The following is a 70862-nucleotide window of genomic DNA, read 5'->3' on the forward strand; positions in this document are numbered from 1 at the left end:
GCCAAGCCTCTCCCCTCTGCCCGCAGGTGAGCTGACCCAGAAGCTGAAGCCCCTCGGGGAGCCAGGAGCAGTGGCCGTGATCCTGGAGCTAAAGAAGGCCGAGTGCCAGAGGCGGGGCCTGCACTTTGACAGGGCCCAGCAACGCCTGGGACCTGCGCTACTACATGAACCAGGGGGAGGAGACGCGCTACCACGTGGACGAGTACCTGCTCAGTGAGTCCTTCCCCATGCAGGTGGTCACGTGCGGGCTGCTGGGCATCTCCCAGGAGCTGCTGGGGCTGACCTTCGACCTGGAGGAGGGCGCCAACGTGTGGCACGAAGGCGTGAGGCTCTACACGGTCCGGGATGCGGCCTCAGGCAAGGTCCTCCATCGGCAAGTTCTACCTGGACCTCTACCCTTGGTGCGTGCGTGGGGGAACCTGTCGGCCGTGGGCTGGGGCTCCTCTGCGGAAGCTGGGCCTCACCCCGCGTCCCTCCCCAGGGAAAGGAAGTCCGAGTTTGTATTGTTTGTTTTTTTAATATTTATTTATTTGGCTGCATCGGGTCTTTGTTGCGGCACACAGTCTTCTCTCTAGTGGTGGCACGCAGGCTCCAGAGCGCCCGGACTTGGTTGTCCCTCGGCACGTGGGATCTCAGTTCCCGGATCAGGGATCAAACCCGTGTCTCCAATACTCGGTCTCCAGTTTTGAGCTCTCTTTCTCCTTTCTTGATTGAGCCGGCCTCTGAAAGGTTGGAAATAGATTCATTGGTGGTTTTTGTAAGGTTGCTGACCTGAGGCATAGCTGAAGGTTCCTTTGCGGTTGGCTGGGGCGATTTATGGGGAATATTTGAGGGGTTGGCTGGGGAAGAGGACACCATACTGGCTGTCGAAGTGGACAGAGGCGAAGTCGCTCTGGGAAGCATGAGTTGTCTGCAGACCATCCGCTATGTCTTCTGCCTGTACCTTCCTCGTCAACTTTGAAGGTCGGGTGAATATGCCCTTTAAAGGCTCACACTGGAAATACCGAATTCCTGCCACTGAACCATCGTTCTTGCCTGTGGGTTCATCTAAAATGATCCCGGCCCATTGGCCTGGTGCAAACTGGGTTTCTCCCAGGAACTGGATAAATTCAGGCTTATTCCCATTCACCCAAACTCACTCCCCAACTCGAAAATCATCCACAAACTCCTCTTGTGTCTCAGCAGACGGCCTGCTTCAGCCTGCAGCCGGTTTGCCTGCAGCAGGATGGGAGCCACCAGATCGCCATCGCGGCCACGGTGGCCAAGTTCACCAAGCCCACGCGACCCGCCCTCCCTGCTGCAGCACAATGAGCTGGAGACCTACTTCCACGAGTTCCGGCACGCGATGCACCAGCTCTGCTCCCAGGTGGGTGCGGGCGCGGGGCTGCAGGCAGGGGGCGGGGAGGGCCCAGGGCGCGTGTGGTCCTCGGGCAGGCCCTCGCCAAGGGATTCTTCCGCTGATGTCACCCCTCATGTGGCAACGCCCTCAGGGTCAGCTTCCATGTCAAACCCCACGCACTGGTGCGTAAACAATGGAAATGTATGTCCTCGAGGCTCTGGAGGCTGGAAGACCCAGATCAAGGTGTCAGGGCTAGTTCCCTACATGTTAAATACATGTACTCAAGAGTTACCTTTAAAAAAGACAAAAGAAAGGAACGTTGCCTGCAAGTCTGGTGACAGCCGGTGATGAGAACCAGAGGGAAGGCTCTGGGGCCCGGAGCACCGCACCCTGTGAGGCCCTGGGGCTGCTGCCAGTCTCGATGGAGGCTCAGCAAGTCCCAGTGACTTCCCCACAGGGGGCCCCCAGCTGAGCGGCCAGGCCCAGGACCCACTGCTCTCTCAGTCTTCCTGCGGTCAGCCCCTCGTCCTGAGAGCGATGCTGTCACAGGCTGCACCGGAGCGCGTGGGGACAGTTTACTGAGCTGTGCAGCCGTCACTACTGCCATGTTTTGGACCATTTCCATCACCCCAAAAATGTCCCTCACGCCCTTAGCTATCACTCCTTCCCCTCGGCAGCCCCTGACAACCAGGAACCCACTCTCTGACTCTGTGGATCTACCTGTTCTGGACGTTTCCCATCAGTGGAGTCACACCCTGTGTGTCCTTCTGTGTCTGGCTTCTCTCGCTGAGCATCGTGTTCTCAAGGTCCATCCACATGGCAGCGAGTGTCAGGGCTTCACCCCTCTGCGTGGCTGAGGGACGTCCCCGTGTGTGGAGGGACCTCTTATTACTAGTATGTTTATGAGCAGAAGGTTTTGACTTTGAAGTTCAGTCTATTAACTGTTTTCTTGCACCTTTTGTGTCCTATGGAAGAAATCCTTCTCTAACCCGAGGCATTAAGAGTTTCTTCTAAATTTTCTGCCTAGAAGTTTTGTAGTCAAGCTTTTCATTTTGTTGTTGTCCACTGTGGTGGAGTGTTGTCTGTGGTGTGAGGCTGGGGGTCGCCCTCTGTCACCACGTTGTCGCCACCGATCCCCACGCGGCCACATGTGATATGCGTTTCTGTTTAGAGACACCTGGTCTGATAGCAATTGTTGACTCACTCACTGCGGGGCTGTAACCCTCGCCTGAAGGAAGCTCATCTAACAAACGCACTGTCCCCGTGAGCACGTCACCGCCCTCCTGCACTTGGGACAGCGGCCAACACTTCAGCTCTATGCTCGGAGCCGTGTTGAGCAGAGAAATCACCCCAGAAACACAAAAATGCACACATCGGGGCATTCAGCAGACCGAGAGAAGGACGCTTGTTTGCAGTTGGGGCTGGAACCAGAAGTTGGGGGTCGAGTGACCCAGGAGTGAGGAGGCAGCGTCTGCCCTGCTCCCTGGGGCCTGGGAAGGACATGCCGGGGTCACTGGGCTCATGTGGACCCACACCTGCCGGGCCTGGGTTCCAGCCCCGCTGCGTCAGGCGCCGTGTCTTCAGGAAGAATTTCAGGCACAAGAGGAACAACGAGCACCTGCCAACGGCCGCCATCCAGATCCTCTGTGTCTGCGCCTTTGCCTCCTGGGCGCGGGGCTTTGGCTGGAGACTGTTGGCTCCGTGGGTGGGGAGGGGGCGCGGTGACCCGCAGGACGGCTGGCTCTCTGCCTCACTGTGTCCCGGGCAGGTCTGGGGTCCAGGGTAGGGCCCTCCTGCAGCTCCACAGGCCGCTTTGCAGGCTGAGTTCGCCACGGGGAGTGGGGCTTTGTGGAGGCACCTTCGCAGATGCTGGAGAACGGGGTGTGGGAGGTGGAGCCGCTGCTCAGGATGTCCCAGCACCACTGCACGGGCAGCGCCATCCCCCAGGAGCTGCTGGACAAGCTCACCAAGTCCAGCAGGCCAACCCAGGTGCGGCCAGGCCGAGGGAAGGGAAGGGGGCTCCCGGACCGCCCGGCTGGAAAGCGTGGCCTGGACACAGAGCCAGCGCCCAGCCCCGTCTCCTTCCTCCTGCACGGAGGCTGGGGGGCGATGGGAGGCTGACGAGCGTGGCGTCCGCCTTCACCCCCTCCCTCCTCTCTGGGCTGAGCCCTGCGGCCCCGTGGGGTCCCAGTGGGCCCAGTCCCCCAGGACCCGTCCCTTCAGGTCCTCCCAGCTGCCTGATACCCCTCTGCCCTCAGCGTGGACCCCAGAGCCCTCAGCTCTTCCCACCCCTGGTCCAGCCGGACGGGGACCCTGCGGCGCCCTGGACAGGCAGGCGATGGGCAGCCCGGCCCCTCCCGGGTGGCAGCCCCATGGGGTGGGGAGGGGGGCGGGCACGGTGAGCCACCCATGGTCGAGCGCGTCACCTCGGTGGGGGGTGTGCGGCGCCGTGGCTGCACGCGTCTTGATGGCTGGAATCAGACCCAGCTCTGCCACCAACTGGCTGGGTGCCCGGAGGCCGGTCAGTGGACCCCGTTGTCCCTGTTCACCCTCTGCAACGTGCGTGACCCGAGGACCCCCTCACAGGTGGTCGTGAGCGCTGACCGAGTCGGTTTGTGTGGAGGACAGAGAACAGTGAGACCAGCAGATGAGGAAAGAACTTGTCACTCGCGGTTCTGGGCAGGGGCCCGCCTCGTCACTTAGGGCCTCCCGGGAGCACGAGGGTTCGGCAGCAAGGAGGGGAGGGGTGGCTGGGGACTGGAGCCTGAGGTGTGGGCCCCCGGTAGGAGCAGCTCAGGATCGGCTAGAATGACCCGGGGCTCCGGGCCTACCTGGTGTGATGAGCGCAGAGGGACGGTGGCCCCAAGTGTGGGAGCCCCGTACAGAAGGGGCTGGGGTGCAGCCCTGCGCTGGCTGGTTTGCGTCAAAAGTCAAAGACACGGTTAACACTTAACGCGGCTATCAGGCTCAACCCAGGGTTCAGCCACAGTTCTTGTTACTCAACACAAATGCTGTCCTGCTTTGGCCGGTTCTGTGCCTTGTGGTGGAGGAAACCGGGACTCGGAGGACTGTGGGACTCCAGTCTCCAGGATGGGCCGAGCGCGGGGGGCCCTGAAGTCCTCCGGAGCGTCAGGCGCATGGAGCTTCGAGGCTGGGGGAGGCGAGGGTGTGGACCGTGGGGCTGCGCAGACTGCCTTGGCACCTGAGAACCACTGGCCGGAGGGACCACGGGGACGCCCGTGGAGGGGGGACGCCCAGGAGAGGCGGCCTGCTGGCGCGGGGCGGGGTCCTGAGTGCCGCCCCGCCCTCCCAGGGCGCCCTGTGCTCCTGCCCAGCAGTGGCCGGTGGGGCCGTGAGGCTGCAGGGAGGCCAGTGCCCGGCACGGCGCCTGCTGCCCACAGAGGCCCGGTGTGTCCCTCGGGCTGCTTCTGAGCCAGGCGTGCCCGACGAGCCCCTCCTCCTGGCAGAGCCAGGGGACACGCTCCCCCAGCGCCCCTCCTGTCCTCCGACAGGCACGTCTGCTCAGCCCGGGAGCGGGAGCGGGGCGGGCGCGCTGAGTCCTGGGCTGGGCAGGGCGCGCAGCCTGGGCAGGTCCTCGAGGCGCCCCGCCTGCTGCTGGCCCGGCAGGGGCCCCGGTGAACCGGCACCTTCTCCTGCACCCCGCGTCGCTCCCTTCCCCAGGCTGGTCCATTTCTACCTGTTTCTGCAAACCAGATAGACCCTGAAGGGGCAGAAACTTAGCTCCGTTGAAATGGCTGAAGCTTAGACTGCCACCTTGGGGTAACTCCTGAGGAGGGTCCTAACAGTTAGGACCCGAGGCCCTTTCTCTCCCATCTCCCTCCTCTCATCCGCCTCTTCTCCCTTAACCCCCCTCCGTGCCCCCGCCCCCCGATCTCACGGCCGTCTTCTTCCTTCAGAAAATCAGGAGCATCAAGAAGAAGCTGAGTCTCCTGTGCATCGACTTCAACAAGAACCCGAACGGGGACACGACCTTCCTGCCATTCACGCGCGAGGAGTTGGGTGCGTGCGGGCCCCGCGCGGGGGTGGAGAGGCGTCCGTGTGCCCCTGACCCCCGGGAGGGCCTTCTTCTCCTGAGGTGCTCAGACTGTTTGGGTCCCAAGGCTCTGGATCCTTCCTAGGGGAATGTGGCGGTCTGTCTACCGAGATTCTGCCCCGAAAGGGAGTTGTCCTTCGAGACTCCGCCCCCCCTGCTCTCTGTGATGTTTCTTTAATCTCACAGGGTCCTCCCCCACCTGACCCGGCGTGGGGTCTTGAAGGGCTGGGGCTTGGGCGGCTTTTTCAGCTTCTGCCCTCTTCCCCGAATGCTTTATTTTGAAAACTGCCCACCTGTAGGGAAGTGGCAAGAATAGTACCAGGGAGACCCCGTGTGCTCCTCGGGCCCGGCCTCCCTATGTGGATGCCATGTGTGCTGTTCCTGCGCCGGGGCCTCCGGACACATCGCCAGGAGCAAGGGCGCCTCCTAAGTCCCCGGGTGCAGGCCCCCCTCGGGAAGCGTGAAGCTGTCCCCCAGCCGTCCCGATGGCGGTCTTTTTAAAAAATTAATTAATTTATGTATTTTTGGCTGCGTTGGGTCTTCGTTGCTGCACGCGGGCTTTCTCTAGTTGTAGCGAGCGGGGGCTGCTCTTCGTTGCGGGCACGTGCTTCTCATTGCGGTGGCTTCTTTTGTCTCGGAGCACGGGCCCTAGGTGTCCGGGCTTCAGTAGTTTTGGCACGTGGGCTCAGTAGTTGTGAATTCCAGGATCTAGAGCACGGTCTCAGTAGTTGTGGTGCACGGGCTTAGTCGCTCTGCAGCACGTGGGATCTTCCCGGACCAGGGCTCAAGACCCTGTCCCCTGCATTGGCAGGAGGATTCTTTTTTTTGTTTGTTTTTTGTAACCAAAACATTAATCCCAAGGATTCTCACACAACATGTTACAAATGACAGCATGAAAAAAAAAAAATCTTGCACAGTAACTCAAAAGTTCAGCTCTACAATGGACCCTTAAACGGGCAGGACATTGGTATCTTGAATAGTCTCAAATTTCCAAATAATATTACAAAGAGCTATGTATTCACGTACAGCAATCACAGAGGGGACTTATGACCTAACTCAAAGGTAAACTAACTTCCTTGAAACTTCTTAGATTCTAAACTCACTGGACAACCTCTTGTCCAGTGTGAAGACTAGTGGAATTCTTAAACCTCTAATCTAAGGTAAGGGTGCGGCTTTCATTTCTACCTGCTGGCTTGTGTTCACAGCACCTTTTAAAGACTGCTTGCTTAACTACAGCTGCATACCATATCCCAGCTACAGAAAGTCTTTTCAATGTTTGCCAGTTTTGTTTCCATCATATTAAACATCACACTTGAGCTGGGCAGGAGTTAGAGTTTTATTATCAGTCTAGGCAAGACCAAAAATTCAAAGCAAATTCAATTTTGCTTAAGGGAACATTGTAAAGAAACAATTCTTCATATTACATGCCTCATATGATCCATTTCAAACCATAGAGAATTACACCTTTATGTGTCACTGTTCCAAGAGACAAACAAATGTGAACAGCTAAAACATTTTAAAAGTGCACCAAGCTTCGGAAGTCTCAAACGAAACTTGAATTTTCTGTACATACTCCTGTCAAATGAAGTTATTTCCTGTGCACCACTCCTCTTGCAAAGTGGTCTTCTATTTCCTTTCATTTGACCTGGATCGGCTAGGAGACCTAGAGAAAGATCGGGACAGCTTGTGATTTCTCTCCCAGGACAGTGATCTCTCTCTTCTCCTATCTCTAGAAAGGGACCTGCTCCGGCTGCAGGAGAAGCTTCTCCGTCTTGGAGATCTGTGGCGAGATGGAGGAATCCTCTGATAATCACATCGAGGGCGACGACCCCAAGAAGGAGGCGGCCACGATTTCGACTTCTCTTTTCCGCATTCGACAGGTCCACTCTTAATAGGCAGCCACGTAATGTTCTCCCATCTTGTTCTCGGACAGCATCGGCTGCATCTGGGGGATCTTCAAATTCAACTAAAGTGAAGTCGGTAGGGTATCTAGCTACCCACACACTTCGGAGTGGTCCATAATAGCCTACAGCTCGTTCTAATTCGGTCTTGTTACCATCGTTTCCAAGATTCCCTACATAAACTTTACACTCCAATGGACAGGAATCACGATGCATTTTGAGATCTCGGGTTAGAAATGCAGAGGCTCAAATCCACACACCCCTGGCGGGGTCTTCCCGGTCCCCTCCCGCCTGGCACCCGCAGATGCTCTCTCACACCCGTCGTCCATGAAATGGCCTGGCAGGCGGATTCTTAACCACTGCACCACCAGGGAAGTCCCCCCACCCCACCCCCGCCATGGCAGTCTTTATGTTTCTGGCCCCATCTGGCTCGAGCCAGGCCTCAGGCATTGCGTTTAGTTCCTGTCTCCTTCCCAGTTGATCGGGTCCTCAGCCTTTTACAAACTTGCTTCCATCTTGCCCCCGTGGACAGTTTTGCAAACTCCAGGCCAGGTGGGCATCGGCCTGTGAGCTCTGCCCGGGGTTCAGACGGGGCTTGAGCATCCTCGCCGGTTCTGTGTGACAGGCTGCTGCATAAGATGTGACACCTCGTTTGCCTCTGGGCAGCTAGATTTCGGGGACAGCCACGGATGCACGCCGACCCAGGCAGATGCTTCAGGTCCATCACGCCAACTTCTGCTGCCCTAACTTCTGTTCCCCAAGCCGCTGTCCCGGGCAGCAAGACCCACGTGGCTCCTGGGTTTCACGGGCCACAGGGTGATCCCGGGCCTCTGGAATCTGGCGGCTGAATCTGCTCGCACAAGCTGTCCTGTGGGGCTGCTTTTCCCCCTGTGTCGAGTCCAGGGGCCCTGCTGTCATGGCCCGGCCTCCCGGGCGAGAGGGTGAACCCCAGCTCCCTGGAACAGACATTCAGAGCCCCGGTGACCGGTCTCACAGGGCTGGGGCGGCGGCTGGACATGTGTGGCCAGCCTGGTGCTGTTTGGCCCCGTCTGCAGTTCCAGTTCCAGCTGAGAAAGAGCCTCGCTGTGTTATTTTCTCCTGGTTGTGTAAGGATCCCCGGTGTCATTTGACAGAAATGTAGATGGTGTGTTCTTTCTCTGATTTCTCCCTGCTTCCTCTCCTCCCTCCCTCTCTGTCCCTCCCTCTCCTGCCTCCCTCTGTCTCTCCCTCTCCCTCCCTCCCTCCCGGAGAGGGAGAGACAGGGAGGGAGGGAGGTTTTATTATATCCTATAATATGGTTTATTATAGGATATTGAATATAGTTCCCTGTTGTATCTATTTTATATATAGTACTTTGTATCTGCTAATCCCAAACTCCTAATTTATCCCTCCCCTACCCCCTTTCCCCTTTGGTAACCATAAATTTGTGTTCTATATCCGTGAATCTGTTTTTGTTTCGTAAGTTCATTTGTATCACAGTTTGGATCCCACATGTAAGTGATACCTTATGGTACTTCTCTTTCTTCACTTAGTATGATAATCTCTAGGTCCATCCACGCTGCTGCAAATCCTAATGACCTCATTTTAATTCAATCACTTCTTTAAAGACTCTATCTCCAAATACACTCACATTCGAAGGTACTGGGGGTTAGGGCTTCAACGTATGAATTTCGGGGGGACACAGTTCAGGTCATCAGACAACTCAAAAGTCCATCAACAAATGGACAAAAAGCTGTGTTCCATCTCTACAATGGAGTACCACGTAGCAATAAAGAGGGGCAAATGACATTGATGCACGGTGACACGGATGCATGTCACAGACACAAAAGAATAGATACCATATGATTCCATTGGTGTGAAATTCTCAAATAGGTGAAACTAATGCTTAGTAACAGAAATCAGAACTGTGACCATCTCTTAATGGGGGTGGGACCCACTTGAGAGGGGTTCCAGGAAGGTGATGGGAATTTTCTGCATCTTGATCTGGGCGGTTGATGACACAGACAAATACACACGTAAAAACTCCAGCTACCCTTAAAAAAAAAGGGTCAGATCCTTTAGAAAGATCCAGGTGCACATGTAAGATCTGTGCATTTTAATAAAATCTGGAGAGGAACAAAGCAAACATCAGAGTCACTCCATCCCGATTCTCTGATTTATTTTGATTGTAGCAGTTCTCACTCTTTCAAATCCCCTTGTTCATTGTGGAGTTTGCCTGCCTGTCTTGTTCTTGAGACAGACAGGGGCGGCATTGGTCTGTCTTATTGCTACGTGCATGCCCAGCCCCGGAACCAGGACTGAAATAGTCAGCAGTAGATCAGTGGTTGTGTGACGATGTCTGTGTAAGTTTTTTTTTTTTTTTTTTTTTTTGCGGTATGCAGGCCTCTCACCGCTGTGGCCTCTCCCGCTGCAGAGCACAGGCTCTGGACACGCAGGCCCAGCAGCCATGGCCCACGGGCCCAGCCGCTCCGCGGCATGTGGGATCCTCCCGGACCGGGGCACGAACTCGTGTCCCCTGCATCAGCAGGCGGACTCCCAACCACTGCGCCACCAGGGAAGCCCTCTGTGTAAGTTTTTGATTAGTAGTTGCAAACGACTGCATGTCAGTGTGGACAAAGCTGACAGGCACATTACACATGTGCGTGATCATGGTCACTGTGGTGATGATGGGGTGTTAGAAAGGCTTCCTCATGACACAAAAAGAGGAAACAAGTGCTGACCATTCATTTTGGCAGTCGTGGGATTCAGTGTCTTTTTTTCTATAGCTTGCTTTTTAAAAACTGCAAACATGCTTGAGGGAGAAAAGCAGGTTGCAGATAGATATGTGTGGTAGAATAGATTAACCTAATGTTTCTGAACACACAGAGAATAACTGAGTTTAGGGACATGAGATAACTGTCGGAAAACACAGACAGGAAGGAGACAGACCAACACTTTCATAGTGGTTGTGTCTGGGGAAGTAGCAGACGGGGATCCAAGAGGCACACAAATGGGCTTCCGCTGTGCCTTGAATATTTATTTCATTTTAAAAAAGACCCCAAAAAAACCCCTTCTGTTGTGGAAAACAGTATGACAGGTCCACAAAAAATTAGAAATAGAATTACTGTAGAATAGAAATACGACCCAGCAATTCTACTGGGAATTGCAAGTGTGGTCTCAGGACTTCCCTGGCAGTCCAGTGGTTAAGACTCCACGCTTCCATTGCAGGTGGCACGGGTTCGATCCCTGGTCGGGGAACTAAGATCCCACATGCCATGTGGCATGGCCAAAAGATTAAAAAAAAAAGGGGGGGAGGGGTCTCAAACAGATATTTGTACATCCACATTCATAGCAGCATGATTCACACTAGCCAAAAGGTGGAAGCAACCACAGAGTCCATCAATGGATGAATGAACAAAATGTGGTCCATCCATCCAATGGAATACTATTCAGTTTTAAAAACGAGGGACTTCCCTGGTGACGCAGTGGTTAAGAATCCAGCTGCCAGTTCAGCAGACACAGGTTCGAGCCCTGGTCCTGGAAGATCCCACATGCCACAGAGCAACTAAGCCCATGCACCACAACTGCTGAGCCTGCACTCTAGAGCCCACAAGCCACAACTAACTGAATCCCGCGCGCCTAGAGCCTGTGCTCCGCAGCAAGAGAAGCCACTGCAGTGAGAAGCCCATTCACCTCAATGAAGAGCAGCCCCCACTCACCGCAACTAGAGAAAGCCCACGCACAGCAATGAAGACCCAACGCAGCCAAAAATAAACAAATAAATTTATTTAAAAAATTATTTTAAAAACTATTTAAAAAAAAAAAAAGGAAGGAACTTCTGAGAATTCCCTGGCAGTCCAGTGATTAGGACTCAGTGCTTTCACTGCTGGGGCCCGGGTTCGATCCCTGGTCAGGGAACTAAGATCCCACAAGCCGTGCTTGTGTGGCCGAAAAAAAAAAGGGGGCATTTGTGAATAGTCACCTCAAATGGTAATGAGGTTTTTTTGTGTGTGTTTGTTTGTTAATTTTGTTTATTTATTTTTGGCTGTGCTGGGTCTTCATTGCTGTGCACGGGCTTTCTCTAGTTGAGGCGAGCGGGGGCTACTCTTCGTTGCGGTGCACGTGCTTCTCATTGCGTGGCTTCTCTTGTTGCGGAGCACAAGTTCTAGGTGCGCGGGCTTCAGTAGTTGTGGCACGTGGGCTCACTAGTTGTGGCTTGCGGGCTCTAGAGCGCAGGCTCAGTAGTTGTGGTGCACGGGCTTAGTTGCCCCATGGCATGTGGGATCTTCCCAGACCAGGGTCGAACACGTGTGCCCTGCACTGGCAGGTGGATTCTTAACCGCTGCACCACCAGGGAAGTCCGGTAATGAGGTTTTGAGCACCAGTGGATTTCCATTGATTAAATGTATGCCAATCCGCAGCCACCGTGGAAGACAGTATGGAGGTTCCTCAGAAAACTAAACATAGAATTACCTCGGGGGTTACTTACAATTTGGGACTTCCCTGGAGGTCCAGTGGTTAAGACTTCACCTTCCAATGCAGGGGGTGTGGGTTCGTTCCCTGGTCAGGGAACTAAGATCCCACATGCCTTGTGGCCAAAAAAACAAAACATAAAACAAAAACAATATTGTAACAAATTCAGTAAAGACTTTAAAAATGGTCCACATCAAAAAAATCTTTAAAAAAAATTATCATATGATCCAGCAATCCTGGGCATATATCCAGACAAAACTCTAATTCAAAAAGATACATCCACCCCTATGTTCATTGCAGCACTATTCACAATAAATGTCACTATTCACCTAAACGTCCATCAACAGATGAACGGATAAAGAAGATGTGGTACATATATACAATGGAATATTACTCGGCTATAAGTAAGAACAAAATAATGCCATTTGCAGCAACATGGATGCAACTAGAGATTATCATGCTAAGTGAAATAAATCAGAAAGACAAATACCATATGATATCACTTATATGTGGAATCTAAAATATGACACAAATGAACCTATCTACGAAATAGAAACAGACTCACAGACATGACATAGAGAACAGACTTGTGGTCTCCAAGAGGAGGGGGTTGGGGGAGGGATGGAGTGGGTAGCTGGGGTTAGCAGATGGAAGCTTTTATATATAGATTGGATGAACAACAAGGTCCTACCGTATAGCACAGAGAACTATATTCAATATCCTTTGATAAGCCATAAGGGAAAAGAATATATAAAAAAAGAACGTATATAAATGTATAACTGAGTCACTTTGCTGTACAGTAGTAATTAACACAACATTGTAAATCAGCTATACTTCAATTTACAAAAATAGAGTACATGTACGCCAATCTACTACAATCACTATTCTCCCCAGGGAAGGCTCAACTTCCACCCTGATGGAAGGAACAATTTCCCTGCCAGTTGGCCAGGGTGGCAGGAGCTACCTGCTGGCAGCGGTGTCCCCTCACTCTGGCCCGCCCAAGCACAGCAGCGCCCCCTAGGTCCACAAGCCTGGCTCAGGCCAGCGAGCTCGGGGTGCATGGCGGTGGGTATACCTCACAGGCAGGTATACCCTGGGCCACCCCTGGAACTACACCCCTGAGGGACAGCCCACCACCCAGCTGAGACCCAAGGGCTGAGCCACAGAACACTGTTTCCACTCTTTATGCTAACGTGCTCCTCAGATTTTTCCTGGTAGCATACTGAATACCTGAAACGATGACCTCAACTGGAAAAGTATCACAAAAATGATGGAATTCAGTAAGTTGGCTAAGTTAAAAAATATATATATAGGGCTCCCCTGGTGGCGCAGTGGTTGAGAGTCTGCCTGCCGATGCAGGGGATGCGGGTTCGTGCCCCAGTCTGGGAAGATCCCACATGCCGCGGAGCGGCTAGGCCCGTGAGCCATGGCCGCTGAGACTGCGCGTCTGGAGCCTGTGCTCCACAACGGGAGAGGCCGCAACAGTGAGACGCCCGCGTACCACACACACACACACACACACACACACACAATATATATATATATATATATATATATATATATAGAAAATCCAAAGTCGATAATCTTTCTGTAGGCAAAGGACCACTGTTTGGAAAATAACATCCTGCATACATTAGTAATAAAAGGATTAAATACCTAGGAATTGAGTTAAGAAACTTGTAATATCTATATGAAGACTTTAAAACACAGACTGATGAGGTTTAAAATAAGGGCATTCCTTCTGCATAGTGAGAAGGAGGGACCAACTACCGATGATACATTAGCAACATGGGTGAATCTCAAAACCATTAGGCTGAGTGAAAGCAGCCACACAGAGAAGCCCACACTGCACCAACAGGTGAAAGTCATCCATGAAGATGGACGTGGACCAGAGGTTGCCTGGTGGTGGTGGCAAAGGGGGATACTGAACTGGGAAGGGACACAGGGGACTTCTGGGGTGATGGAAACATTCTATAGTCTGAGAAGGATGTCGGTCCTCAGACTGATTCATTTACCGGAATAAACTGCTGCACACCCAGGACGTGTGCATTTCATATTAGACCTCAGTTTACAATAGGAATCCAGTGAGACACTCCTAGGTAGAACAACCTTCAAAGTGCAAAGCGCTTATAATCGATGCCACCATTTATTTGTAGCAAAGATAGACACACACACCTGCATTCGGGCACAGAAGGACTTTGGAAAGACAAGGATTTGGTGTCTTGGTCAGGGGGCCTGGGAATGAAGACTTAGCATACTTTTCACTGTACTCACGATATACTTTTTCATGCGTTTTTAGCTTAAAAAAGCAGAACATATAGCTAAAAAATAAAGTCTGACGGGAACTTTACCATGTCGAGCTGTTGTGTTTACCATGTGCGTTCGTTACCTGTTGAAAAAATAAGTTGAGATGTCAATTTCCCGCCACATAAAAATGATTCATATGTTAAGATGTCATAGAAATAATGGAAGAAAACACTAGTTTGATTTAGGGCTAGGGAAGGCCTTTCTGAATAGGCTCTAAAAAAATAGAAGTGCAGACAAATATAAATCTAATCCCTAAAAATAAAGTCTCTTTACAGCAAAGATAGGATGACTCAAGATGAAAGTAACACAAGCAGGGGACAGCCCCTAGCAAGGACGAAGGTTACAGCATGTGTCACCACGGAGATAAGGAACAAATTCCAGTGGCCACCAGACACTTGGGAGTGTTGAATCACTCCTAAAAAACGCTAACAAGGGAATTCCCTGGTGTTCCAGTGGTTAGGACCCCACGCGCTTTCACTGCCGAGGGCCAGGGTTCAGGTGCTTTCACTGCCGAGGGCCAGGGTTCAGTCCCTGATTGGGGAACTAATTCTGCAAGCCATGCACATGGCCAAAAAAAAAAAAAAATTTGCTAACAAGACTCACTATTCCATTGACAAGGATCAAAGAGGCAAAAGCCAGGGCAGGGTAAAGTCCAGGTGGCACTGTTGGTGGGAGAAGCATTAAAACCTCTCCAGGGGGGTAGGTCAGCCACATGACCTGAAAGGGAAATATGAAAACATTTATACTCAGTGATCCAGGAAGCTCTCTACATATTTCCTTAAAGGATACAATGGAAGAGTCCATACAAGGATGTTCAGTGCAGTGTCGCTTACAAGAGAAGAGGGAACATCTTAATTACCATGAAGGAGCTTAAATTTTACATTTGAATTATCTCTAGTCCCTTGGTCTTTTTTTTTTTAAGATTGATTGATTTGGCTGCGTTGGGTCTTTGTTGCTGCACGTGGCTTTCTCTAGTGGCGGCGAGCGCAGGCTTCTCATTGCCGTGGCTTCTGTTGTTGCGGAGCACAGGCTCTAGGTGCGCGGGCTTCAGTAGTTGTGGCACGAGGGCTCAGTAGTTGTGGCTTTCGGGCTCTAGAGCGCAGGCTCAGTAGTTGTGGCGCACGGGCTTAGTTGCTCTGCGTTATGTGGGATCTTCCCGGACCAGGGATCAAACCCGTGTCCCCTGCACTGGCAGGTGGATTCTTAACCACTGCGCCACCAGGGAAGTCCTAGTCCCTTAGTCTTATGATTAAGGCAACCGTGACTTACATGGACAGTTACAGTTGAGGTGCCACCAAGTGCTTTCCTAAAAGCACACGTAGAGGTGGTGGGGCAGGTGTTACTTGACATCCTAACAGCGGCCCTTTGGGTTGTGTGTGCTGGTGACTCACATGTCTTTGTCTGCTTCTGCTTTGTCGTCATTTTATAGCAGGTCTTTTCCCAAAGACAAATCAAAGAAAAGGGTCGTTCATCTCAGAATTCAGTAGGACTGAGTCAGGGTGAAAGTATGGAAAGCCCACCTCCCAGATGCTTAAACAAATAAGGGCTCTGCCTGGGGGTGGCAGGCCAGGGCTACGAGTGACTCTTTTTGTTCCACCATCCGTTGCATGGGGCTTCTGGCCTCACGGTCACAGGACAGTTGCTGCCTTGCCAGGCATCACAGCCCGGGGCTACAAGGCCACGGGGAGTCCAAGATTCTTCCTTTAAAGGGCGTTCTGGGAAACCGCACCAGCAAGTTCCACTTGCATCGTATTGGCCAGAACTGAGCCACCACCCCCACCCCAAACAGGCGTGGGACGTCTAACTTCAGACGAGGCCTCCGCGGGGTCACCTGCGACCCTGAGGAGTCCACTCTCATCCAGCCTCAGCTGAGAGGCGGCCAGAAGTCCCTGGCAAATCAGGAGTCATCACCCAGGGTGATTTATAGGAGAGATTTATTTGAAGAAATATTACAACATATAAAAACTACATAAAGTCTTAATTTCCACTCATACAGTGGTAAATTTGATATAATGCATAATAAAAAACTTTTAAAATCCAGAACGGACAAAGTACTGCACAGTTTCATCACTAAGTCAAATTAGTCGATAAGCAAATCTCACAAAAGAGCTTCATGTCAGCCAAGGCCACAAACACCGTGTACAACACATCTGAACTGACAGATTGACATGTTAAAAATACAACAATATCAGTGCACGTTGGGGATCTCCGGTGCCAGAAACAAAGGCGATTGGAGGGCAGAACTAGTCCTTAGCAGTCTCCTCCTTGATCTTAACTGAAGAGATATAAAAGGGAGAGTCACTGCAGGGAACGTATGTAATGTTACACGAAGCAATAGGCAAGCACATCAGGTACGTGGACCAGGAACTACGTTAATGCCCAGGCATTGACACTAAAAGGACCACCTCATAAGAACCTGCAGCAGCTGCTCTGCACCAGCATTCAGAGACTGAACACTGCTCAGGTGCTCCCTAAAGGTTTCCAGACCACCTGCGTTATGGGCTAGTGTCTGAGGCGGGCGCAGCCGACCCAGACTCACTTAGCAGGACAGAGCCAAGCACCCTGACATCTGACCACTCGTCCACTGCGTGCCGGGCCCCAGTGCTCCGCGCTTACCCACACGCTCACTCATCTCAGAGCAACCCTGAGAGACGCAAGGCCACCAGGGAGGGTGGGTGACTCGCCCCAGTCTCAGAGCCTAAAGCCAAACCCCTGCTTCTGTCCCCACCACTCCCTACCATACCTGAGGTGCTCTCTCGCGCTCTGACCATCATACAGCGCTTGATCTCCAAGCCGATGGCTTTGGCCAGTGGCGGTGGCACAGCGTTACCCACCTGCAGGAGGGAAAGAGGGCGACATGTGGTTCGGCACGGCTGGAGTCAGCGCTAGCCTCCACTCGGACACGGGCACTGGGCCCCCGGTCTCAGGCTCACACAGGCCTCCAAAGCCCTTCCCTCAGGATGGCACTCAGACCCTCCACCCAGCCCACCCTCCCGCCCCAAACACCAGCAGGTCAAGCACCACTCAGAGAAGGGGGCCTTTAAAGGGCTTTAGAAAATCTTAGAATCTGGATATGGAAGCTACTATGTTTCACTACCAGCTGAGAGCTCTGCTCCCAGAGCACAGGATGGCTGAGAGGGGTGAGAGGGGTGAAATGGGAGGGTCTCGCTGTAACCCCCAGGCACTGCTGGCCTTTTCAGCCACATGCCTGCACTCCTTGGAAATACATTTCATTAACAGCCAAACGGAACACTCTGAGAAACAGGAGGAATTATTGGTTCGTTTCAACCCTTAGCAACAGTGAATTTTCACCACCGGGTATTTCGTCTGCTCTCTGCAATGCGCTGGAACTTTCCTTTGGGCGAAATGTGCCTCAGCTGTCCACGGCACCCGACACACTTGGCGACTCCGCCTGACCCAGCAGCGCCCTGGGCCCCGGGGACAGGGTCCCTCCTTCCTGACCACCCCCTCGTGGGAGTGCTGAGGCCAGTCAGCCCCCAGCTCTGGGGACTCAGCGTCCCCTAGGAAATGACTGCGAGTCAAGCTCCCCACCGACCCCCAACCCCCTGGTCTCCCTCCGGCCAGGGCCGCTTCTTGCGTGGTGCCGCTCGCCCCCCCTCAGCGGGGAGGAGACCCGGGCCGACTCCGCTCCACTGACCTGCCGGTGCTTGTCCAGGATGTTGCCGAACAGCCGGTAGGTGTCGGGGAAGCCCTGAGAGCGGGCGCACTCCCGCACACTCACGACGCGGTGCTGCTCTGGGTGGAGCACGCGGCCCTGGGGGCAAGAGGTGCGATGTGGGTGGGAAGGAGACGGGGCCACGGGAAGCCCACCCCGAGTCGGGGCGCAGAGGCAGGAGGCGGCGAGGAGGGCCGGCCCAGCCGCGAAGCCCATGCCTCCGTCCCCGCCCAGGCCCAAGTGGCCCTCAGACCTACCTGCTTGCCCATTGGCTCGGGGTTGGTGACAGTCGTGCTGAAGAAGCCGTCCCACTCGAGCCGTCCGTAGAGGCCGGCCCAGTGGTTGTGCCTGTTCCCGGTGTGGGGCAGGCACCAGGGAATGAGGGTGTTGAACTGTCTGGCCGCAGGGTCACAGGCTTTGCCTGTTGGAAGAGAGGGCTGCGATGGGGCTGTGCTGACGGAACGGGATGATACAGCAGCCGACAGTCCCCGTTTGCCAGGCAGAGCTTCATCACGGACCCTGTCCTCAGCAGCCGTGCGCAGCAGGGACACCCAGGCTTGGCGAGTCTGCACCCCACCCAGGGCTGCTGGGTTCCTGCGTGGCAGCCCCGGCATCTCCTGCTGAGAAACCCTGAGCCCACCGCCCCGCTGCAGAGCCTAAGGGGGCTGGGGCTTCACACTAAACTTGAGGAAGCCACACCTGGAGGCCAGGGCACAAACCTTCCACGCAGGAGCAGACCCCGCGGAGAGCCCCGGCACTGCTGCAGCCGTTCTTCTTGTCGTGGTAGTTGTACCGCAGCTTCCTGGCCAAAGTGCCATCAGAGAGCCGCACCTCGATGTTTGGCAGGTCACGCCAGTCTGAGCCCGGGGCTAGAGGGATGTGCCGCATGCGAGCAGCCACCAATGCGCTCATGTCCTGGAAGAGCACAGCAGGCCCAGCTGTCGCCGAGCTCAGGGAGCACCTGACCACATGCAGTGGGCTGGGCGCCATAGTACTGGGCACTGGGCATACCACGGTGACCAGGACCCCAAGGGGCTTGTATCCCACTGTGGGAGACAAGCAGTGACCCCAATCGACAACCTGGGGGTTACACACATGCCATGAAGACACCAGAGCAGGGATGTGAACGACGGGGGAACGGGTGAAGGGATGGCTTCGGGCAAGCGCGGGGCTACTGAGGAGGTGACGTCGGTCGGAGCTGAGCCCTGCAGGACAGGAGGAGCCAGCGGCGGAGAGAGCTGGGGTTTGGTACGTTTGGGAGATACCCAGAGAACAGCGGTGCTGAGAAACAAGACCAGTCATAGGAGACGATGGCCAGACACACCATTCTAGCCCGATTCTAGGCAGAGTATAAGCTCTGATTGATACTTTCCAGGACCATGTACTGGGGCGGGGGTGGGGTGCAAGGAGAAGCAGGAGGCAGTGAGATGTGAGGCTGGGGGCCGGCTGACGTAGCGGAGTTTGGGTTAGGGGCCAAGAGCAGAAGGAGCTGGAAGGGGGCCGAGATCAGACCCCACTTCCCCCGCAAGCCCTGGCTGGGCTCCAACCACAGAGCTGTTCCTGGGAGGCCGCCTGGGAGGAGGCCCCGCTTTATGGAGGTGACGTTACCTTACAGATGTGGTCCCTGAGGATGGGCTGGTACTGCGAGCCCCGGAGCTGCCTCTGGAACCAGGACTGAGGCTCCCCGTTGTACGAGATCTCCTGAGCCGAAGCTCCGTTCCGAATCTCGGGAAGGTCGGACATCGTGTCCCGCACAGTGATGGTTCGGAACGGACCCGAGCTCAACCTGCAACAGAGCACAGATTGTGGCACCTCTGGGGACACACACAGCTATCATGTGTGTGAGTCACAACTGCCATCCCCCGACTGCTGGCACCGTCTTCTCCAGAGAAGGCAACCCGGCTCGGGGTCAAAGGACCGCTCGGGGTCAAAGGACGGCTCGGGGTCAAAGGGCCGCCCGAGGTCACAGGGGCAGCATTCTTCTCAGACCCCATCGGAAAAGGGGACAGGCTATAGTGTGGGCTCTGCACGTGACTGCGGCCAGGCTTCTGGCCACTGCCCTGGACAGAGGGCACTCGGGGTCAGAACGAGAGCAGAGGTGGCAGAGCGTTCGCAGGGCAGGCTGGACGCGGCGCTGTCTGCCCTCGCTAACACTGTCTCCTCGGCTCGGGCCTCTTCACAGAGGTCCACCCGCACCAGGCCTCGCCGGGGAAGGCTCACAAGCGCCAGGACAGCGGGCTGGCCGGGGGTGCTCCTACCTGGTGATGTTGCTGACAAACTTCTTGTCGTCGACTACGACACTCAGCTGGCAGGCCCGGGGCGCGAACACGTGCAGCGGCTCCGGGAACAGAGGGAGCTGCTCTCCGGGGGCTGCGGCCAGGATGATGGCCCGCCTCCGCGTCTGGGCCACGCCGTACTGACCAGCCTGCGTGGGAGAGGGCCAGACACACACATGGTCAGTGGGCACCTCCGAGCAGCTGGGCGAAGGGCTGGGGTCCGCAGCACCTGACTTTCTGGGGCGTCTGGCTGGTGTGGAGCTCACCCGAGAGCCCCTAGTTAACCCACGGGCTCATGCCTAACAGGAGGTGGGACCGGAGAAGAGGACGAAAGATCCCAGGAGGTGGCCGGTAGCCCCTGGAGAAGATGGGAGTGAACCCTGCTGGCGATCCCAGCCAGCTCTTTAAACAGCACATGAAGGAGCACTTGGGGAGAAGAGCGGCCAGAGGAGACACTGGGAGCCGTGCCACCTGCCTGGCAGCCCACGGCCACAAGGGAAAGAACACGGCTGCCAGCAAGGTTGATCAGTGAGGCCGACACACTATGGAAGCTGAATGGGAGGGGGGCCCGGCAGCCACCTCCCCAACCCTCGCCCGCACTGCAGGTTACCGCACTGTGGCCTGTCCCTCTGAGCTCTACTTTCAGTTTGAGACAGCTTGCTGCTGTCCAGGGACTGCTCGGCCCTTTCTCCGGCCACACACGTCTGCCCCTGCCCGGGGGGCCTACCTGCAACACGCCGAAGGTGCACTGGTAGCCCATGCGGACCAGGCAGCGGAGCGTGAGCTTCAGGACCATGGAGCGCTTGAAGGAGACGAAGTTCCTGACATTCTCCAGGAGGAAGTACCTGGGCCGGTAGTAGTCGCAGTAGCTGTGGAGGCGGGAGAGACGAGAGAGGAGGAGACCTACTCTGCCAGAAGCCACTCCCAAATGCTTGACGTTTGTCAAGACGCACCTGCCAACTCTCAAGGTCTCTCCCTAGCGGAGGGGCAGCCGTGAACTTCCTGAAGGCAAAGACCGGCGTCTCACTCAGCACACCGCCTTCAGCAGGTGCGAAGGCTAAAGCAGTTACTGCTCGGCCCTGGCACGCCTGCGGCGCAGCCCCGGGACCGGCCGTCTAGTCACCCTGGGGCAGCACCGCACGCAGAGGGAATTCTAGCCCGTTTACCTGAGGAAGGAGACCACCAGGGAGTTCTTGAACTTAGAGTAGGTTCGAGAGTTGAAGCGGTTCATGCCGCTAAAGCCTTGGCAAGGAGGCCCGCCACACAGCATCTCCACGTCTCCCTTCTGCGGCAGCTTCTGGCCGCGGGAGTTGGTCACCTCCCCGGCCATGACCAGCTTCAGCAGGACGTTGCAGTCCTCTGTGAACACCGTGGACCCGGGATTGTTCAGCCGGAACGCCTGGGCCGCGGGGTCCCACATCTCGATGGCCCACAGCGTTTCCGAGATGCCTGGGGGACACAAGGACAAAGATGAGCTGCGAACCCCCTGTAGCATGAGACTCTTTAGCCAGAACTGTGACCAGAGCCAGAAAGGTCTTCCAGGCAGAACACGCCCGGTCCGGTTTTTGCAGCTGTGTGGAGAGAAACCCGGAGCCTACCTGCTTGGTGGAACCCTTCCGACAAACCCCCACAGCCAGAAAACACATCCAGGGTCCGCAGCTTCGGCAGCTTGATTTCCGTCTCCAGTTCGCTCGGCTCAGAGCTTTGCGACTTTGTCCTGCTTTTCCCTGCGGGAGACAGGCCCCAAGTCAGATCAGGGCCCTAGCGTGCTCTCTTCAAACACCCTGGTGATTCAGAGACGGCCTCATTTTGAGTTGGCGGCAGCAGAGCGAGGTAACGTCAGAGGCTGCTCTTTTATACTGACTGATTCACGAGAATCGAGTTACGGGAGACGGACTTGAAAAGAAGCCCGTGGAGTAACGACATACCTTTTCCCTTCCCTTTCCCTTTATTTCCAGGGCTACGGGCATGGTTTGGAGGATCTTCAAAGCTTTTGCTCTTGGCATTATAGGCCTGAGAAGGAAAGAACCACAACAGTCTGGAAGAGAAACACCAGTCCCCTCTCTAACAAATACGATTTAAGTTAATTTGATAAGATCTACTTAATTTCTCCCTAAACATGGCCATAAGCAAAAAGTGCTTTGAGTTTTATTACATTAGAGGTGAGGGGGAAATTCTACTAATACACGCGTTTTATATGGCCGAAATTCCTGCTATTTGAAGTACCTGGACTACTCATTCTAAAAATAGGCAAGTGTTACAGTTAGACTGTACACACTGGAACCTGGGGGAAACATGGGTTATCTTAGAACGATACATGCCTGTCACGGAAAAGCCATGCTCAAACAATTTAAGGGTGATTCGCTTAACCAACAAACTGCTGGCTCTACTCTCAATAACCAGGCCACAGGCTCGGCTATATGGCCCCGGCCTGGACACGGATCCCTGGCTGAAGGCACTGGGGGCAGGGCTGCACCTCCCAGGGCTAGAGGAACCTTTCCCTAACTCACAGGCACTGGCCAGGCCAGCAGAGGCCACTCAACAGTCTTCAAAAATTGCTATTGCCTTAGGACACTCAAATGTGACATTCTGGTTCGTTTTAAGCCCAAAGTGTCAAATTCCAGAACAACTTGAATGTCACAGATTCGTACTCTGGATAAACTGCTTTCTCGGGGGCTGTGTCTGACCCCAAGGCCCTCCCTCCAGTAAGCCCAGGGCCCCACCTCAAGGAAGTAGAAGCGGTCGGGGCCACCAGCGGAGAAGTCCTGGAGGCACTCGGGCAGGTCCTCCCCGTACTCCACGGTGCAGCGGCCCTGCACGGCCTTGAAGTCCACCACAGCCTCCTCGTCACTCCAATAAAGCAGGTTGATGTCTGCGTGGTAACTCGCCGGGGTGGACTTGTGCGTGTTCTCCGGCCTGTGAGTGCGAGGGTCTTTGTTAGTTCTTTTGCCTCGAGCTGACAGGCAATTAAATGGCACATTCCTGACAGTGCTCAGATGATCGGTGGGTAAAGACCATTCCCCACCCCCAGCAAGTCACCTTGATTACTGACCCCCTTAGTTGGCACTAACCACAGACTAAGTGGGGTTCCTTGCCATGAACTCAACTAATGGTTTGCTTGCTCTTTATGCCCCCAGTGTAGCCCCAAAAGACTTGTCCTGTGTTAAGACCAGCTGCTGGTCTCCTGTTAGAAAGCATGTCTAGAGCTGCCTTCATTCGCCTATAGCAGCCAGATTCCTTGTTCTTTCTCATTACTCAACTGATTATTGCAAAGACCTCAAAAACTCTTCCACGTACATTAGCTAAGACATGGAGCAACTTTAGACCTATCTGTATGGATTAGTTTCAGGTTATCTCCTAACCATTATTAGGATCCCAGAAAAAGACTGAGTGAAGCCAAGACATTGGACAGAGAGAAACCCCAGAGCAGGGAAGAGGGCCTGAGAAGAACAGGGGGATGCGGAATGGGGAGGGGGGCGGAACACGGACAGTGTTCTGAGACAGAACACGCGGACAGAACTCAGGGTTCTGAGGGCGCCTCAGGCAAAGCCCAGGACATTCCACGCCTGTCTTTGTCACACTCTGGACTTCTGCTCACGGATTTCTTTTGGACAAAGCTCTGCAGCTTTAAGAGAGAAAGCGAGGGCTGTGATATGTAGCTGTAGTCATCTCCGGTACCCTCCAGGTAATCAGAAACACTTGGAAGAACAGATGCCTCCACCCAACTCTCAGACCACCACTGTGTGTGTGCGGTTACCACCCCGCCTCAGGCAGAGCCCCTTGAAGGGCAGAGGCTTCACCGACCTGTAAAACTTGTTGACTCTGATCTTGATATCCGTCTCGTTGGGCCTGCCGTTGCTCTTCTTGCTGCAGAAGATCTCTTTGATGCGGCCAATACGGTACGGCTCAGGGGCATCTAGGTTGCTGCCTTTGATGTAGTCAGAGTATTTCCGGTAGTGTTCTGGATACAGAGCTTCATCCACAGGCTCCTTCCGCGGGCGTTTCACAGGACTGGACAGCTTAATGCTGCAGAGGAGCAACTGTTATGAGTGACTGAACATGAAGCCTTAAAAAGCAGTCTCAGCATGACTGATCAGTGACAATAACCACTTAAATTCAAACACCTTAAACTAACGCAGCTAAGTACCCTTAGACCAGATTTAGAGACTAAATCTCACCCACACTTTAAAATGGGTACTCTCCATCTGTGCTCTGGGGATAGTTGCTAAGGCTGTTCAGGTTCCCCCCGCTCTCAGCCTCAGGACAGGCGTGTGGCTCCTTCAGCTCTACAGGTGTGCGCAGCAGGGACGCACAAGCACTTGGAGCGGGAGCTCTGAGCGCCAGGAGAGCCTCCAGTGTGCTTCCCCTCGCCTCTGACTGCCGACTCCTGAGAAGGCAGGGCTCCGTCAGCCCAGGGCCCTGAGTGACACAACAGTCCGAGTCCCCTGAACCACAATGGCCACACAGTACAGGCAAGAAGTAAACTTCTGTGATTTTAGAGTTGTTACCATGGCATAGCCTACACCCTGACTGAGGCATTGACCCAGAGGCAATGCGGGAGAGGCATGGGGAGAAGACTCGTGGTCTGGGCAAGCTGAATTTGGCCTGACCACGTGCTGGCTAACTCAGGCCAGCAAATCAGATGCCAAGCTGCCAAGACTGCAGGGCTGCATACTCTGAAGACTGCAGTTCAGGAAGGCAGCTGCTGTGCCTTCCCATCAGACCCCCTGAAGTCTGACGGGCTCCAAAGGTGTCTCTGAACACCTGTGCTCTCACTTCAGCTGTGCCAGAAGCATCTGGTAGACAGCACTACAGGGAGTCCTCCCCTTCGAGGCCAAAAACTGGAGCTAAAGGGCGTGATGCACACTCACTGTGCGGGCCTGGAAGGACCGATGTTTTGTAATGTACGGTGACTGAATGGAGGTTGGGGACTGGGTTCCAATTAGGACTCGAGGAAAATGGAATTGCAAGTCGGGAAACTGAGCTGACTAAGCTCAGAAAATGGTGGTTGTAAATTCAACCACGCACTAGTTCTTAGAACGAACAAGGAATGGATCAAGTGTGGACAATATCTGTGGCTTTGATTATTCCCTGAAGAGCGTCAATCCTCTGATGTGGAAGTCTCTCTTTTTTTTAAATTTTATTTATTTTTGGCTGCGTTGGGTCTTCGTTGCTGTGTGGGCTTTCTCTAGTTGCGGCAAGCGGGGGCTACTCTTCGTCGCGGTGCGCGGGCTTCTCATTGTGGTGGCTTCTCTTGTTGCGGAGCACAGGCTCTAGAGCGCAGGCTCAGTAGTTGTGGCATGCGGGCTTGGTTGCTCTGCGGCATGTGGGATCTTCCCGGACCAGGGATCGAACCCGTGTCCCCTATATTGGCAGGTGGATTCTTAATCAGTGCGCCACCAGGGAAGTCCCGGAAGTCTTTTGATGCAATTCCCATTTACCGAGAAGTAACTCACAGTCAGCCTTTACTTTAGGCCAGGCGCTGTGCTAATAAGCCATTTTCTTTTAACTCACTTATTCCTTAGGGGCCTGGCAGGCAAGGCACTCCTCTCCCCACCTGATAGATGGGAACTGGGAGGGGGTCTCTGCCATGACCAGCTGGGCAGGAACACGCCACTGACCCTAATGCTCTCCCTTAGCCAGCGGGCTCTCTGTCTGACTTCTTTCACAGACAGCTTCACTGCCACAGAATTATAGTCGCTCTGCACTGGAAGGCTGGATAATGTCTGCTCACCGCAGATGACACTGTGACAGCTCGGCAGCAGCAGGTACTGGGCTGCGGGGTGGGGGACATTGTGGAGCCAGCTGTGTACTGGCCCAGAGCTCCTGGCCCTGACTGCAGCAAGGGGCACTCACTTGAAGGTGAAGGCCTCGGGGGGGAGGTACACGCCATCGCCCACTCGATACTGGATGCCGTTCTTGGTGGCTAAGCTGTAGAGGACCCGGCCATCCAGGTCCTCGAGCTGCTCCATGACCCTGGGAATTTCCTTCTGCCTCATTTCAGCCAGACGTGCACAGCTTGCACAGAACCTGAAGGAGTGAAGGACAGAAACCAGAGGCCCTTAAGTGGCTGGTAGTGACTACAAGCAGCTGCCACTGGCTTAATCCAGACTCTGGTGACCAAGAGGAAGGATTTACAGATGTTAGGAGGAACTGGCTTTCCTGCACTTTTATGTTCACACTTTGAAAGCACTTAGTTGGGACCAAAGCCCAGAGATACACACAACAGGAAAATGACAAGCCAACCGCACTTTTGAGTAGTCGCTCCTAAGACATTAACAAACAATCTAGAATATGGTCAAGAATCCACCACGAGCGATAATGCAGACAGTGGTAAAGACAGGAACTCAAAACGTCAGAGGAGGTTCACGCTATTATCTCTAAAGGCTGAAGAGGTACTTGGTAAAATTCAACATTATTTCTGATTAATAAACCCTTAAAAGGAGAATTAGAGATTGCCTTAAAAACAGATCAAGCCAAAAGGCAGCCCCAGGCTGACTGGAGAAACACCAGAGGCATCGCAGCGAGCCCCCCGAGCCTCGGCCCTGTCAGCCTTGCTGTCGTCACACACCACTCGCTCTGGAGGTGCCGGCTGCCACTTTCAGTTAAAACAAGTGAGATACCAAGGTTAGAAAGGAAGACGTGGGGCACTGGACACTTTATGAGAAGCAAAAGCCTCCCTAAAAGCATTCCCCCACCAGTTCCAATAAAATGGAATCAAAGATCTCACTTATGAGAAAAGACACAAGATCTGTGGTACAGACACTGAGGAACCCAGAAAGACACATCCTGTTCCTGGATGGGACAGCTTCTCATGAGGGTCACTCCCCACCAGGCTGTCCACACACTTACAGCCACTGCAACCAAGTCAGGCTGCTCTTTGGTTGGTGAGGAAGACGATCAGAAGACGTGGGGAAAGCAAACCCAGCAGAGAGAAGCACGGGAAAAGCTCGAGGGCTTCATGCAGATGCATGGCGTCCCCGAGCACCACCAGAGCGGCCCAGGAGCGCACTCGCGGCACTCACTTGTACTTGTTGTCCTCCACTGGCTGAGTTTTTGGAGGGGACTCAAATCTTGCGTAGTCTTGGTCATACCAAAGCTGGTAGAAATAGGTCTTTCCGTCATCCTCCGACATCAGGGCCTCAGGGTCCACGCCTCCCTAGGGACGAGACTGCCGTCAGCCATGATGACCCCACGCATTGAGGAGGGGCACACGAGGGGCGCCAGGCACTCACCTCCAAGGCCCAGTTTTCCGACGGGGCTTTATAGACGACCTGCACTTTGCTGTGAATGTATGAAAGCTGCATGTCCTCACATTCGTCTACCAGGAACAGCTCCAGGGGGTCCGACGTGGCCCCGAGGACCGTGTCCGTCCCAGCACAGAACCAGTGGGCATGAAACATCTGCCCGTTGCTGCTGTCCTCCCACAGCGCCGTGACCCTGGAGCCGGAAGAGGGGGCAGGAAGGAAGTTCTAACTTGACCGGCAGATCTGGACCGAGTCTCCTTGGGGGACATGTGTTTTTTGGTTTTAGTATAGGGCAAAGAGCTGCTGCTATTCTTACAAAATAGGCACCTCCTACTTACTCAACAGAAAGTGTGGGCTGAAGTCAAGCAGAGGGAAGGACACAAACCTTGCTAAATACAGTGGTTTTGAAGAATCATCTGGAATAACAGAAACACAGTCCCCCACTTCCAGGGTTTCCGAGTCGATGCATACCTTCTTATAGTAACTCTTCTTCCCATCGGTCTGAAAACAAGAGCTTAATTTCAGGTGAGGATGGGTTTGAAGGTCCGTGCTAGGCTTGACCTGCGAGTTCCTGTTACTTTATAGGAAAGTATCACTCATAATAATTTCTCCAAGAAGCCGTGAGCTCTACCAGCCTGGCTACTATAGAGAACACCCAACTTCTTTGGCTGGAAGCCTGCAGCAAAGGCCGCTCACATCCCTCTGTCACCACCTCTGCCCTCTTGTGTCAGCAGCAAATGGGATTCTAGCATTCAATTGTAATAGCACCGTACCCCACTCCCCACACCTCCCTTAGCCACACGGACCTCCTTCTTTCTCTCCCACAAGGAAAGCTGGTCCCACCTCAGGGCCTGTGCTCTGGTTACTCCCCAGACCTTCATGCACTGGCTACTCTCCAACCTTTTGGTCTCAGCTCAGATGTTGCCCCACCAAGAAGCCTCTGTGGCCCCAGCACCCTTCCTGCCCCCTGCCCTCCTGACAGTACATGTGTCACAGGCAGGGGCTTAGTTATGCCTAGGCCTAGAGCAGCATCCAGCAGGGTAGGCCTCACGCTTGTTGAGGGAACTGACCATCTTTGGCTTATGGACATCGAGAGAACAACACTGAGATGACATTCACTCTCCAGCTTTGGTAAAGGATTTGACCCTTAGACAGGCAGGTAACCACAGAACCCCCGGGAGACGGTCTGCTAGTGCCCCCAAACACCTACTCCTAGGCCAGAGAGGACTGTGAAGGCTCTCTTCAAAACAAGCTTGGAAGGGGAAACTGACACCCCAAGAACTGTATCAAATGCCCATTTTGGGGACTTCCCTGGTGGCATGGTGGTTAAGAATCCTCCTGCCAACGCAAGGGACATGGGTTCGAGCCCTGGTCCGGGAAGATCCCACATGCCGTGGAGCAACCAAGCCCGTGCACCACGACTACTGAGTCCATGCTCTAGAGCCCGAGAGCCACGACTACTGAGCCTGTACTGGAGCCCATGCGCCTATAGCCCGTGCCCCGCAACAAAGAGAAGCCACCACAATGAGAAGCCTGTGTACCACAACGAAGAGTAGCCCCCGCTCGCTGCAACTAGAGAAAGCCCGCACACAGAAACGAAGACCCAACGCAGCCAAAAATAAATAAATTAAATAAATAAATATATATAGTTTTAAAAAGCCCATTTTGGAGTGTGAGGAAAACTGAGTCCTTGGGCGTACAAGCAAAAAAATGCATTTCAGGTGCTTGACCACAGGCCTCGGCCTCTCAGTCAGCTCTGCTCCGCTCACGGGACAGATGGGCAGGGACAAACGGGCATGTTTCTCAGCTGCAGGACTCAGGCTGCTTAAGACGTCTGGCAGCGAGAGACCACGAGGCAACCGGCTTCTCAGAAGGGCAGCGCTAAAACGACTGAGAGCCTGCTCCTGGATTACCTTGACAGCTTCTCCAACCCAAAAGATCCGATCCTTGTTCTGCTTCTTTTTCTTCCCCTGGTGCATCTTTTTGGGTGACGGCATCTCTGGAATATTGTCATCCACTTCTTCGTCGTCATCTGCCTCCTTCATGGCCATGTTGGGACACCTACAGAGTCGGTTACTATAAGCAAGGTCCTCTTTAAAAGTAAAACCACTGGTTAGGACTCTGCGCTCTCACTGCTGGGGCCCGGGTTCAATCCCTGGTCGGGGAACTAAGATCCCACAAGCCTCTCGGCGCAGGCAGAAAAAAAAAAAAAAAAAAAAAAAAAGTAAAACCAACTGAAGGTGTTTTACCTAGAGAACAGGGACAGGCCTGGTGACAGTGCTAGACAAAGGGACCCTGCCTGCTCTGTACCTGTCAACCCAGCTCCCACACAAAGCCTACTTGCCATCAGCTGGCATTTCCCTCCATTTCAAGAACAAGCGTTGGCCAAACCCACCTCCTCTTTTGGCAAGCCTGTTTGCTCCTTCCGCTGCCACCAAATTTAACCATATCCTTACAGGCTTTACACTTTCCACACTCAGGCTGTTGACAAATCTAAAACACATTTAAAAAGTAATCAAACAGTCATTACTAACAGCTGGTAACCAGTTTTTGGTGAATTTAAAAACTGTAAATTTAACCTCATTAGAAGTAAGGGAAGTAAGAGTTAGGAACAAGATACGAGGTTTGCATAGGTTAAGCCTGACACATGGTGCTGGGACAGGTGTGGGGAAACGAGAACTCGCACTGCTCAAAGGATAATTTGGTGACCCCACTCTGGAGAACACTGTTCTAGATCAAAGTTAAGTACATGACCTACACCCCAGCAATTCTGCTTCTAAGTAGAGAAGAGTCACAGGAAGCCTCGTTAGAATATCAAGCTGCCCATCACTGAGGGATAAGCTGGAAGAGTCACAATGAAATATTATGGAATAGTTAAAGTGTTAACTAGTGTGACCTCCAAACAGATCCCGCGGAGATACTGAAGGTCACGTGTCAGACACAGATTAGTCACGGAATTGGGGGCACCACGGTAAGGAGTGTTCCAGCTCACTTCTACTCCTGGCTTCTGGATGTCTTTGAATATGTCATGTTAACACTGTCTCTGGGAGATATCTGACTCACCTACTGGGGTACTGTGAGAATTCAATTAAAAATATGCATGAATACAATTTGAAAAAGAAACAAACACACATAACAGCTGTGAAAGGTTCCAGTTTACGTATACTTTCCTAAAAATTTTTTTTAAAGCTTGGGTACATATGCGCTAGATGAAATAAAGTCAAACCACAACAAGAACGGCGAGGACATGCAAACTCCTATTTAAGGGCAGCCACTGAAGACAAAGGAGACGCTCTGAAGTCAGTGGCCAGTGTGAATGCAGGGCAGTTCTGAAGGCAGCTGCTGTATTTTTGTGTTTAAGTCTTCATCCAAATTAAGTCAAACAGATACCAAAATACTGGGTTGGCCAAAAAGTTCGTTCGGGATTTTCCGAAAGATCAGATGGAAAAACCCAAACGAACTTTATGGCCTACCCAACAGACCCGATCCCTGGGTCAGAGAATTAGGGGGATTAATTCCTCTAGAGTGAAGTAAATATATATTAAAAAATTCAGTAAGAGAGGTCTTTTCAGGCCTCAAAGCTAAGCTGGACAAAGTCCCCACTTTCCCAGGGAACTGATGCCATGAGACAAGGCAGGCTCCTGGGTGGATGTCCCTACTTGGAGGAAGCAGCGCCTCTGTGGGGTAGTCACTCCCTCTGCCCTTACACCAGGGCCTGAGGACACAATGGGACGCAGCCAGAGCAAAGGCACCCAGAAGGCCAGGCTCCTCTGCAACAACAGTGGCGCTGACAGCAAAGTGCCCGAGCATGCCTCTTTTGACAGCTGTCCCAGAAGACATGCAAGTCCCCCCAGATCACTAACTCTTTCTTCTAGCTTCTGTTTTAGGGGTCACATTTGAGGAGTGAGCATCTCAAGCCAGAAAGAGAAAGAAGTGAGTTCCTCAGAGATTACAAGGGGAGCAGGCAAGGTTACCTCACAGACGCCACACCGCCGGCGTTTAAAGGCGTTCTCCTTGTCTTCTTTGTCATCCTTTTCAATTTGCTCCGCAAAGAAAGTGTCAAAGATCTGGTAGACCAGCTTCGTAGTGGTGGCTTTGGTGGGGCCTCTGTCCTTCTCCTTGGCAGGATGCCGGATGGTCTGCCGCCTTTCAGCTCGCCTGGGAGAGAGTTTCCATGGTGTTAGCGGGCTGGGAAGAGCGCACAGGATGCTCTGCCTTCTGTCTCACGTCTTCAGTCTCATTCCTGCTGCATCCTTACCTTTTTCCCAAGGTGACCCCGGCCAACTTGATCAGGTCTCTCATGCAGGGGGTCAGGAAGATGGGCTGCTCGTCACTGTCCCCAGCCCGATCATAACTCTCTACTTGTTCCACCACAAACTGGGCGTGTCGAAGGAGAGAATCCTCTGTGAATCGATTCAGGTTGAGCATAGAAGGAGGAACAGTGGTCTTTTAGGAAAAAAAAAAAAAAAAAAAAATCAGCGGTTTCCCTTAGGCTTAAGCAAAACTAATTTAAATCAAACAAACAATCTCTGCTGACTCTGAACATGTTTTCTAGCACATCTCATATAAATAGGTGTGAATCCCATATTGTGAATAACCTAAACCTCTTACCTCAATCTTATTGATCAGGTCTTCGTATGTTGAGTCAGGGTTGTTCTGCAGGAACTCAACTACTATCTTACTTATGTAGATCTTCTCTTGCATCACACTGAACAGTGGTGCATACTCTGGGCTGGGATCCATCAAAATGTATTCGGCAAATGCTGCAGTCAATGGATGTTTAAGAGAGCAGTTTGAACCTGATGGCAGCTACAGTGGCCAAAGGGCAGGGATGAGGCTATGAGGCTTACAGAACAGGCTAAGAGTCATTCTGTACCCAAATGTCAAAAAACATGAAGTACAGTCCAGAGTTAGCTCATTCGGAAGGGGCCTGTCTGAGCCAGCCAGAGGACGGAGACTGGCCAAGTGGCTTTCCTTTGGCTCGATTCTGGTTTTTGGAATTCAGTTTGGGTTTCAGCCGCAAGAACATGACCTGCTTTTACACCGGAGGGTCAGTTCCAGGGCCAGTTGCAGCTAATATAAGAGGCCATTCCAGGGACTTCCCTGGTGGTGCAGTGGTTAAGAATCCGCCTTACAATGGAGGGGATGCGGGTTCCATCCCTGGTCAGGGAACGAAGATCCCACACGGCACAGAGCAACTAAGCCCACATGCCACAACTACTGAGCTCACGCGCCTCAACTAGAGCCCACATGCCGCAAACTACAGAGCCCACGGGCTCTGGAACCCACGCCACAACTACAGTGCCCACGTGCCCTGGAGCCCGCATGCCACAACTGAAGAAGAAAAAACCCGCACACCACAGCTAGATAGAAGCCCGCGCATCACAACGAAGAGCCCGCATGCCTCAGCAAAGACCCGATGCAGCCAAAAATAAATAAAATAAATAAATGATAAATCTTAAAAAAAAAAAAAAAAAAAGAGCCCATTCCATTCAAACCTGACATGCTTTCCACATGGTCACATGAGCCTGACACCTCCCAGAGCCTGACACTTCCCAGAGCCCAACCAAGCCCTATGAAAGCCAGGAGCGAAGGCCCCTTTCAGCTCCCAGAAAGGTCCATGATTGGTCACATACTTACAGGTGCTAAAGCCAAGGAGAGCCTTTTCACCTCCATCAAAGCCAGCAATCCACCATTCATTTATTGGACCAAGATTTTTGCCATTAACACCACCTAAAAGGGGGGGAAAAAGTTTCCTGAAAGCAAAGTAGACTAAGAATATGCCTCTCAAAAACTGAGGAGGGTTAAGTGGCACTGAGTGCCCACCTGAGCCGACACCTCTTATCAGCCAAGCCGGGCAGTCCTTACTGGAGCCATCAGAGAGAGTCTGCTCGTAGCTGCTCACAGCCCAGTCTCAAGCCCTAACTTTAAGAGGCAATAGTTCCAGTTGAATATTGCTCTCATCTCAAAGTTTTGTTTGTAAACTGTCCCAAACAACCTGGAACGTGCCGCGTACCTTCGGGAGACGGGTCATCCTCATATATTGGCTTTGCTGAACCAGAAAAGAGGAGCTCGACATCCTTCTCGATGAGGCCGGTGTCGATCGGGCACAGGTGACCTCGTTTACAGTACACGCTAGACAGGCGACAGAGTGGATTTACCAGCTAACCAAAGGCAGGCTGAAGTACAGAGTCAAGCTCAGACACAAGGTGGACTACGTGCAGTCCCCTAGACTCAGCTGTCTCCTTGGCTGCCAGAACACTGGCTCAGTACAGTGTTCTTTCACCCAGACAGCTTCTACCTGATTCGCCCACCTGGGTATCAAGAGTATAAGTGTCTGAAGAGGCAACGTGGAGAGGTCAGTGAGACTGATAGTGGGATGGCGGGAAATCTCACGAGGGCATCACCTGCTACACCCTCCCTCGGTGAGTTGCTAGTGGAGAAACAATGGCTTCTCAAACACATCCTACCCAGAGCTGTACAACCATCCCCTCTAGCTCCAAAATGTTCTTGTTGCTGAAAATGAAACCTCACCCCCACTGAGCTGTCACTCCCTCTCCCCTCCCCACTCCTGGAACTACTAATCTGCTTTGTTCCTGTGGACTTACTGCTTCACAGCATTTCATATATGGTTAACTTTGTGCTCTGTGACTTTCGCCTCATTAAAAAAAATTAAAATGAAGCACATTATACAACAGCATAAAAGGTGAGGTACATCAAGGACATTGGAAGGAGGGACTTCCACCTCCCTCTGGGGGTTCAGCCTCCAGTTTAAGGGCAACCACTGCCTAGAGATGCTCCTTGACATGTGAAAGAATGTGCATCATTAAGCAGGATGCCAAACTTGAGAAAATCATGGGGTTGGGGTGGGTTCTGCTTATGAACCTGCTCATGCTGGCCTCGAGGCCAGAGGTGCTGTGCTACCCCTCAGAGTCCAAGCGGGTCACGTGGAATCCGCGCAGGTCTGAGAGCACCACCACGCTCCCACCACCTAGGCCCTTGGAAGCCAAAACTCCGCATCTTGGACTCTCACACAGTTAAAAAAAATTAAAACATGACCACTTTGAGTGGAGTTCCCCTACCAGGCATGGTAGGCAGACACGGGTCACAGCCTTGCCATCAGGACCTTAAGATGTGGGAAAGATGGACCAAGGGAGGGCAGGACACCGCGGATGCACAGAAGAGGAGGATCCAGCGCCCAGCCTGACGGGCTGTCCACATGCTCCCTCAGTAGAGGTGACATCAGGGAGAAGTGCCAAGTCCCAGGCAGGGGCAGGACCCACTGGTTCACAGGAAGGGCTTATTTCCACCTGCCACTTTCAGCCCAAGTACCAGAGGTAAACAGAGATCCTAATTACCCAGGTGGTCTGGCTCCAATGGCCTGATGCTACAAAGGCATGTCATTCCTACGAAGTGTGTTTTTACTGCCCCCTTCCCAACCTGCTATTCTTGAGGAGTGGCCAGGAGACCCCAAGCCCTGACACTCCCGACTACAGCGGCCCCGGGCCCTGGTTCTCCTGAACCTCTGCCCCAGGAATGCCACAGGGAAGCACGAGGCCATGAACGTCAGCAATGCCAACAGCACGTTTCACCTGTGCTGTCAGGCAGAGGTTGAGCCAGGGGATCGCTGGTAGATGGGCAGCATCCCACTACAGATCAGGATCCTGATCGTGGAGCGTGGGAGACACCACCAACCACAGCGAGTGTACAGAGTACTGCAGGAGAAACATACTGGGGTTTCCCTGGGCCAAGAGCCCCCCAACCCACTGTGGGGCAGGAGTGTCGGAAAGGCTGCCCAGAAATGATTCCACCTGAGGCTACAACAGGCGGCCCGCCCACCCCTACTATTCTCTGGTCCAGGGAGAGGAAAAGCACGTGCCAAGGCCTGAAAGGAGACATGGGCTGGTCCTGGAGCCAAGCCATTTCCCACAAGAAGCAAAGTGAAGCACCTCCAGTGAGGGGGACAGAACGGAACCAAGGGGGCTGGAGAGCACGGGGACTGCTAACTCACAGGCTCGTTTGAGCCCTTCCAAAGGTACAGTCCAGACGTCACGGACCTCTACGCCGAAGAGCCCGGCATCACTGACACGGCCTGCAAAGCCCTGCAGGATCCAGGCCCCTCCCGGGCCCCTGTTCCCCTACCACTCACCCCCAGTCCCTCTACTCCACCCACACAGCCTCTCACCTAGTCTCCCCCAGCCAATGTGCCCACCTCCCAGCCTCCATGTGCTGTTCCCTTCTCCTGGATGTCTTTCCCTCACTATCCCCTCGGCTTGCTCTTAAGCCACTGAGGTCTTTGCTCCAGTCCCTTCCTCTCCATTCTAAACAACTTTCCCCCACCCACTCTCTGCTCCCCAGGCTTTTCACATCTGTCACAGTGTCACTACCTGACAGGCCTAACTTTTGTTCTGCCTCCACGAGACCAGGGAGCTGAGGTGCTGCATCTGTAAGACCTCATGCAGGGCCTAGCACATAGCTGGCCCTCCCCTGAATGAGCTCCAGGATGCTCACCTGCTCAAGACCTAACAGGTAGAGCTGCAACCACCCACCCACCCACCCCACCACCACCAGCAAACGTCCACCAGATGTCTACCAGCTTGCTGGCTCTTATCTCGTGTCAGCAGCTTAAGAAATGTTGCAGGTTAGGTATTAAAAACTTCACTAGGATATTAAGAACTTAGGTGTCTTTAGGAAAATGCCCCATTACGATAAAGCAGAGGCGTATCAGTTACCTGAAGCAGGTCAGTTTGTGTTGGGGAAAATCCTCGTAACTCTCAAAGCCAGATTCATTGGCATCAAAGATGGACAGTCTCTCATTTGTCAACAACTGTATCTCTTCCACCTGAGAGACATTGACCATTAACTAGAGACGCAAGAGACAGGAAACTATCAATATAAGGCTGACAACACAGCTGGAACTTACTGCATCAGGGAGATGCTGTTCATATCTTAGCTCGGGGTCATCCAGGTACTGTCCGCACTCAATGCACTTCAGAGGATCGGTCTGTGGAGGCACGAACACAGACGGCGCTCAGAGAGCCAGCCCCAAGCAATCGCATCAGTGGTGCACAACTGGTTTTACTCCCAGATATATGTTTACCTTGGAGGACACTACTGCCATTTTGGTTCGAGCCATTTTCTTCTCAGTTCTGTGAACCAAGCAGAAGGTTTTTTTTAGTCATTTCACAACATATCAGAATCTGCCATCAAAGTTATACCTGATCCACCAGACACAGATGAGCACCAGACGCTGCATAAGGGGCAAGGTGCGAGGCCGTAAGCGTCTTTACCACGCGGAGGGGATCTGCCTCACATGGCAGAATTGGAACGTCTCGGTCCTGTGCTCACACTCCATCACGTACAAAGCTAAGGCTGCTCCAGAATTCACTAAAAGCCCCTTTATCTTTCTTTCTAGGACAACCATTTTAATATTATGATCTGCTTTGTATAAAGACAAAAATAAGTTCTTACGGTTCTTTGCATGTAGTTCTGCGTCTCTTCTCCTCCTAAATGGAGAAAACAAAAGAGCGGAGGGTAAAAAAGTATTTTCCATCTGGATAATGCTTCAGTTAAGAATTTAATGTACAAGGTTATCACAAAATGTACATGGTTATCACAAAAGTCAGAGGCAGGAAGGCAGTCAGAGAACCACTGAGACCCAAGCCATCTCCAGTGTCTAGTCTAATACACAAAATTCCTTTTTTTAAAAAAATAAATTTATTGATTTTCTTTTATTTATTTTTGGCTGTGCTGGGTATTTGTTGCTGCGTGCGGGTTTTTCTCTAGTTGCAGCGAGCGGGGGCTACTCTTCGTTGCGGTGTGCAGGCTTCTCGTTGCGGTGGCTTCTCTCGTTGCGGAGCACGGGCTCTAGGCACGCAGTAGTTGTGGCATGTGGGCTCAGTAGTTGTGGCTTGTGGGCTCTAGAGCGCAGGGTCAGTAGTTGTGGCGCATAGGCTTAATTGCTCCGTGGCATGTGGGATCTTCCCAGACCAGGGCTCGAACCTGTGTCCCCTGCATTTACAGGCAGATTCTTAACCACTGCGCTACCAGGGAAGCCCCTAAACAAAATTCTTATAACCAGACTTCCTTAAAAGACTCATAAGACCACTTTAAAAAAACAAACAAAAAAACCCAGCTTTACTGTATAAGTGGTACCTCAGAGTAAGTATATAATTGAAGAGGGGTACTATGGACCGAGTTGTGTCCCTGGCCCCCCACCCAATTCCTACGTTGAAGCCCTAACACCAAATGTGACTGTATTTGGAGATGAGGCTTTTAAGGAAGTGACTATGGTTAAATGAGGTCACAAGGGTGTAGACCTAATCCAATAGGACTGGGGACCTTATAAAGAAGAAGGGACACCAGAGCTCTCTTTCTCCCTACGTGCTTGCACAGGGAAAGGCCATGTAAGGAACCAGCAAGAAGACAGCCGTCCACAAGCCAGGAAGAAAGACTTCTCCAGAAATTAACCCTGCTGGCACTTTGAACTTTTAGTTCCAATCTCCAGAACTGTAAGAAAATAAATGTCTATTGGTTAAGTCACCCAGACTGTCATATTTTGTTATGACGGCCCCTGCTGACTAATATAAGAGAAAATTTATTTCTAGAATTATTTTGGGTAAATGAAGGAATGGTAGAACACAACTATCACAATCTGTAACTCCCAGTGAAATAACGGATTTAAGCAATGACTGTTAAAAACATTAGGTGGAAAGCTGAGGGGAACTTTATAATGGATGGATCAGGCAGATGGCACCTGAGCTCAATGATCAATCCTAACACCTTAAAAAGATAACCATGCCTTATGGTATGATGTAACAGGAAGTACACAGCATCACCTCAGAAGTACTCTGGGAAACAAGAGACCTGCCTCTGGTCAAGCCTCTGGACCTAACTACCGGTCTGCAGGCGGACAGGGCTGGAGGAACATGTCAAGCCTGAGAACCCACAGACGCTACAGGTAAGCTGGCTATTTCCACCAAGCGCAAGAAAGAGGACAGGGTGAAACTGCAGATGACACATTGAGGACAAACAGGAACCAACTGTATTATATAGGCTGTGTTGGGGTCCTGAATCCAACTGTAAAACACACAAGAGAGACCATCAGGGAAATCTGAACGGAGATTAGGTTTTTATATTATTGTGCTATGATAATGGTATAGCGGTGATTTTTTTTAAATAAATTTATTTATTTTTTAAATTTTTGGCTAAGTTGGGTCTTTGTTACTGCGCACGGGCTTTTCTCTAGTTGCACAGAGTGGGGGCTGCTCTTCGTTGCGGCGCACAGGCTTCTCATTGCAGTGGCTTCTCTTGCTGCAGAGCACGGGCTCTATGCGCGCAGGCTTCATTAGTTGTGGCACGCGGGCTCAGTAGTTGTGGCTCACGGGCTTAGCTGCTCCGCGGCCTGTGGGTTCTTCTCGGACCAGGGCTCGAACCTGTGTCCCCTGCATTGAGAGGGGGATTCTTAACCACTGTGCCACCAGGGAAGCCCAGTGGTAATGTTTAAGAAGAGACTCCTCTCCTTTTAGAAGCACTTCTGTAGATATTTCAGCAATACATCTGGGATCTGTTTATCTTCAGAGCGAGGGAGGGTAAGGAGAATGAGTAAGGCTTGGGTAAAACATGCCTAATCATGGGTTGATAACTGTTGAAGGCTGATGACAATGTGAGGGTTTGCTACCCTTTTCCGCCTACCTTGGGGTATGTTTGAATGTTTCCATAAGAAAAATTGTCTAAAAAACACTTTAATACATTCCAGCCAATGGGATATTATGAAACACAGTAGAATTGAAAAAACTAGGCCTTACCTTTTCATCCTCATCTTTCTCTTCAGAAACTTGTGGTTTTACTCTTTCAGGTTCTTTTTCTTCTGGTCTCCGTTTGCTAGCTCTATTGGATAAACAAATAAGTCAGATGTTAGCTTAAAAAAAAAAAAACTATATTGCCAATTCACATAAAAAATGACAAACTAATGCCTTCCTACAGAAAAGCAAACTATTCCGAATAGATCTGGTGAACAGATACTTTCTTCCCAACCAAAAAAGAAAGTCCCCTTGTCACAGTAGCTCCAAAGGTGTGTCACTAACTCGTGATCCTGAAAGGAGGCCTTCAGAAGCCCCATGTGACCCTCAGACGTGGGGCCTGATGAGAGGTGCTAGAAACTAAGAGACACGTGACAGTGCAGTGACAGGAGCGCCACCCACGTGGCAGAGGGTATCAGGTAAGATGGGGCCCAGAGTTTGATTTCTTATCCAGCCCCGCCCAAACTGATCCAATCTTCCAATAGCACCAGCAATTCCCTGTAAACCTCTACATCACAGATCTCCAACAGTTATTTCGCTAATTTAAATTACACAAAGCACAGCACAAAAGCACAAGCATTTTAACCACTTACAGATCTTTGGGTTGACTTCTGTGCCTCTTTTCATCCTGAGAGGGGAAAGTGTGGGTGGAGAAATAAAAGGGGGAAAATTAATTTCTGAGTAAGAGCGAGACAAAACCCCAAAGTATCAGTTAAGGATTGCAGCACTGTGGAATGAGAGAACAGGAAAATCTGGGCAGGTCTACAGGGTAGAGATGAGGCTTCAAAAATGTTAACTCAGTTCCCTAACACCTACAAACAAGAGTTGACCGGTAGTTGGCAAACTTCCTGTAAAGGGCAAAAAAATACACATTTTCAGATTTACAAGCCACAGACCTGTGTCACAGCTACTCAACTCTGCCACTGTAGCACAAAAGCAGCCAGAAACAATACATAAGTGAAATGGTATGACTGTGTTCCAATAAAACTTTATGAAAACAGGCAGAGGGCCAGATTTGACCTGTGGATCACAGTTTACCAACCCCTGTCCTAGGATAGCTCAAAGTAAAAGGGAATATTATAGCCATTTTGCTTATGTCGGCCAAAATGCCTATAGCTCCATCTGTCGTTTGGTCAGGGGTGAAGATGTCCTTTAGACAGGCATTGGGACAGTAGGAGTGGGGTAGGGGGTGACAACACTAAACTTCGGAATCTAGTATGGGAAAGAAGTAGAAGTAGGAATTCCCGACTTGGTCACCAACTCATTAGACAAAGTCAAATGTTTGATCCTTTTGTCCTTTTCTGCCGTGAGGCAAAAGTGCTGGCTGTGTGGTCTAAAGCTCCTGCCAGTTGCCGTCTGAGGAAAATGGGTGGTTTGACAGCACCACTAAGATCTCTCTAGATCTGAAGGGATGCCAGGCGAGTGCTGACAGTAAGGTAATGAATATCCAGACAGAAAAGATGAGAGACAATAAGATGTTAGATAGAACAAGCTGGAGGAAACACCGAAAGGATCATCTGCCATAGAACAAGAAGGGGTGCCCGCTGGAAGCGAGAATGCTCACGACCCAGCAAGTCTGACCTCTGGCTCTGCTCTCTAGATCTCAGACAGAAAACCAGAGACAATCCTGGGACCACCCTCGTTTGGCTTCTCTTAGACAGGGACCAAACTGCTAAGGAGCTTAAGAGTCCTGTGCTGCGGCCCCCAGCAGCTGTATCCCCCTCCCCTGGAGTTCACAGCCCTGTGGATAACCTTGCTGCCCAGGACGTTTACACAGGCCCACCCCTGGATCAATGTAGTGTTTTAGGGTTTAAATGTGCTCGCTTAGCTGAACTGGGGAAGCTGGCAGGGAAGGGAGGAGCTAGGCTCAGAAGAACTCAGGAGACTGACTGGTTGGTAAAGCAGCACAAGTGTGATGACACCATGTAGCTGGGGTGACACGTCAAGCCTTCTCAGGGCAGAGGCTCTGAAGAGAAGCTGGCTCCACACACGCCTTAGTCCAGCACACAGAGGCCCTCCCCACCGTTATGATACACAGACAACTGAACACTCACTATGTATCAGGCGCTGACATGAAGTGACAGCCACCCACCCCCAGGAAGGGTAGCAGCTGACCTGCCCAGCGCCACCCCACGGGCAGGTAGGGCTGGAGCTGAACACAGAGCCCTACCCCGCGCCATTTCTCCCCACCAACCGGGAACGTAAGGATCAGGTAGAGATAAGTGACAGAGTCAGTCTTTACTTTGTCTTCTCCTTCATTCATTTCAGCCTGAGCTCCTCCGGGCCTCGCATCTCTGTCTGGCTCCTCCTTAGATTTCTGTTTAGGTGTTCTGCCGCAGAACGAAACACACAGTCAGCTCAGGGCGACCGCTGCCCTTTCAAGCAGCCCCAGTGAGGGGTTTACACGGTCTCCTCCCCTAAGTTAGAGCATGGATTGTATTTCTTATCTGAAGGGCAAGTTTTCAGAGCAAGAAACCCAAAAGGCATTTATTACTTCAGAAAGTATGATCTCGGAAGCGCCATCTACACTTCACTGTTGCTGAAACACGCAGTAGTTTAAAAACAAAAGAGACAACAGGGCTCCACTGATCTCTGGTAACCTGATGGGAATCCTGCCTGTGGTGGATTCCTGTGCAGGTTTGCTAGCTGGCCTGAGGTGCCGTCCAGAAAGTCCTCACCTCTCCGTCCGCCAGGGCCCGGCCACTCAGTTCAGGTGTTCTGCCCACCCCAGACTCAGGCCCAGTCTCAACATTTGCTTCAGCCCACTGTCTGTCAGAAGCTGCTTTCCACTTCTGCCCTCAGGTGCTGCCACTGCCATGAGAGCACACCCAGGCTGGCCAAGTCTTGGGGCTGAAGCGGGTCCACCTGACCAAGATCAGCCAATGGCCACTGAGCCACAAACATGTAAGCTCAAAACATGCTTACTCTCGTAAGCCACTGAGCTTTGGGGCAGTTTGTCATACAGCGTCTTCACAGCTGTGGGGAAGAGACAGAGCTGCTCAATGCCCTTTAACCACCACCTGACTAGCTGTTTGCTGTATGAGCACCACTAAGAACAGGCCTGGGGTCAAGGTCAGCTAAATCTCACCTGACCTCAGCCTTCACTGTGGTGGTCTGACCTTACACACGCAGAAGTCATCCACACATTATATGTATGATCAGTGCACTTAATGCTCAGTCCAATCCATTATTTTTACCAGAACGCTTATTTTAGCAAGTAAGCTTCACAAAGTACAAAGGCATGTTAACTATACTTACAGTTCTTTGGTTTGACTTCTGAGTCTCTTTTCTTCCTAAGTGGAGGGGAGGGGAAGACAAAAAAAAAAAAAAAAGACTAGTTAATTTTTGCATTTGATTTGAATCTTTCTACTAAAGAGTTTTACGGAAATAAAATACCTAAAATGATCCTGCAGTCTAGTTGGAATAAAGATTCTCTTCTTTCAAGACAGCACATTTCTGGGACTTTCCTGGTGGTCCAGTGGCTAAGACTCCGTGTTCCTAATGCTGGGGGCCCAGGTTCGATCCCTGGTCGGGGAACTGGATCCATATGCCACAACTAAGAGTTCGCATGCCACAACTTAAGAGTTCGCATGCCACAACTAAAGATCCCGAATGCCGAAATAAATTTAAAAAAAAAAAAAAAAAAAGGCACTTTTTTTGGTGGGGTAGGTAGGCAGGAAGTTAAAGAACTCTTAGACAGATCCTGATGTTTAAGAGGGATTTGGAGGCAAAATACTATCTACTTGTCATCATTAAGTGTTGACAGTCTCATAGAAAACTTTATCAAAACTAGGAATCTAATAAAGAAATGAAGTAGAATGACCCAGTCTGGAAAAGAGCTTCATCTCAAACATGGACAACAAATTGTTTTGAGCTTGAATTTAGAGAGCTAAACACGCCTCTCCAGAGAGCAGAATTCAGCCTCAGGAACCCCACCCACTTTGTAAGGAGATCACAAAGGTTGGTGATGTTAACAGAAGAAACACATTGCAGACCTTCCTCCTGGAAGAAGAGATCCTGGGAGTCTGGTCACAGACAAGGGATTTCAATCTTGCCCTAAAATCCTTCTTTGGAGGGTGGTGGTCACGCTAGTCCACTAGAACCGCTTCTTCTCAAACAATTCAACATGTGTCCCAACTGTAACTGCTGCTAACTTTAACTAGGATCAGGGTAGGGAAGTGATCAGTTAAAGACTAGTTTCAAGTACCAAATAATTCAAGAATTATACATCTTAGTTGATTCCCCATTAGGACAAAATAACAGACACCCATCCTTTAACAGGCTCTCAATAAGGGCACACACCACCCATTTGAGTTTCTAAGAAACTTCTAATCAATGTCTTAATAAAACCAAAAGGGACCTAGGGCTTCCCTGGTGGCGCAGTGGTTGAGAGTCCGTCTGCCGATGCAGGGGACACGGGTTCGTGCCCCGGTCCGGGAAGATCCCACATGCCGCAGAGCGGCTGGGCCCGTGAGCCATGGCCGCTGGGCCTGCGCGTCCGGAGCCTGTGCTCCGCAACGGGAGAGGCCACAACAGTGAGAGGCCCGCGTACCACAAAAAACAACAACAACAACAAAAAACCCAAAAGGGACCTGATATTGTTCTACCACCTGTGACTGACCAATGTCAGCCCTTTGTGATATGGGGCAGTGATGTCTAATGGTAAAGCTTCCAGTATCAGACCCCCTATTCCTTCTCCTACCCCCTCCCATGGGGGTTCAGTGGGTACATCTGTATTTCACAGAACCTTAAACTCTGATTTTACAAAGGAGCTGGAGGTCTGGGGAAAGAACTCATCTGATCTCAGTTAAGAATGCAACTCTATACCTGGACGATACTATAGCACTTTAGCACCTCATGTGTTTGAAAATGAGACCTTCACAAGGACCTCATGGGCAGGAGAGGCAGGCAGGAGAGGGGACAGACTGAAGCTCTGTGACTGACTGATAAAGTAGCAGAGGTCCAGCTGACTTCCAGGCCTACCGCTGATTTACTATCACCAGAGCCACGTAACACACCTTCCACATAGAGAACCAGCAGAAAAATGAGTTTGAAGAGCATTTTAGCTAAATTCAAGGTCACTTTGATCGTTAGTGAAAGTCACTCTGTTCCTACACGCTCCCCACACCCTGACCCCCCTTCCTAGAACCAAATGGGTTCTGAGATTAAGGTGGAAGTGACAAACCTGGAGGCGACCAGGCTTTACTTTATCATCTCTTTCTTCTTCTTCCACGTGTGTTCCTGGTCTTACTCTTCCCGGTTCTTCTGCAGGGAGCGGTCCAGCAACTCTGTCAAGCAAAATCACACACCCTAATGTTGACTTTCACAGACTCCTCCCGTGGAAGCAATTTTCAAAAGGTCTTCCTTCCTACCCACCACCCCAAAAAAATCAATCTTCATCTCAGGAGCCCTGAAAGGCACATATTACCTCAACATTTAATATTTAATACAACCTTTAGATCTAGTTCTGATAACGGCCAGTTGCCCCCAATTCACTCTTTGCAAGACAGTTCTACCTGAATCACAAGGTTAATAATCTGACTGCAAACTCGGCATCCTTAAGCTATCTATGGTCACCCCGGCAACTCACTATAAAGTTCTTCTTTTTAGAAGATTTCAGAAAAGTAATTTCAGTCATCAAGATTACATATTGCACAGAAAAGATTTATTATTCTTACCGTTCTCTGGATGTAACTCTACGTCTCTTTTCCTCCTATGTGGAGAGAAGGGAAAAAGAGAAAAACAGTATTTCAAAAGAAGATCAAAACCAAAAGCATGAGTCAAAGTATTAAATAAATACATTTGATGTGGTTAAAAACAGAGGTTGAGGGGTAATCTGGGTTTGGGGGAGATCTGGGCCACCTTCGACCTGGTGTTGATGTCCCACCACCCTCAAAACAAAGAGAGGCCCAGGAGCTGGCCCGGCACACATCTGGGCACTAGAGGTCATCTAGTGACACTACGTAAAGTCAAAGATCCGCCTCATGTCAGGGATTTGTTAATACTAGAAAAAAACCAAAGGAGTAATTTGGGATTCACATCAGGAAGTGATGATGACAACCTAGACTGGACGCCAGCTCTTCTCTGATGAACACCTTAGAACGCTACTTCCCTAAGTTCACAACGCTTGCCATCTCCAGGATACCTGTATTTATGTATTTAAGAGGGATAAAAATATTGTGGTGATGAAACCAATCTATGTCTTGTTTGAGGTGGAGGTTACAAGAATGCATGCACGCATACACGTGACCATACGTGCACAGTGAATAAAGTCTGTAGATTACGCCGATGTCCATGTTCTGGTTTTGCTATTACAGTTATGTGAGATGTCACCATTGGAGAAAGTTGGGTAAACTACACAGAACCCCTGTACTATATTATACGGAATTAATCTGTATGTGCATATATAAAATTCTGCCTCCAGACTGCCTTTAGACTCGAGCTACAACATCAACTCTTCCCTGAGTCTGCAGCCTGTTGGCCTGTCCTGCACATTTCAGACTTGCCAGCCTGAAATCGTGTGGCTCAGTTGCTTAAATTAATCTCATATATACAGACATCACTGGGTCTGTTTCTCTGGAGAACCCTAAGAGAGATTTTATACTAATATACTACAGTAATATATACATACATATCATCTGAAACGATATAGAAGAAACTGATGAATGCTCGCCTCTCAAAGGAAGGACAGGATGGAGAGGGGGGAGTACCACCCCTATGTACCAAACAGCCTTTTGTGCTGTTTTACCAAATGCATGTATTCAATACCTGTTTTAAAAAACATAGTGAGACCTCAAAACCTTAAACTGACTAAAGTAAGGTTCTCTCTGTAGTGCTACTTATTTGACCACCACCACCTGATAACACTGGTGTGGTGCACTGAGCCTCACTCTAGCATATCGGGATAAACCCTGTTTTGACAAGTGTTCATCCTCCAAGTCCCCAAGGTCTCCCACACACTGCCAGTGAAACTGCTTCCTGCTTGGGAAAGAGTGCCCCAGTTCGTTTCTTTAGAAGCTGGAAGGCTATGTAAGCCCTCCAAAAGGTTAGAGGGCAAAGAACAACTCTAAAACTGGCACACTTGTTAAAAAAAAAAAAAAAAAAGACTTGCCAATATTACAAGAGCCGGCTTGCTTTCACCTGTGACACGTTTTCTTAGGAGGCAAGGGATGTGGCCATGTGACTTGGACAAGCTGTTCCCCTCTGTCTCAGTGTCCCACCTGTGAGTGGGTAGTCTGACTAAACAGGAGAATGAGTATGTCTTTTACAACAGGACATCAAGTCCACCTCAGTGATATTGGTAGCCTTGAGTCCAGTGCTTCTCGCTCAGTGCAACTGTGCCCCCCAGGGGACATCTGGGAAAGTCTGAAGGTGATTTTGGTTGTCACAACTGGGAGGAGAGAGAGGGAATGTTACGGGCATCTAGGGAGTAGAGGTCGGGACCTCGCTAAACACTCTATGATGCACAGGACTCACCCCCACAGCAAAGGTTTATCTGGCCCCAAAAGTCAATGCCTTCGTTGAGAAACCCTGCCTTAGAGCAAACCACGGATACTCATCTTTAGCAGGTAACGGGGCATTTACTACCCACCTGTAAACCTACAGACTTCCCGACTTACACAGCTAATCCTGTGGCAGGACTGAAATAGACAGCATGTGACCATCTGGTATTATCTAGGTTTGCCCCTCAAGTCACATGGGACAGTGCTAGAGACCGACATTTTCGATATTGGAGGCCTTTGGCAAGCCGCCAGTTTTCTAACCTAAAAAGTCTAAGCAGCATTATTACAATACACATAGTAACATGACAATTCTGCTTTTCTAGAGAAATTAGATGTGGGAAAGGGGCTTATCTGACATCAGAAGGAAATGCTTTAAACACATCACATCTGCTGGTTTGACTGTCAAATCTTGACAACTGGAGAGGTAGGAAAGTAGACAGGAGGGAACAGACCAAAGTTATGGGCCTGCTGAGTCCTCAGGTCTAACCCTAACACACTTCGTACTGCCCTGGGTCCAGGGATATGTTCTAACACCCTCTCAGTCACTTCCGGTCCATAGACAGACCAAGTATAAATTCACAACTACCAGCAAGTGTACCAAAATAAGGCAGAGTTAAGAAACTTAAACACGAGCCCTACCTGGTCTTTTTCTTCTTCATCGACAGAATCATCTGATTTTGCTTTTTCAGCGTCTTCCTCAGGTTTCCGTTTGGCAGGGCTGTCACACACAGTAAAGCCAACTGTTAGCTCAGCCAGACCCTAGTCCTCCAGTGGGCACGAAACAACTTATATTCCTCCCTACCAAGAGTACCCTCTGTCTGGAAAGATTCAGGGCATGGACACCCTCTTCCCTCCAAGGAGAAGCCCTTTCTGCCAGGACATTAAAAGAAGCTTCGAGCTTAAATGTTTCTTTGGATGACAGGTTTAGAATACCACCATTCTGCAAACCTTAAGAAATAATGGATCTAGACTTTGATCAACGGCTGCTAGAATCACCGAAGAGACATTACATGCCTCTGATGGACAGCCCCATGCTGTCAATGAAGTGTCACAAAATAAAGCTGGAATCTGATCAAGACTCTAGACCTAACTACCAGTTTACAGAGAACTGGAGACAAGGGAACACATTAACCACCAAAACGATGCAGTCAGCCAGACCTAGAAGCTAGTAGACAAAAGACCTATTTTCTTTAAATAAATGGCAAGAAACTAAGGAATCTATCACTTGAAAGCCTTAAGGAGCAAATCAACCAAACTCTGTTACACAAGGGGAAGAATGAACACTGCTATGTATTTGTTAGTAAGGAACTGTTACACTTTATAAGGCATGTTTTGTCTTCTTCAAAAGACGGTTTGCTAGATGTTAGCAATTATAGCAAAATATGAATAAAAAACTTGTCAGAGAAAGAGACCTTGTCATCTAGAAATATCATATTTGTGGATAAGATGACATGTCCGATTTGTTTCAAAGTAATCCAACTGGGGGGACATGGTGTGTATGGAGTTGTAATCCATTTGGAATAATTCACTTGGAGCATATGGGGGTATAGATGAAACAACAGCCAGGAGCTGTTAACTGTTGTTGACACTGGGTGATAGGTACACAGGGGTTCATTTTACTATCCTTGGTAATTTTGTGTATGTACGTTTGAAGTTTCCTATGTTAAGAGTAAAAATGGATGAGGTCTTCAGAAATGCTGTTCATGAATGTCTAATTACAGAATATCAAAAGGAAAACCTAAGCAATGTGGAAGTCAGAATTACTAAGTTACATCCTACTAATTCTATACGTGTTTTACCAAAAACAGTTGGCCCCTAAAATGGGGGCTGTCCATTCATTATATACTGACCCCCTTGTGAAATGAGATGTGATGGTGGTCTGCCTGGTAGTTTGCCTTGTAATCCTGGGGCTAGATGAGACTTCAGCTGCTTAAAGAAAAAGAAACAAAAAAGCCACTATGAATAAAGAGTTCACAGCGAAGGTACAGTTCTTCAGCATTACCAAGCTGGTGCAGAGACCAGGTTCTGAGGATTAAGTATCCTTCTCTTCTTATTCTAAGCAACCACCATCTTGATAAAGTCATCAAATTAGCACCTGCCAGTTTGCTGGGCCATTTCAACACAAGCTCTTGTATGAGGGGCCCAACCCTGAGACGCAAAAAGGAAACAGAACCTCCGCTTATTTCGTCAAAAGATGAAGTGGCCAAGCACCTGACCTGAGCTCAAGTCCCATGCTCTTATTTTTAAAAATTCCAGAAGAGTTACTCTGACTACAAGCGGGGAAGGAGTCTAAGAATAAATGTTCAGCTTAAACAGGCATGTAACTTAGACGTAATAAACATCAGTAGCTCCTGTTATCTTATACCTCATAAATTCAACCACATTTGGGGATCTAATGCTCTATAACTTGGTTGAAGACAAAAATTGCAAGTATATATCTAAGCTAGTTAGAAGTATACACAAGAGGGAATTCCATGATGGTCCAGTGGTTAAGACTCGGCACTCTCACTGCTGAGGGCCCGAGTTTGATCCCCGGTTGGAGAACTAAGATCGTACAAGCCGAGCAACACAGCCACCCCCCACCCCCGCCCCCAAAAAACAAAAAAACCCAAAAAGATACACAAAAAACAAGTACTGCCGGTGGAGGGGTTGTGTGTGGGGGGAACAGACAGACCCTATGGCGCCAAGTCTGTCCTCCCCTTAGGTGGTACCAGACTCCAACGAGGTCAAACGAGTCAAGCACTCTTACATTTTGTTTCTGCATCGGACTTGCTTCTCCTGGGCATGCAAAGTTTGGAAACAGGTTTGGGGGACTTCTTTTTCTCTGCTATTTCCACTCTGTGCTCCTCACCACTTGTCTGGCTCCCGTTTTCTAGACATCCATTCACTTCCCGACTGAAAGCATGAGCTCCGTTCTCCAAGGACAAATCTTTATTTAAAAGGGATTTGACTTTAGCCAGGTAGCCCTCCTACAGCAGGAAAGGATAATTTAAGTAGCAGTGAATGTAAACAAGTGGCAATGAGAGAATAAGGAAACACATGCGCTTCCTTTGTAACTATCAGGTAACAGGGAGAGGTGGGATTATTCTGCCTCCCTGGTCACAGACAAGTTACATGGGAGGAAACATTTTCTAGCCACTGGGATGCTGAGGACTTACCTCTGATAATTCTTCTTTATGTAATTTGGTTTCCAAGTCACATAATTGATTCTTTATTTCTGTCTGCAGAAATTCATGCAAGAGATTCAATTTCTCCTTCACGCATTCCTATGGGAAGGATATAGGTTTAGAAGTCTCCGCACTCCCAAGCTATGGACTAATGGACTAATACACAAATAGTTACACTGCCTGGTCACCTAACAATGACTGAATGGCAGGCAATGCTGAGTCCGCTAAAAAGAAAACTAAATATTCACAAGACATGTTCGTGATGTTTCCACTAAGATCATATCACACCATCTCCAGAGTGGTGAAAGATGGAAAGATTAGAGGTGAAACAGATATATAATAGTGTACTAGAACAAAACTGATTTTGAAAAACAGTGTGACCAGGACAAGTTATAATCCAGACTTGAGGCTGCAGAACCCAGACTGGGAAACTCGATGAGCTACCAAAAGCTAACCAGTAATATCCGGTTAGTACAGCACATTAGACAAAAACATCCAACGTATCCTCAATTTTAGGGAAAAGAGAGCCAATTCCACTTAAATTTGTTTTTATGAACTACACAGTATCTGTCAAATGGTCACATTTGATCATAAATTTTGTTAAGGTAGAGACTACCTTACCTTTTCTGTTAAACTATCTCTTTCCAAATCTTTGAGCCTGGGGGAAGAAAAAGGGAAGAAACAAACACTTGTTAAGCAACACTGTCTACCTGTAAGAATACCACAGTTTAAAGAACTTTGGAAATAAGTTTAACATGAATGTTAGAAAAAAATACAATGGTTTTTCCCTCCCCCAGTGTCTAGAATGCCCTACTGTAATGCCTACACGTTAAGAAGTTATTTTCGGGCTTCCCTGGTGGCGCAGTGGTTGAGAATCTGCCTGCCAATGCAGGGGACACGGCTTCGAGCCCTGGTCTGGGAAGATCCCACATGCCACGGAGCAACTGGGCCTGTGAGCCACAACTACTGAGCCTGCGTGTCTGGAGCCTGTGCTCCGCAACAAGAGAGGCCGTGACAGTGAGAGGCCCGCGCACCACGATGAAGAGTGGTCCCCGCTCGCTGCAACTAGAGAAAGCCCTCGCACAGAAACAAAGACCCAACACAGCCAAAAATAAAATTAATTAATTAATTTTTTTAAAAGTTATTTTCAATATGAATGAGGTCCCCCTTTTGAGGGGGTTTTTCTGATGGTGGTAAGAGATGATATAGGAGCTCTAGAACAACATTCTTTCTTTTTTTTTTTTAACGTTATTTTAAAGACACTGGGAAAGGGGAAGCAGGTCACACAGTTGGGGTCCTTCCCAAGTTAACTGACCTATAGGTGGTCTTCCTCCAGTTGGACCTGACAAGATTTCATAGGAGGGCATACAGAGGTTAGAAAGAGTGGACCAGGGTGACAGGATGCTGTGGGGAACAGCCAGCTAACATTCCCAAAGGCCAGGATGGGGTGGTGGCAGCATATTCCTGATGAGGAATATAGGAAAATGGAGGAGTCAAGGCATCTGAGGCAGCAGGGGGTGCCCACACACAAGGAAGACAGATGAAGCTAGAAAAGTTGGCTGGCGCCTCACCCAAGAGCTCATCCTTGTAAATGTTTGTACCTAGTCATTCAGAAGTGCAGAACTGTCATGAGTTTAGCTGGAAAATCATGGTCTGATTTGATTATTGAATATTAGTATCTTGCCTCTTTGGGGAGGAAGGGAGCAAAAAGAATAAAGGAACAAAACTAGAAGACACCGAGGAAATGGGGAGGCTGCTGTTCCTAGCCTGGGTGCTGACTGTGGGCAGTTGGATGAGAACAGGTCTAACCAGCTGGGCAAGCGTCCGTCAGCAGAGGGGCAGCACCCTGGGCGGGGACTGGGCCTCCACCATCTATGGCTCCTCCCCTCCAGCACCCAGGCTAGGTACTCAGTTACCAGCAGCCCAGAGGACAGGAACAGAGCTCTGCCAGGCTGGCCTTCCCAGAGGGCAAGTGTAAGCAGCACAGCCAGGAATTGAGCGACAGGCTTTGCTGGACTAATGACATACAGTGGCTGCTCCGAGTGCACGTGGATCCTGCTTCTAGCTTCAACCACCACTCCCACCTGTGGGTGCCTACTCTACGCCAGGCCCTGTTCCAGGCAACAAGCTGAGTGATGGGATGTAGGCACTACCAGGCAGGGACCTCATGACTTGCTGGATGGTCAGGAAAGGCCTTTCTATAGAAAAGACTTAGCAGGGACTTCCCTGGCAGTCCAGTGGTTAAGACTCCGTGCTTCCAAGGCAGGGGGCGCCGGTTCGATCCCTGGTCGGGGAACGAAGATCCCAAATGCCACAAGGTACGGCCAAAAAAAAAAAAAAAAAAAAAAAAAAAAGAAAGACTTAGCAGCCTCCAGATACAGTGGTAATATACTATATGTCACATATGTTGTGTAACTTGGACTCAAGATTCAGAGTCAAGCTTTCCAGAAGCATGTGAAGCCCCTTCCAGGCAAAAGTCATTTTACCCTCAAAGCAACTCAGGTCCTGGGAGAGTCTTAGATGAGGACAACTGCATAACTCGGTACTCACATGCTGCTGCAGGAGCATCACACCTACCTGTCTTCAGTCATTCTCCTCACAAAACCCTGGCAGGACACAGCTCCTACCTCGACCAGGTTACCTCAGGTGTCAAGGATAACACTTAGACTGAAGCCCATCAAAGGGCCCTTTCCACAATGCTGACAACTCCTACATCTGGCCAGGAGACAGATTTGTGGGTCTGAATTCTTTGAAGCTTTCCTGTGAAGTGGGATATTTAGCCTGGCAGGGAGAAACAAATCTTCAGAATATCTGAAGTGTCTTGCCCTGTGAAGATTGGATTTGACCTGCTTGGCCCCAGAGTGGAAGGTTGGAACCCAGGGCAGGCACCGAGTAGCCAGAGGTGTGGCAGGAAGAAGGCTGGCCAGTGCGCCGCTCCTGACACCCAGGCTTTCACTAGAGAGTCCATCCCCTTCTCAGTAAAACTGGTGACACTACCTCACATCTGCTTTACGTTCATAGCCAGGAGGATTAGAAGCAGACATGAAGGACCAGGTAGAGGAGTCACAGAGAACAGCAACCACCTTGTAAAAGAAAACCGTAGCTCCCTTCCAGTCTAAGATCCCACAATTCATTCCTAGTTGCTTCCCTCAGAGCAGTTCTTTAAAGGAGAAAAAGATATACATAAACCACTGTGTGGACAAATAGAGTTCAAATCTGAGGCTTCTGAAGCAAAAGGGTATAAACGGCATCAGGAAGGAGGGATCCAGAGACATTGAGAGCTCAACGGGAACTGGGCAGAGGGAGCTGTCCGAAACAGGAGCAGCACAGCAGGGGCGCTGGCTCAGAGTTCACCCAAGGAACCCACACAAGTCGGGCTGACACAGGGGAAGAAAGGCAAGTCCAGAGAGAGGAGGTGGGTGCCAGTCTGAGGGAGGTCAGCAATGTCAGGCTCAAAATCATTGACTTTGCTCCATAGTTAACAAACCATCGGAAGAGTCATGGGGGTGGTAGAGCCCAAGGTATCAGTCATCTTTTAGTAGGAAAAAATAAAGTCAATCTGGCAGAAATAAACAATATATTAGACAGGAAGAGATAAGATGTTAAATCACTCTAACATCCTAAACTAGAAATGCTGGTCTGTAATATGGTTTAGCAGCAGGAGCTGAGAACATGCTAAAGAAGTTACAAAGCTCCGTCTACTCTGCCTTTTGTAATTGGCTGCATGGCGGTTGGTATAGGGCTACCAGAGATAATATTTGTGGTACGAAGGAAAACGGACCACCCCCCGCAAAGATATCCATGCCCTAATTCCCCAGAACCTGTGAATATGTTACCTTACACGGCAAAAGGGACTTTGCAGATGTGATTAAGGTTACAGCCCTTGAGATGGGGAGGTTTTCTTGGATTATCCAGGTGGGCCCAATCGAGTCACTTAAATCCTAGGAGCAGAGAAACTTCCCAGCTACATTTCAAGCGATGTGACTACATAAGGGTCAAAAAGATGTGATGTGAGAACTGGCTTTGCTGGCTTTAAAGATGGAGGAAGGGGGCCACAAGCCAACAGATGTCATCACCTCTAGTAGCTGGGAATGGCTCTCACCTTACAGCCAGCAAGAGAAGAGAACCTCAGTCTTATAACCACAAGGGACCGAATTCTGCCAACAACCTGAAAGAGTAAGAAACAGGTCCTCCCCTAGAGCCTCCAGAAAGGAATGTAGCCTGCTGACACTTTAATTTTAATCCAGTGAGACCCACACCACATTTCTGACCTACAGAATCCAGAAGATAGCAAATTTGTTTTATTTAAGCTACTAAGACTGAAGTAGTTTGTTACGGCAGCAATTAAAAACTAATACAGGGCTTCCCTGGTGGTGCAGTGGTTGAGAATCCGCCTGCCGATGCGGGGGACACAGGTTCGAGCCCTGGTCTGGGAAGATCCCACATGCCACGGAGCGACTGGGCCCGTGAGCCACAACTACTGAGCCTGCGCGTCTGGAGCCTGTGCCCCGCAACAAGAGAGGCCACGACAGTGAAAGGCCCGCGCACCGCGATGAGGAGAGGCCCCCGCTTGCCGCCACTAGAGAAAGCCCTCGCACAGAAACGAAGACCCAACACAGCCAAAAATTAATTAATTAATTTAAAAAAAAAAAAAAACTAATACAGTACCAGAAGTTCTGAACTTTTCGGTGGGAGAAAGTAAGCAGACCATGAATTTTAGGAGTGACATTTCAGTGAATAGCTATCTAGATGGCTATTCGGCAGCTAGAAATTAGAACGGGCTCTCCAAAGAGGCCTCTCCAGCTGTACCCCCAACTGCTGAAAGCAGAAATCTAAGACTGGAAGAAAATAAGGGTCCAGGAATTGAAAAGGAATATGGCACAAATCAGGGAAGAGGTCCCCTGGTGGCAAACAGCATCACAAAAGCCAAGGACACAAAGAATTAAGGATAGAAAACCACCTTAACTAAAGAATAGACTGGACACCCGGCACAAAAGCTAAGCTGAGGTGGCAGCAAAAAGAGCAAGACCAGGGACTTCCCTGGTGGCGCAGTGGTTAAGAATCCGCCTGCCAACGCAGGGGACAGGGTTCGAGCCCTGGTCCGGGAAGATCCCACATGCCGTAGAGCAACTAAGCCCATGCGCCACAACTGCTGAGCCTGCGCTCTAGAGCCTGTGAGCCACAACTACTGAAGCCTGCATGCCACAACTACTGAAGCCCGCGTGCCACAACTACTGAAGCCCACGTGCCACAACTACTGAAGCCCGCGTGCCACAACTACTGAAGCCCACGCACCTAGAGCCTGTGCTCCATACCACCACAATGAGAAGTCTGCGCACTGCCACAAAGAGTAGCCCCCGCTTGCCACAACTAGGAAAAACCCTAACGCAGCAACGAAGACCCAACACAGCCAAAAATAAATAAAATTAAAAAGAGCAAGTCGAGACGATAATACAAGAAACCAGGCAAACAGGAAGGTTGGAGTGATAAGTAGACATACACTGCTATATTAGTATCTGCCTTGTATCAGGTCTGCATGTTGGTACTTTAAGTTATGCACCGCCCCCCACCCCAATAACAGGAGTGAAACATACAGCTGCCACGTGATAAGCAGTGAAGGAGGTTTCTGTGCAGGTGCTGTTCTACCACGTTCACACCTATCAGCTCAGCCTTCACAATGCCCCAGTGGAGCAGGCACCTCCATCCCATTTTACAGATAAAGCACCAGGAGGTTAGACGACTCGGTCATACAGCTGGCAAGGGGTGGGGTGGGATCTGAACTCCAGTAGTCTGCACCTCTAGAATCCTAGTGCAGGGGAGAACTAGAAAAGGTAACTCAGTTTTGCCCTCCATACCTACTCAGGAGCCATGGAACTAGTTAAGAACTTCATGACCCAACCTAATCTAATCAGAGTGGCTAGCAGAACTGTCATAATTACAAAGGCTAAATGAGTTGTGCAAGGAGGTTGCTAGAATCAATATGTAAATACAGGCCTTGGTGAAGGGGAAAGTCTGGCATGTAAGCATTCGAGTCTAGTGGACACCGAGCTACAAGTACAGTGAATGAGGCAAACATGCTCAGACAACAAGTCATCATCAACTCCCAAGCTGCAAAGGCAGCATGCGGGATGCGCTGACAGAATTCAACACCTCATCGCAGGGAAAGGGGAGTGTCTTTCTGAGCAGTCTTACGGATGAACAGACAATATGCAGCATGGTGAAGGGGTAGGTGGAACCCAGCCTCACACTGGTTGCTCTGCATGGTCCCAGGTCCTGAGAACCTAAAAGGTAACCTGTGTGGTTTGTGAGGAAAAGAGCACAAGATGAGTCAGGCAAGTGGACGGGGATCCCGGACTTGAAGCCAAGTGCATTAGGCAGTGTAAGGGGCAGGAAAACCTCTGTGTCCAACTTATATCGAAAGAGGATCACAGTTTCCACTTATAGAAAGCAGACCTGAGTGGCAACAGAAAGACGAGCAGGAAGACTATTGCTTTTTCTATACAAAAGATGGTGGCTTGGACAGAGTAAGAAAATTCAAGTGGAAAAATGTGGCTTGTCCTGAAAGGCGTTATTTTTAGAAGACTTAGGACATAAAATACTTCAAAAAAAAGTTAAACTTAAAAACCCAAATGTTAAGAATACTTTCTAGTATCGTTACATAGCTAATGTAACTGTATGAGTTTTAAAAGAAGCTGCCAAGTTAGCATAAGTGACAGAAATGCCTGAGTGAGGTCTAGGCCTAAATTTTGTTCCTAGAGCATTCTACTGAACTTAGTAGTATAATCCATAATATGAGGTCCCTAATTTTCATGAATCGAAAAGCTATACCTCCGTTTACAAGGAGGTATAAGGGAGTATTGTAAAAGGAGTATTGAATGCCATGCTTATGTGTGTATTTTACAGGCTGAAATTCAAAATTTAAGAAAAGCTGTTGAGAGGGTCACATAAGCTGACAATGTCAATGGTCTGAGGCAGAAACCCAAGACTCTATAGCCACAGTAAGCAATTCTCATTCAAAGTAATATGGAACCTAGGGTGAATGGCGGATTGTAACACTCACCTAAGAACATTCAAATTCAACCAAACAAAACACTTGCTCTGGCCCAATAAAAGCCCTAGCTGAAGGGAAAGGTTTTGGCAAGAAGCAGACTTCCGCAGGAATCTTTGCTTCCTTGCTGTTAACTCCTGTGGCAACCACTCTTGAGAACACTTGAGGATTAAATGAGACAATGTAAAGTGTTTTATACAATTAGCAGAACGGAAAAAAAGCAAGCTAGATTAGTCAATAATGCTAACACGGGGCGGGGGGGGCCTTTATGTGCCAGGCATATTCTCATTTAATCCAATAGCAGTTTAAAGCCCATGTTAACTGTCCTAGTCCACAGATGTAACTTGTTTATGAAACTTGCCCGAGGTTAGATGAGCCAGTGGAGGTGGCATTCCCACCATCAAGTTAAAGAAGGCTGGGCCCAAACATCTCTGTCCTGGGTCTAAAGTGAAGCCAGATACTTCCATAACGCCATTTCCATTTTTAAGTTATGTTTCCATTTTTACCCTCTAACTGTGGTTAAGAAGTGGCCTGACGCCTGGGAGGGAGACCCAAATGCCTGCTACACCTACTCTCCACGCCCAAAAGCCCAAATCAGAACTGGACTGGCACAGCTTTAGGAAACAAGCACAGGGAAATAGGGAAATGGCAAGATCAGGTTCACAGATCTGGCTGGAAGTGTTCAGGGCTGGTCGAGGCTCCCGTGACTAGTGCTCCAAGTGAGGTTTGCAGGTTTCCAGGAGTGAAACTGATGCCCTTCAGGAACAAGAAGCCTGGGCCCAACGGTCTTGCCGCCGACCCCTGTGCACAGATTAGCTAAGACTGGCTAAGTCCCCGATGTTAGCTGCTGGCCCCTCACTCCCCCTACTCACACACACACACACACACACACACACACACGGAGGAAACTGCAGCCAGTTCTTCCTAAGGCTTCCTTGATGCCCACGGCTCACAGGTACCGATTTACTAGAAGAAACCACTCAGCTTTCACGGCGTCCGAGCCCTAGCCCTCACGGTATGTGAAGAGTTCCTTGCAGAATGCGCCTACCCTAGCCGTATGAGGTGATGGAGGGAGCCCCCAGAGGAAGACGGGGCTCGCAAACCTGAGCCGGCCGCGCCCGTCCCCCGACCGGCGACATCTGTCTCTGGAGGCTGCCATCGGGATGCGTGGCGTGGGGGCACCGAGGGGACCCCCAAAATACCCCCGGGGACCAGGCCGGCCCGACCCCCTCGAGAGGACCGGGCACCGGAAGTGGAGGCCTTAGTGCCCGGGCCGAGGGGTATTCTGAGGCCGCGGGCTGCCCACTTCCTGCGCGACCAGGCTGGCGGCAGGGGCTGGGCCTGAGGCTGCTCCAGGAAGGGGATCCCCAAGGCGAACCCAAGGCTTGTTCTACTTTGAGGTCAGAAGAGACCCCCAAGTTTCCAGTCACCAGGGAGCTGTGAGAGGGCCTCGGCCCATTTTGGCGCCAAACGGCCAGGGGCGCGCGCGACCGGAAGTGCCACCCTGCCCGCGCCAACTGCCGCCGCGCGCCGCGCCATCCCACGCATGCGCGCCCGCCTGTCAGCGGCGGCCACGGGCTACCCGGAGGGGAAACGACCCCCACCCCCACCCCCAACGCCGTGCAACCCACCCCAGGTTCGCAGTCCCCCGCAGCACCTACCGCCTGCGGACATCGTCGGGCAGTGGGAAGGCCCGGGAGGCCAGCGCGGGCACCCGGGCTGGGGCGGTACGGGCAGGCATCTTGGAAGGTGCAGCAGAGGCGGCGGCAGCACAGGCAGCCCTGGCTTTTCGCGCGGAAACCGATGGGGAGGGGCGGCGAGCGGAGGCAGCGCGTACCACCCCGGCCTGGGCGTGGGGGAAAGCGGGCCGTACCACACGGAGGGAGGCCGTACCATGTGTGGGTAGACGCAGTGAGGCTGGCCGTGCGTAGGGGCCGCGCATGCGCGGGACGGGAGCGCACCCCCGCGTGGAGCAGTGGGCTTGTCCAAGATCCTCCGTTTGCTGGGAGCTTTGCCTGAGACATTCATTCATTCGTTCTTTCCCCGCCTGCTAGGGAAAAAATGAGGAACATCCTCAGGGTGTTCCAGGGTGTGGGCACTAGAGTTCAAGTCCTCAGTTCCAATCCCATCTACACCTATTTGCTTACTATGACGATCTTGGGCAGGTCATTTGGACCCAGCTTTAGTTTCCTCATCTGTGAAAAGGGGCTAATAGCACTTACTCCAGAAAATGTTGAGGATGCACAAAATACGCAGGTAGCACCAAAGATCTCACTGGTAGGGAGACCTGGGCCACTTCCACAGTCTGTGTGCTTTAAAAAACACCAGAACTTGAGCAAGGATAATCTCTTCAACACATGGTGCTGAGAAAACCGTCTATCTACATGCAAAAGAATGAAATTGGACCCTTACCTTACACCGTATATACAAGTTAACTCAAAATGGATTAAAGACCTAAACCTAAACCTAAAACTATGGCACTCCTAGAAGAAAATGTGGGGGGGGGGGCGGGGGGGGGGAAGCTTTGCGACATTGGACTTGGCAATGATTTCTTGAATATGACACCAAAAGCACAGGTCACAGAAGCTAGAATAGACAAATGGGACTACATTAAAATAATCCTAACCCCAACTCATGCACAGCAAAGGAATCAAAGTGAAAAGGCAACCAATAGAATGGGAGAAAAATGTTTGCAAATCGTATATCTGATAAGGACTTTATATCCAGAATGTATAAAGAATTCCTACAATGCAAAGACAACTCAATTAAAAAACAGGCAGGGGATTTGAATAGACAGTTCCATAAAGTAGGTACAGATGGACAACAAGCATATGAAAAGAACTTCAATATGACCAATCGGGGAAATGCAAATCAAAACCACAATGAGGGGACTTCCCTGGTAGCACAGTGGTTGAGAATCCGCCTGCCAATGCAGGGGATACGGGTTCGATCCCTGGTCCGGGAAGATCCCACATGCCGCGGAGCAACTAAGCCCGTGCGCCACAACTACTGAGGCTGCACTCTAGAGCTTGTGCTCTGCAACAAGAAAAACTACCGCAACGAGAAGCCCGTGCACCACAACGAAGAGTAGCCCCTGCTCGCTGCAACTAGAGAAAGCCCACGGGCAGCAACAAAGACCCAACGCAGCCAATTAATTAATTAAATAAAAAACACACACAATGAGATCACTTCACAGGCATTAGGATGGCCACCATCAGAACAAAAAGTATTGGGGAGAACACGGAGATTAGGACCCATGTACACTGTTGTTAGGGATTTAGAATAGTGCAGCTGCTATAGAAAAGTGTGGGGACTTCCCTGGCGGTCCAGTGGCTAAGACTCCGTGCTTCCACTTCAGGTGGCACGAGTGTGATCCCTGGTCAGGGAGCTAAGACCCCGCATGCCACTCAGCACGGCCAAAAGTTAAAGAAAAGAAAGAAAAAAGTACGGAGGTTCCTCAAAAAATTAAAAATAGAATTATCATATGATACAGCAGTGCCACTTCTGGATATATATTCAAAAGAATAGAAAACAGGATCTCAAAGAGATACTTGCACACCCACCTTCATAGCAGCACTATTCACAATAGCCAAGAGGTGGAAGCAACCCAAATGTCTTTGGATAGATGAATGGATAAAGAAAATGTGGCATATACATATCGTGGATTATTCAGCAAATCCTGCCCTTTTGCAACAACCTGGATTAACCTCGAGGTCATTATGCTAAGTGCAATAAGCCAGTCACCAAAAGACACACTGCATGATTCCACTTATTCGAGGTATCTAATTTAGTCGCCTTGTAGAAAGGGAAAGAACAATGGTAGTTACCAGGGGCTGGGGGGGAGGGGATTTGTTCAATGGGAATGGAGTTTCAGTTTTACAAGATGAAAGTTTCAGAGATCTGCTACAAAATAATGTGCATGTAGTTAACACTACTGTACTATACACTTAAAGGTTAAGATGTAAATGCTATGTGTTTTTTACCACAATAAAGAAGAAATAAACCATTAATAGGATAGGGTTGAGTTGAAAAAAAAACAAGTACTTATCTGCCACAACAACAAAAAAAAGCATCAGAATGGAGTTAGAAGTTATGGCGTATATTTACATTTTTGTATTAAGATTTACAAGTGAACATGTTTGTAAACACACACAAACTAGGTTCCTCCAATGGCTGGTGGAGAGCTTCTAGAAGTGGACCTCAGACCCTCTGGTTGCCATGCATTACCCACACAGGGCAGGATCCAGGAGGACTGAAATATTAGGAATAGAACTAATACCTATTAATTTCATATTTAATCAGCACTTCTGTACTTACTGTACCAGAATCTTTAGGAGTTATTTAATTTAATCCTTAACCACCATAAAGGGAGATATCAGGACCCCCATGTCCCATGGCCTAGGATATTTGTCACAAAGGATGCTGCTTATACCCAAGATCACAGGCTCAGTAAGCAGCAGGGACAATGAATCCAGGTGTCTTTAGTTCCAAAGCCTGAATGTAAAACAGTGACCCAGCTGTCAAGCCCTGTAGACCTGTCAGAAGCCAGCATGTGGGTTCCTAACCCACCTTAGGAAAGGGGGCGCTCACAGGACAGGGAAGGAAGAGGAGATAGATGAGCTGACCTGCTCTCTTCAGGGGCCTCAGCTCACAGGAGAGCAGCTGCACTTATTGGAGCCTCCCTCTCAGGTAGGTTCTCTTTTTAATCCCTTTGCCAAGGGATGATTTGACCCATTTTACAGATGGGGCAAGGGCTCAGGGACAAAGATTTGCCTAAGGGCCCCCAGCAAGTTGGTGCCAAAGCTGGGCTTCCAGCCCAGCTGCTCTGCTCTCAAGTTGCCCGGAGACAAAAAGCCAGGCACCACCTCTAATTCCTCTCCTTCCCTCACATGCAGGAGGTGAGCAATCTTTGTTTGTTCTTCCTCTGATGAAATACACCCAGGTCTTTCTGCTTTTTGACTGGGCTGCCGCTCCAACCCAGACTGCCATCATCTCTCACCTGGACTATTGTAACAGCCTCTTTCTTCCCCAGTCTCCCAGACCACTGCATCCAGAGGGCATTAAAAAAAAAAAAAATGTGGGACTTCCCTGGTGGCACAGTGGTTAAGAATCTGCCTGCCAAATACAGGGGACATTGGTTCAAGTCCTGGTCCAGGAAGATCCCACATGCCGCGGAGCAACTAAGCTCATGAGCCACAACTACTGAGCCTGTGCTCTAGAGCCCACGAGCCACAACTACTGAGCCTGCGTGCCACAACTACTGAAGCGCGCGCGCCTAGAGCCCGTGCTCTGCAACAAGAGAAGCCACCGCAATGAAAAGCCTGCGCACTGCAACGAAGAGTAGCCCCCTCTCTCTGCAACTAGAGAAAGCCCGCGCGCAGCAACGAAAACCCAATGCAGCCAAGAATAAATTAATTAATTTAAAAAAATGTTAATGCCCTTTTCTTTCCCACTAGAACTTTCCAGAACTTCTCATTGCCCTTGAAATAAAATGTAAGCATTTAACTCCATTTACAGGGTCCTGCCCGGATGCAGCTCATTTCCCCCTCATTGAGCTCCAGCTTCGTTGACCCACTTTCAGTCTTTCAAGCTCTTAAGTGCCGCAGGGCTTTGCCTTTGCTGTCAATTCTGCCCAAGCCACTTTTCTGGGAGATTCACAGCTCGAAGATTGCTACTACCCAGAGGCTTCCCCCTGCCCACCTGGAAGCAGCCCCTCACCCCCAGTCTCTCTCTCCTATTATCCTGTTGCTTCATAGCATTTACCACTGTCACAGACTCATTTCTGTCTGTTGTAGCCTTTCTGTTCCACTAGAGCAGAGCAGAGGTCAGCAGTTTTTCTATAAAGGATCAGATAGTAAATATTTTAGGTTTTGTGGGCCACATGTTCGGTTTTAACTACTCAGTGCTGCCCTTGTAGCATAAAAACAGCCATGGACAATACACAAAAGAATAGGTATGGCTGTATTCCAATAAGACTTTATTTATAAAAACTTGACAGGCCAAGGAATTCCCTGGTTGTCCAGTGATTAAGGCTCGGTGCTTTCACTGCTGTGGGCCCAGGTTCAATCCCTGGTAGGGGAACTAAGATCCTGCAAACTGTGTGGCACAGACAAAAAAAAAAACTTGGCTGGCTAGATTTAGACCATGGGCCTTAGCGTGCCGACCCCTGCAAAGACTGAGCTCCAGAGGGCAAGGACTTGGTGGTCTGCCTCGTTCACAGCTGACCTCCAAGGGCTCACTCAGTAGGAATCCAAATATCGGTTAAATAAATATATAGGACATGGGAGATCGCACCTGGGAGGTGCCTGATGCAAATGTTGGTAGGTATAGAGCTGTTTTCTGCCCCACAACACAGTGATTTCCAGTTCACAAACAGGGAGACTGAGGCCCAAATCAGATCAGTTGCAAACCCAGTTTCTGTCTTTTTTTTTTTTTTTTTTTTTTTGGTGCGGTACGCGGGCCTCTCACTGTTGTGGCCTCTCTCATTGCGGAGCACAGGCTCCGGACGCACAGGCTCAGCGGCCATGGCTCATGGGCCCAGCTGCTCCGCGGCATGTGGGATCTTCCCGGACCGGGGCACGAACCCGTGTCGCCGGACTCTCAACCACTGCGCCACCAGGGAAGCCCCAGGTTCTGTCTTTAATCCCTGAATCACCTGCCTCACTCGACTCACCTGACCAGTAATATATCAGTCAAGGTCATGAGGGAGGGATATTGATGGCTTCCAGGAGGCTCCAGAGTGACTGGCTGGACCACCAGAGACTCCTTCCCCACCTAGAAATGGGCTCATCTCTTGAGAGAAGCAACCGGAACTTCCAGAAAGTTAGATTCAGCTCCTGTGGGCATTCACTCTGACCCCACCTCTCGGTAGCATTCACAAACCCCTCAGAAGATCTGCCCCAGCTCCCTGCTTCCCAGGCCACGTTCCTGCCTCTAGCTAGAGGGCCATACTCAAGAGGCCAGGAGAGACCAGGGGTCAGCACAACTAAGGTCCAGGCAGCCCAGAGCACAGGACTGGTGGAGGGATGGTCACGTGTCCTGAGCCACAGTCAGTCAGAAGGCCGAAGCTGAGTCACGCCACATGCTGGGGAATTAGTCTGAGCTCCCACTTGGTGCCAGCCCAGCAGAGGCCCCGGGCGGTGACAGCGGCACTCGAGGGTCCAACAGGAACACTTTGCCACTCTCACTCCAGGCAGGCGGCCAGGCAGGAAGACCACAAGGGCAGGCCTCACAAGCTCTCTCTCCAGGCTCAAGTGACCGGAAATCGGATCTGGGGAAACCAACTCTGGGGTATGCTGGGCAAACCCACCTGCTCCTTTGCAGGGCCCTTGAGCGGGCGAAGGGCTTTCTGTTTGGGATCAAAGGAGGCTTACTGCCAAGCCTGGAGGGGTTTTCCTTCAAACAGCCCTTGAGTCCGTTAGCTGATCTGCCCTTCCAGGGCTACCACCCCAGCTCAGGTCATCCTCCCCTCTGTCCCGGATGCCTGCCCGGCCTCCTTCCTGGGGAGGAGCCCTCTCACCACCTATTCTCTGCAAGGAACTGGGAAGGATCTTCTTAGAATCTAGATCTGATCGTATCACCTCCTCCCTGCCCCACTGAAGGTACCTGAATGGCTTCTCAGTGCTCTTAGGGTAAAGCCAACCCCTACCCCTACAGCCAACCCCTAGCTCTGCCCACATCAGCTTTTGCCACTCATCCCTTGACTCACCCCAGCTGAGCTACATCCTGGACACTCCCTACCCCTTCCTGCCTCAGGGCTGTGGAAGCCAGCCTACTAGAGGGCCTCCAACATTCCTTGCCTCAGTATTCATGCCTTTGTGGAGTCCTCTCCAACAGTGAATCAGGGCCAGTCCCTGTGGCCAAGGGAATACGGTGGAAGTGAAGGTGCAGGACTTCTGAGGCTAGGCCATAAAAGCCATCACGGCACCACCTTGTTCTCATGGGGGAAGCCAGCCACCATGTTGTGAGGATGCTCAAGGAGCCCCATGGGGATGCCCATGGGAAGAGGAACCATTTTGTCAGCCATGTGAGTGAGCTGCTTTGGAAGTGGTTCCTCCAGCTCCAGTCAAGCCTTCAGACGACTGTAGCCCCAGCCTATATCTGACTGTAACCTCATGAGACCCCTCAAGCTGGAACTGCTCACTTTGCTGCTCCCCATTTCCCAACCTATAGAAACCACTGAATGATAATGTTGGGTTGGCCAAAAAGTTCGTTTGGGTTTTTGCATAGCATCTTGCAGAATACATGGGTGGCAGTGTTCTAAGCCACTAGACTGTGGGGCTTTTTGTTATTCAGCCATAAATAATTATTGCAAGGTTTTAGCACTTGCTGTTCCTTTAAACTGGAAAGCCCTGTTTCTCCATATGTCTACTTCTCCCACTTGGAGAATCGCTAGTCATTCTTCCTATTTTAGCTCACCCATCACCTCCTTCAAGGAGCCTTTTCTGACCTCCCCCAACACTATCAGGGTGTCTCGATAGGCTCTTAAAACCACAGATCTTCCTTTTAGAGCCTTTGCCTCAGCTGGTGATCACACATTTTTGGGTGGTAACTTTATGCCAGCACCTAGCAAAGTACCTACGATGTAGTTGGCACACAGCAAAGGCTCATGTAGCCCTGCATGAGTGAGCGTGTGATGCCTCTTCCCCCACATTGACTGCTCAGTCTGCAAACATCCATCAAAACAACAAATGCACACACCCTTTTATTCAGCTATTCTACTTCTGGGAATTGCTCCTAAGATGTACTCACAAACACGTGCAGTGGTTAGGACTGCACATGGTGGTCCAGTGGTTAGGACTCGGCCCTTTCACTGCCAGGGCCTGGGGTTTAATCCCTGGTCGGGAGACTAAGATCCCACAAGCCGGGCGGTGTGGCCAAAAAAAAAAAAAAAGAGAGAGAGAGAGAGAAGTGGACACAGCCATACACTGAGCCTTGTCTGTAGCAAAATACTGGGAAGAACCTAGTTCCCCATCAGTGGGGATTAGATAAAGGAATTGTTTACCATTCATACGGTGACAGACTCCACAACAACAAAAAATAAAAGGATATTTTTCTATATAATATCCTAGAGGTTGTTTCCTATTTGTAAGTGGGTGTAAAAAAAGACATAGGACGGAATGCATAGTGTGCTACTGTTTATGTAAAAAACGGAGGGATGGAAGGAATTATGTATATTTACTTATTTACACATAAAATCTTGGGAAAGAAACAAGAAATGGATAAATTCCTGGAGATAAGGAATGTTCATTAGCAGGGTTAAATCTATTGGCAAAGGAATTTTTCTGAATCTTTTTGCCCTTTTGGAATGCTGGACCATGTGGCTATATTATTTATGTCAAACAAAAACAACTGGCAAAGCATTGGTGAATGGATGGTCTTTTTGGTAAATGGTGCTGGCCCCACTGGATGGCCCTGTGGAAGAAAGTGAACTCTGATCCCTACCTCACACCACATACAAAACTCAATTCCAGATCTTGCAGATCTAAATGCGAAAGCAAAGTCAAGAAAGCTTTTCAAATAAGACATAGAACTTCTTCGTGACTTTGGAGTAGGTGAGTGTCTCTTCAACAGGACACAAAGCACTTTAATCATAAAGGAAAATATGCCAGGCTGTATTAAAATGAATTTGTTCATCAAAAGATACCACTAAAAGACAAGCCACAGACATATGTCTGCCAACCAAGGACTTGTATCTACAATACACAGAGAGTTCAATAAGAAAAAGACAGGCAATCTCTTTTACATTAAGTAGACAAAAGAGTTGAACAGGCACTACATAAAAGAGGATATCTAAATGGCCAAGACTCAAATGGGAAGCTACTCAATTTCATCAGTCATCAGGGAAACGCAAAATGAAACCTCAATGTGATTAACAGCTCCCACATACACCCATCCATGCCAGGAAGACTAAAATGAAAAAAGAAATGCTCACAAGTTTTAGTAAGACCAGAACTCTCCTGTGTTGCTGGAAGAGCCCCAAATGGTACAGCCATTTTGGAAAATGATTTGGCAATATCTACTAAGGCTAAATGAACTCCTGCCCTCTGACCCAGTAATTCCACTCCTGGAATGAGTGCTTTGGTCCAGGGTACTTCTCCTCAGTTCTGTCACCCACTTCAAGCTTGGGCCTCATTCCTTTCTTCCTTCTAAGACACAAAGGTCCCACCTTGCCTCCCTCAGCCCACCCCAGCCATCTCCAACTGGCCTGGGTCCCATGGCCACTGCCCATTTGCAGCCACCAGTCCCTAGAGAAAAACAGTGGTCAGCCCTCCAGGCATCACTCACCTCCTGGCACACGAAGTGAAAACACACCGTGTCCACTCCTGAGCTGCAAAGAAAATCGTCCTCACCACGCGGAGCAGGGATGAGAATGGGGCCTGCTCTAGCCACTGAATCGAAGAACTTCACATGAAACCCCTCCTTCCCAGAAATGACCACTAATTAGCCAAAACTGCCTCTCCAAAAGCAACCACCAAGTTATTACAACTACCTGGCAAAGAGAGACTCCAGTCAGGGCATCTCCACTCTCCCAGGTGAACCAGCTGACCAGCTGGAAGGACCCGGAAGGGCAGGCATCACTGCCTGGACACCACTTTAGGATACTTGGAGCCAAATGAGCCTTTGTCATGGGAGACTGTCTTGTGCATTGCAGGATGATTAGTGACATCCCTGACCTCTACCCACTAGACGCCAGTAGCACCCCTACCCCCAGGCGGGACAATCAAAAATGTCTCCAGACATTGCCAAAGGTCCCGTGGGTGCGTGGAATCACCCTGGGTGAGAAGGACTGATTTAGACCCTTGGAAGTGACAAAGCAGTGGTCTCATTCCAGCCATATTTCCTCTGGGCAATATCTTACAGCCTAAAGCCAGCCCCAAATCAGCATTTTGAAAACTGTAAGTCAAGGATGGTTCACATCAGGAGGGGTACAGTATAGAATGCAGAGTCCTGGGCCCTGGAGTCAGATTCTCCAGGTCCTGGTAGGGCCCAGGTAGCTGTATTTTTTTTCACACCCTCCCCACTTGGGAAGTTTAAGAAGCATTTCCCCCCAGCTTTTTTAAGGTATAATTGACAAATAAAAATTGCATATATTTAAGGTGTACAATGCGATGATTTGACTTATGTATACATTGTGAAATGATTGCTACAATCAAGCTAATTAACACATCTATCACCTCAGTTAGTTACCATTTTTTGTGTGTAGTGAGAACATTACTGTCTCAGCAAATTTCAAAAATACAATACAATTTTATTAACTATAATCACTATGCTGTACTTTAGATTCTCAAAACTTATACATCTTATAATTGAAAGTTTGAATCTTCTGAGCAACATTTCCTCCTTTCCCTCGTCCCCCAGCCCCAGGGCACCACCATCCTACTCTGTGCTTCTGTGAGTTTGATTTTTTTAGATTTTACATGTAAATGAAATCATACAGTATTTGTCTTTCTGTTTCTGGCTTACTTCAATTAGCATGATGTCCTCCAGGCTCATCCATAGTGTTGCAAGTGGCAGGATTTCCTTTTTTATGGCCGAATAATATTCCCGGTGTATGTGTGTGTGCGTATCATGTTTTTCTTTATTCCCGGTGTATGTGTGTGTGCGTATCATGTTTTTCTTTATTCATTCATCCATTGACAAGCACTTAGGTTGTTTCCATATCTTGCCTACTGTGAGTAATGATGCAATAAACATGGGAGTGCAGATATTCTTTAGGATACTGACTTCATTTCCTTTGGATATACACCCAGAAGTGGGATTGATGGATCATATGACAGTTTTATTTTTACTCCTTTGAGGAACCTCCATACTGTTTTCCATTATGGAAACTTCCTAACATTGTATTATATATTTGCTTTTATGGCCTGTCTCCCCCACTAGAATGTAAGATCTCTGAGGGTAGGAATAAAATAGAGTGTTCAATAAGTATTTTGACAGGTTGGAATTACTTTTTAATAAGCTTATTGAAGTAAAATGTATATACCACAAAATTTTGACCCATTTTAAAATGTAGAGGGCTTCCCTGGTGGCGCAGTGGTTGAGAGTCCACCTGCCGATGCAGGGGGTGAGGGTTCGTGCCCCGGTCCGGGAAGATCCCACATGCCACGGAGCGGCTGGGCCCGTGAGCCATGGCCACTGAGCCTGCGCGTCCGGAGCCTGTGCTCCGCAACGGGAGAGGCCACAGCAGTGAGAGGCCCGCGTACTGCAAAAGAAAAAAAAAACTAGAAATCGATGTTTTCTTAGTAAATTTGCCAAGTTGTGCAATTATCATCACAATCCAGTTATAGAATATTTCTGTCACTCCAATAAGAATCCTCATGCCTGTTTCCAGTTAATCCCCATTCCTACCTTCAACCCCAGGCAACCACCAATCTACTTTCTGTCTCTATAGACTAGCTTCTTATGGATATTTCATATAATGGACCATACAATTTATAATATTTTGTGTCTGACTTCTTTCGCTTAGCATAATTATTTTGAGTTTCATGGTAAGTGGCAGTACCATTTTGCATTTGAGGTCGGGATTATGAATATACCATTTTACAGACGATGAAACCAGATTAGACTTGTCAGATGATTTGCCAAAAGTCTACTTGGGTTGTCAAGTGTTGGATTTGAGATTCAAATCTGTTTTTTGTTTTGGATTTTTTAATATAAATTTATTTACTTATTTTTAAAATTTTCAGCTGCATTGGGTCTTCGTTGCTGCACGCAGGCTTTCTCTAGCTGCAGCAAGCGGGGGCTACTCTTCGTTGCGGTGTGCAGGCTTCTCATTGCAATGGCTTCTCTTGTTGCGGAGCATGAGCTCTAGGTGTGCGGGCTTCAGTAGTTGTGGCACATGGGCTTAGTTGCTCCGCGGCATATGGGATCTTCCCAGACCGCAGCTCGAACCCATGTCCCCTGCATTGGCAGGCAGATTCTTAACCACTGTGCCACCAGGGAAGCCCTTTCGGGTTTTGTTTTAACTTTAGAGTATGCACTCTTGAAACTAACACCACAAATGCCGCTGACAATGAGTCACACCTACCCAAATTCACTTCCCTTTCGTGACAGATTTAACTATTCTCAGACAAGACATTTAGGGAAAGGTGGTGGATGTCGGATGTCTGACTTTGGGGAAGTACATTTGCTTTGTAGACAAATGAGAAAGATGGCCAGAATGTGAGGATGGGGAGGTGGATTAGAAACCCTTTGAAGATGACTAATGAAATGATAGGTCCAAGCGACAGTCCACGGGTGATCAAACCATTAGGGGACAGTCGGATGGTGAATTTACAAACACAGGATCAGGCTGATGGCACGTGAACCCCTTGATCGGTCTTAGTCCTCAGTAAAAGAGAGAGACAGCCAGACATCATGTCCTCCTGGTGAGTCTCCAGCACCACCTAGAAAGAATTGAATATCTTTCAATTCTTGAATTTGGGGACAAAGGAACCTGTTAAATGACATAAGGGGATGCCATCAGCCAGTACCAAATTATGGGAAACCGCAGTGTGTCCGTGCAGTTTCATCAGTAGTAACAAATGTGGGCTTCCCTGGTGGCGCAGGGGTTCAGAATCCACCTGCCAATGCAGGGGACACGGGTTCGAGCCCTGGTCCGGGAGGACCCCACATGCTGAGGAGCAGCTAAGCCCGTGCGCCAGAACTACTGAGCCTGCTTTCTAGAGCCCGCGAGCCACAACACTGAAGCCCGTGTGTCGCAACTACTGAAGCCCGTGTGCCTAGAGCCCGTGCTCCTCAACAAGAGAAGCCACTGCAATGAGAAGCCCGCGCACCGCAACGAAGAGGAGCCCCCGCTCACCACAACTAGAGTAAAGCCCGCGCATGGCAAAGAAGACCCAGCGCAGCCAAAAATTAATTAATTAATTAATTAATTTAAAAAAATAAAGTGGAGAAACTTGGCAGGTACTTCCAAGGGATCAGTTAGCATTGCTAGTGATGGAACTAATTGAGAAAGACGCATCATCCCTTCTTTGGTATTTCTGCCAAAATTGCATAACCTGAATTTAATCATGAGGAAACATCGGACAAACCCACGTTGAAGGACATTCTACCAAATTACTGACCTATATTTTTCCAAAATGTCAAG

At 50.1% G+C, this 70862-nt stretch overlaps 1 protein-coding gene and 1 pseudogene across 7 annotated transcripts; both read right to left on the bottom strand.

The window, feature by feature from the left end:
- Positions 1-6717: 6717 nt before the first annotated feature.
- On the bottom strand, positions 6718-7510 carry LOC114893052 (annotated as a pseudogene).
- An 8473-nt stretch (positions 7511-15983) lies between these two features.
- On the bottom strand, positions 15984-58619 carry DNMT1 (DNA methyltransferase 1). 7 transcript variants are annotated; one of them, XM_029217264.1, is made up of 40 exons: positions 58432-58619; positions 50344-50380; positions 49714-49821; positions 49305-49524; positions 48406-48481; positions 47195-47273; positions 44732-44766; positions 44239-44341; positions 42312-42346; positions 41296-41383; positions 39647-39681; positions 39060-39141; positions 36724-36758; positions 36353-36401; positions 36176-36256; positions 35985-36094; positions 33269-33387; positions 32893-32985; positions 31864-32015; positions 31511-31698; positions 31227-31410; positions 29648-29745; positions 29166-29313; positions 27638-27753; positions 27241-27445; positions 27031-27164; positions 25862-26035; positions 23810-24031; positions 22729-22921; positions 21934-22018; positions 21604-21732; positions 21172-21454; positions 20733-20874; positions 19988-20154; positions 19338-19515; positions 18449-18644; positions 17987-18150; positions 17712-17828; positions 16797-16887; positions 15984-16328 (listed from the first exon to the last, which is right to left on the bottom strand). In XM_029217264.1, exons 1-40 carry the CDS (start codon positions 58509-58511, stop codon positions 16297-16299), a joined length of 4863 nt encoding a protein of 1620 aa, XP_029073097.1. In that variant the 5' UTR covers positions 58512-58619; the 3' UTR covers positions 15984-16296. The 7 variants fall into 7 exon arrangements, 6 of the variants coding, with proteins under 6 accessions (XP_029073097.1, XP_029073096.1, XP_029073102.1 ...); XM_029217263.1 differs by having other exon boundaries at positions 48406-48484; XM_029217269.1 differs by having other exon boundaries at positions 16792-16887; positions 48406-48484.
- Between the last annotated feature and the right edge of the window lie 12243 nt (positions 58620-70862).

This window comes from Monodon monoceros, unplaced genomic scaffold (genome assembly GCF_005190385.1).
Source record: "Monodon monoceros isolate NGI ecotype Baffin Bay Population unplaced genomic scaffold, NGI_Narwhal_1 Super_Scaffold_12, whole genome shotgun sequence".
NCBI classification, from domain to species: Eukaryota; Metazoa; Chordata; class Mammalia; order Artiodactyla; family Monodontidae; genus Monodon; species Monodon monoceros.

Coding starts and splice junctions, on each gene's coding strand:
- DNMT1 (XM_029217269.1), bottom strand. CDS start 58,511: ATGCCTGCCCGTACCGCCCCAGCCCGGGTGCCCGCGCTGGCCTCCCGG. Junction 48,485..49,304: donor GTCCGATGCAGAAACAAAAT/GTAAGAGTGCTT, acceptor TTTTTCTTTAAG/CAGCTGAAGTCTCATCTAGC. Junction 36,759..39,059: donor AGAAAGATGAGGATGAAAAG/GTAAGGCCTAGT, acceptor TTCTCCATTTAG/GAGGAGAAGAGACGCAGAAC.